This window comes from Mytilus edulis, chromosome 2 (assembly GCF_963676685.1).
Source record: "Mytilus edulis chromosome 2, xbMytEdul2.2, whole genome shotgun sequence".
Classification (NCBI taxonomy): domain Eukaryota; kingdom Metazoa; phylum Mollusca; class Bivalvia; order Mytilida; family Mytilidae; genus Mytilus; species Mytilus edulis.
Genome location: NC_092345.1, coordinates 14,110,456 through 14,174,980, shown reverse-complemented (window position 1 = coordinate 14,174,980; position 64,525 = coordinate 14,110,456). Strand labels below are relative to the sequence as shown.

Below are 64,525 nucleotides of genomic sequence, written 5' to 3'. Positions count from 1 at the left end.
TATGGGACAAGTATACTCTTTAGCAGAAAAAAAGCCACAAACAAGTCGAAACTGAAATAATGAAAATTTGGCCATTCGATGCACATACACGTATCATTGTATTAAGATGAAACATGGTATATAGATTTCGCAATCAACAATAAATCAACCTTTACAGAATTACGAGATTAGAACACCAGTAAAAAGACAAATGTATTACCATAAATACACAATAATAAATGTACCTGTTTACATCTCGCAAACTAATGCATTGCGTTATGAACATATTGAGGTTGAAATTACATTTTTATCATCGTTTAAAAGTACAATCATATTGCAAACTAGACATAATGCTTACTGAAAGTAATTTAAACAGTGATCTCATCACAAAATAATGAATGTGATGCATTAAACATACACAATGCTGAAAGATCAAATGATCAGTGAAAGAGTCTATTGTAAAATTATTCTGTATTAAAAATATAGCTGACCTTTCACATTTAGTAACTGCCATTTGATTTGTTGATTGGTGTTAAATGACGCTTTCAACACTGTCAGTGGCTGTCCGGTTATTGTTGGAGGAACTCCGGTAAGAACCACCGACCATTGCCTGGAAAACTGTCAATTTTGGATTGGATTTGAATGCACCTGCCACGTGTTGGATTTGAACTCACAATCCCAGTGTTGTGTTGACACGCTATTGATACAGTAGATTAACTACTTATAAAAAAGAAGATGTAGTATGACTGCGAATGAGAAAACTCTTCACATAAGACCAAATGACACAGAAATTAACAACTAGAGGTCACCGTAAGGACTTCAAAAATGAGCAGAGCAAATATCGCATAGTCAGCAGTAAAAGGCCCCGAAATGACAAATGTAAAACTATTCAAACGAAAAAATTAAAACAAATGTATGAACAAACAAATTAACAAAAAACAAATATGTAACGCAGTAACAAACGACAGCAACTGAAAACAGGATCATGCAATGGACAGGCACATGCATGTAGAAACTAGCAAGGATAAACATCTTAGCGGGATTACAAACCTCTCCGTAATCTGGGACAGTGGTGTAACAGTCAATCATAAGAAGGAACTCTAAAAATTTGGTGATGTACCTATAACCCCGTTCCCTTTCCACGAATGTGACCTACCGAATTGAAATATTTACCTTGTTTGTAATACCCTGAGCAACACAACGGATGCCATATGTTGAGCAGGATCTGCTCAACCTTCCGGATCACCTGAGATCATCTCAAGTTGTTGATGGGATTCGTGTTGCTTATTTTATTTGCTTGTGTACTATTGTTAGTCTTTTTTAATACCCATGGCGTTAACAGTTTTTTTTCGAACTATGAGTTTGAATGTCCGGATGGTATCTTTCGACCCTCTTATGAAAAAAGGCTTCACTCATAGATTCAAATAGAAATACACCTACTAAAAGCACGGGGTACTTGTACATTCAAACAACAAAAAGTCAAAAGTACAGATCTGAGAGTACTGGCAGTTACTGACAGCTAATTTAAAGCCAATACAACTAAAACATATCATATATCTAAGACTAAATTTTCAATCATAACGCATGCACATCCTAAGGAGTTATTATAAAGACGTAAAAAAACTACAGAAAAAAAACACGACCTTGTGCAATGCCAATATTCAGGTATCGACGGATTGTAGATCCGTGAATGTTCATATGTATTTTACATTAAAATTGAGTTTGATTTTCATTTAAGTGTTGAATTGGTAATCTTTTAGAATACCTTTATTCCTTAAGTTATAATTAACACTGCCATTAAAGCGGGAGGTTTGGCATGCCACAATACCAGGTTCAATCCACCATTTTTTTTTCATAAAATGCCCTGTACCAAGTCAGGAAAATGGCCATTGTTACATTATAGTTCGTTTATATGTGTGTTACATATCGGTGTTGTGTCTCTGTAGTGTCGTAGTTATCTTATATTTGATACGTTTCCCTCAGTTTTAGTTTGTAACCCGGATTTTTTTTCTCTATCGATTTATGAATTTTGAACAGCGGTATACTACTGTTGCCTTTTTTTATTATCATGATTGATAAGTTTATCCGAATCGTTTCTAAAGTTCCGGGCACGGTACAAAACATCTTCTTAAAAAAATAGAATGTGCCATTTCGTTTGAAATACGTTTTCTACGGGTACAATTGAATGTCACAACAGACCCTCATTGTCAATTTCTAGATGTCAGTCAAGATATGAGGCACACTTAACTATCTTTTGTATCCTTTATCTCAAGTTCGATGAATGGATGCGTTAAAACATAATTTTGAATTTTTAATGAGAGAACATCATCTATATAGCGGATAATAGCTGAAAGTAGAGTTAAAGGATACAGTTAACTTATTTTCTTTCTTCATAAGAGGTTTTGAGGAGCAATTTACAAGACTCAGTTATATATCGTGGTTTGTAAGGACACTTATTATTTAATTAGTTTAATTACCCAATGATTGAAGATCCAGTTCGTCGTCTTTGTTTGGAATTCTAAAGAAACATAGAACAGAGCTATGACTATTTAGGATTTCCTTTAGAACAGAGCTATGACTATTTAGGATTTCCTTTTGGAAAAGTGTCGTGGGTTTTTTTTTTGAGATTTCAAGTGAATTTTTAATACCTAATTTATTTATCAAACAATTTATGTAATGTGATTTACACACAAAAACTATGTTGTTTGGGGTAATATATGCGAGAACAATAAAACATATGTCATTGAGGTAGGAGAAGTGTTTTGCAAAATTAGGGTCTTTAAAGATTGATGAATAAAATTGAGAATGGAAATTGGGAATGTGCCAAAGAGACAACAACCCGACCATAGAAAAAAAAAAAAAAAAAAGCAAAAAAAAAAGCATGGTATTCATAGAACCAATCAGTTCCTTAATTCCGATTTGTATCAACGACCTGAAAGTCTAAATATATATACGTCTTCATTCTCTTCCGATACCTGTGTAACGAGGGCGAAACTGCTTAATATTTGGTACACTGTAAGTTGATGATTGGTCTTTCTGATGTATAAGAAAACGCACAGTATTGAATAATCACATATAACTTGATTCCAAATATTAGGAATATAATGAAGAACTTGTGGCACCAAGATAACAGAAGTTCAGTCATTTGAAGAAGTTATTGAAGATTCACCTGAATCATTAGGGTATTGAGTTGGGATGATCACCTAAAGCCATTTCAAAGACCAATACATGTTCTAATATAAATTGAATGAAACTTATTAATTTTGAAACTCCAGATACAACTATCGGATGTCGACATTGTCATATGAAGCAGGTGTCAAATCTGACAATTTCAACAACAGCCATACTTAAGACGACAAGAAATAACACAACATACCATTTTTATTCAATTCAATTACGTTTTTTTTTTAAATTGCAAAACTAGTTGTTGCTGTTTGAAGATCCGGATCTTTTGGATAATTTCATGTTCGAGTTTTGCTGGATCTTCAAAAACTATTGGCATTGAACCAACTTATATATAACTTACTTGTGAAAGAAAATAAGGAAAAAGAAAAACATATAATGAATATTTTGCTCTGCTTCTGTCTTATTATCTGACATGAAGACTCTTCTTTTGTCCTGGTTTTTATGTTGCCAGGATGGATTTAAAAAGTTATAGGTGTGAAAAAAAATCTTTAACCACAACCAGAATGTTTCTAACATAGATGAAACGTTAAAAAAAATTTGTCTCTTTTCCACAACTTTTTTTGGAAGGTTTTCTTATTTGCTGATAATCAGAAATCGTTTTTGTGAATATCTAAATTATGACTTCATATCCAGATGTTTGCCACATATAACAAGTGGACTTATACTGCACCTAATATGTGTACTTTCTGTATCAGAGCAGAATCAATAGAATGTTCAAACATTAATTATTTTCAAATAATCATTTTGATAAGTGGTCATTCATTTTTCTTTCAACAAAATAGGTTTAGATAAAGGACAAAATTATAAAAACATGCTAAATGATCCAAAGATATTTCTATATTTTAATGATTTGTTTCATAAGTTTTCCAATATTTACAAAATTTGTGAAGTTTTTTTCTCAATTTTTAACTACTTAGTCTTTTCTAACTGTCGCATTGTCAAAAATCGTCATGAAACTTAATAGGGAATTATTTGTATGGTATGCAAACTTGATGTATAAATTTGAAATTTGATTCACAATTGTAATAATACCCAATATTCTGTAGGAAGAGATACAATTTTGGTTTACTGTTTTATACTAATGTGCTTCTTGCAAAACATGAAGATTGCAAGACAGTGTGTTTTCCTATAGATCATAATTGTATCAAGATACTTTTATAACAAAGCAATGCTACCACATTGATTTTGTGTTCAGGCTCACATTTTAACTGTATTAAATCATAGAAAAATGTAAAAATAATGATGTAACCCTTTCCTAAGAAATCTCTCAGATCAACACATTAAACCAATACCAACAACCAAATTGATCAATTATAAAATTCCTTAGAACTTTGACATGATTAAACATAAAACCAACGCACCTAATGATAGGGTTCTATCTATATTTACTGTTACACTTGGGAAAACAAGTAAAGTATATTCAATGTATTCTTGTTTTGATGATTTATAAATACAAATGAAGATTCTTATTAATTCTTATTTATTTATATATAATTTAAGCATAAATTAGAAATATAAAATCATTAAATACAATATCTACAGGTTTTGAATTCACATCCATTATTCAGTTTAGAAACAAAATCTCCAAAGATAATCTCAAATAAATTTAAAAAGTCTCTTTCAAAGAGATAACTGATAAAAACTAACATAGTATTAAAACTATTATGAACATTATAATTCAACATTATTTTTATAATGAACAAAATAAAAAATATCTGATGCAAAGGCAACTTCTTATAAACACATTCATCATATACATGATATATAGCCTATAGGTATAGTGTTGAAATTCACAAAATGTATTTGTATAAAAAAAAAAATGTAAAAAAAACAACCAATCTTTAATTTCATTTGGTGAATTCAAAACACTTTTTGATTTACCTCCATTAGAAACTCTCAAGCCAAAATTTAAAAAGTTATAATATATAAATATTTTATCTCATGAGCTTTATAAACAGGACAAAAAATTCCTCATGTCTAGCACAAAAATAATAAGATTTTAGATGTCAAATAAAGAAGATGTGGTATGATTGCCAATGACACAACTCTCCACAAGAGACCAAAATGACACAGAAATTAACAACTTTAGGTCACCGTTCTGCCTTCAGCAATGAGCAAAGCCCATACCACATAGTCAGCTATTAAAAGGCCCCAAAATGACAATGCAAAATAATATGAGTTTTCAGCACGAGATGAGAAAACATAAGATTTGCTTAAAGTGGTTCTTATGAGATAAAATTGAGAATGGAAATGGGGAATGTGTCAAAGAGACAACAACCCGACCAAATAAAAAACAACAGCAGAGGGTCACCAACAGGTCTTCAATGTAGCGAGAAATTCCCGCACCCGGAGGCGTCCTTCAGCTGGCCCCTGCATGTTACAGTGATCCTACTCTAAAAAAATATATACTTTACTGCAAATAAAGCAATATGGAAACCCATTTATACAGCATGATGAGTCAACTGTAAATTAAACTTTTGATTTGAATGCCTTCAATTTTACCTTTTATAAATAACTTGAGCATGAAATACATGATATTTTAAAACTTACAATTGTGAAGCTGACAGCCCAAAATTAATGACATAATCAGTATAGGTAAACATTTAACTGTATAAGTGTTTCTCTTCCTGAAAATAACTTTTCTCTTGAAAATGTCAAGCTGATTAGATATTCTAATTGAACTGCACTTGTGACTAAAAAAAAAACAACAGTACTATTGATAAAAAAATAAATCTTAATTAAGAATTGAATGCTACTTTTTGTAACTTTATTGGGGTGTAAAAGCATTGACCGAAGTACATTTTGTATTCCGCGCTTCATTCTAAAAATGTGCACACGGTGAACGCTTTTACAAACCTATAAAGTTACAAAAAGAAGCATTCAATACTAATAATTACATTTCTTAGCTATGATCATGAAAACACGAATTTCATATATTTTTTTATTTAATTCACCTGTGCACTTTATTGTTGGACCACGTGTTATCATGAATGAAAAGTTGTATTGAGCAATGCAACTGCTTACGGAATAACATGTGATGTGCAGTTAGACAATCAGAATAAAGTATTATAAAGAAACATACATCTAATGTAATTATTGTATCTTAATATTTAAAATCTTAAACATCAAATTCAATATTTTGAAACATGACAATAACAATTAACTAAAACAGTACAAAAATATATAAATTATTTAATACAAGATTTTTTAGGTTAAATATCTTGGAGGATTTGAAGATGTAAATGAAATAAAATTTCAGTTTGTTTCCACTTCTTTTGGTTTCACTTTGATTGTCTTATCTTTGGTAGGATCCATAAAGTCTTTTCCTGATATGTCGCTGAAGTTGTTACATTCTTTAATGGCATTGTTAGGTACCTACAAAAATAAGAAATAATATAAGGAATTCATAATAGTAGCAATCAAATATTGTTATTTCTTTTACAATTTTGGTTTGTTACATATTTCCCTGCATGAAGAAAGACAGGTCGGGTTGTTGTCTCTTTGACACATTCCCCATTTCCATTCTCAATTTTATGTAGCATTAATAAGTAAAATGATTAATAAACTAATTTAGTTGGCCTATCCTACAATGTGATATGAAATAGCCAAATATTGTGCAATTGAAAATACTTGCAAAACTCCCAAAATTAGTCCCAGCCTTCCTTTTATGGTGATAAACCTTGTGTTTAAATTTCATAGATTTCTATTTACTTATACTAAAGTTATGGTGTGAAAACCAAAAAATGCTTATTTGGGCCCCTTTTTGGCCCCTAATTCCTAAATTGTTAGGATCTCAACTCCCAAAATCAAACCCAACCTTCCTTTTGTGTTCATAAACCTTGTCTTTAAATTTCATAGATTTCTATTTACTTATACTAAAGTTAATGTTCGAAAACCAAGAATAATGCTTATTTGGGCCCTTTTTTGGCCCCTAATTCCTAAACTGTTGGGACCAAAACACCCAAAATCAATCCCAACCTTCCTTTTGTAGTCATAAACCTTGTGTCAAAATTTCATAGATTTCTATTTACTTAAACTAAAGTTATAGTGCGAAAACCAAGAAAATGCTTATTTGGGCCCTTTTTGGTCCCTAATTGCTAAACTGTTGAGACCAAAACTTCCAAAATCATTCCCAACCTTCCTTTTGTGGTCATAAACCTTGTGTTTAAATTTCATAGATTGCTATTTACTTAAACTAAAGTTATAGTGCGAAAACCAAAAGTATTTGGACGATGAAGATGACGCTGAGGCTAACGGGATACCAATATACGACCAATTTTTGCAGTCGTATAAAAACTGAATGCCATGATAAAGCATATTCTGAAAGTGGTTTTAAATATCAACAATACATTAATCAGGCAGAGAGACTGACACTTGTACATACCTTTTCTAATGGTGTGTAGCATGGATGATGGTGTTTAATTGTAGGATCGTTACTCTTCTTGTTATAAGCACATAAAAATGCCCATCGTCTGTACTTGCTGTCATTTGCATTACTCGTATGCAACAAATTTGAATGGAAGAAAAGTGCATCACCTATTAACATCAATTATATACATTACTATACATTTCATATATATCATGTTTAATAATAATTGTATAGTTCTAAATGCCAATTGATATCTAATATACTTCAACTTAAAATGACACAGATTTTGATTGGTTAATGCAAGGGAGATAATTTACTCTATCCCATGGCATAATAGGAGATAACTTTTTGAATGAAACCCTCTCGAGCAGACCAAATAAAAATCAATAAATAAAAGGGCTAGGAATTGAATTTAAGTCAATAACTTTAAAGATTTTGAATATCCTACTTTTTGACCTTAGACCTTTTTCATAGACTATCAAAATAAAAACCCCATCTTACTTCACTTTTGATGTTTTCTAATAACTGTAAAGTTTTATGTACATGACGTCATAGCTATGTACTTTCCGTTTTTAAATTTTAAAAGACATTATGATAGAACATTCAGTAAAATAAATTAAATAACACATAGAATAAAAGGGTGATACAGCCAATTTTTACCCATCAAAAAATATTGTCATCCTTGGCTCCTACACAGTTGACAATGTTTTCTCATGGTGATAATCTGCTTTATCACCCTCTCATGTTAGTGTTACATATATAATGTTAAAAAGAAATAAATGAATAAAACACTAGGAAGCTTTATAATAGCCTTGCTTAGACAAACAATTTAAAGGAGAAAAAATGGACTACTAACTAACACTACTCACTTAAATTGAAAGCACTGTAGAAGATTACCTTTCAAATTTTTAGTAGAAAACCTTAGTTCATTTCAAGATTTGTTTCTGTTCATTTTTTAAGTTTTCTGTATTTTTTCACTGGTGTGTTTCAGCAGTTTGTCTTTTAAACATTTTTCTTTATAGCTATGGTGTTATCTGTGATTTCTTTTTTTAATACCAATGTTTTTTATCTTCTCATTTTTTAACACAGATTAACAATAACAACTTCAGCAATAACAGACAATTGGACAATAGATGCAACCATATAATTTGCCAGCATATATTTCAAATAAAAATCAATTTGATTGTAAAATATCAAATTTCAAGACAAGTCAGTCAGAAAACTTTTGAAATGAGAGTACTAAAGCAGAAAGGTTTTTCTTATAAATCTTAAGCATATTCATTTCTTTTACAATGTTTGAGTATATATTTTACATATCCTTAAAATGTCAAAGTCCTTGTCTTTGATGTATATTCTAATAACAGTGAATGTCATATTATATGCACTTTTTTTTTTATAAATGAATGACATAAGGGAGCTACCATTTGATTTTTATGGGGGGGCTAGGATGAAATTTGAAAAAAATAGGCAGGACAGGAGTTTTGAGTAAAAAAAAAAGGCAGGATGAGACACTTGCAAAAAAAAAAAGTCAGGACGACAATTTAGGTAAAAAAAAAGTCAGGACGACAATTTAGGTAAAAAAAAGTCAGGATAAACTAAAAAAAAAAAGGCAGGACCGAACAGAGTGAAAAATAAAAAGGCAGGACAGAGATTATAGCTAAAAAAAATGCAGGACAAAATTTTTCATCCTAGCCCCCCCATAAAAATCAAATGGTAGCTCCCTAACAGTAATACCTGGTTCCATTTCTACATATTCTAACTTCAGGACCTTTTTTAGTTGATCAACCCTCTCCATATCAGCCCCAGTCTGACCTCCAACCATAATATGTTCTATTCTGCCACAAACCTGGGATCCACGTAAAATCTAAAATTAAAAATAAAAGATATAAAAAATAGACACTCCAAGAAAAGCATTTGATTGACACTTTGATTCCTACTGTAACTTATGTGAATCTACTTTAGTTATTGACAATTCATCAATAAAGACGCACAACAAATTTCACTTTTAACAGAAGTGAATTCTGGTTTCAGCATAATACAATTTTTTGAAGAGTTTTTCATATAATTTAAAATTTAAGATCGATCTCATGCAAGGGAATTGGTGAATTAGTGCATGTAAGGTTAAAACTGAAATAAAGTTGTTACCTGTAAGCATCCATTCTCTTTTGTTATTTTGTCTATTGCAATAAATACTGTCATCATATCTGGGTACAAACAACCATTCTTATACCAATATCTACAATATATAAAATATATATAAAGAATAAAATAATAATATTAGTAATATATAACAAAAATTATTTCAAGAAAATATAAATTCTGATTATTTTTCTGAAATTTAACCAGAGAATCCAGAGGTAAAAGGATTAAAAATATATCAAAGAACCCATTTCAAGAAACTTGACTTGCAATGAACAGTGGTAGGCATTTGAACAAAACATTTGGACTGATATCTATCTATCCTTTGGTATTTAAGGTCAACAAACCACATCTCCTTAACTTTATTTAGTGTAAGTTCAGACGATTCTGCAAACATTTATTTTCCAAATTGTTGAATAATGTTAAAAAATGTGGGATTAATCAAAACAACATTGAAGTTACAGCTCATACAGCATACAAATGATATTTTTTTAATTTTCAAATGTGAGTTTTGTTGTTTCAAAAGAAACTTCAAATTCAATTACTACAATATTATAAATAATTAGCATATCAAAAGTTTCACCAGACGACAGTTTCTAATCAGTACAAGATGAAAGATGTGAATTTCTAAATGGAAAATACATCTGCATCAACCTAAGACACCAATATAACCCCAAGAGCTCTGTTTTAGGGATTATATTGGTTAAGGGTTGAAACAAAGTGTGATATTGAATTAACAGCTGTGCCATGAGCACATGATATACCTGTCACGTTTTGAAAGAATAAAGTTCAATGTCATATCAGAAATTTATAAAAACCAAAAGGGAGCTCACATCAATAGATATAAATAATTCCCTAAAAATTTTAAGTTAATGTCCGACATGATGACGACTGACAGACAGAGGTATACCTTAATACGTCCCATAAACAGGTATATATACAAAAAACCTTACAAATATAGATTTATTTCATCTTCCAGCCATTGTTCATCTACTAAATTGTCTGTTTTACTTACTAGTACACTTGGTACAATTAAAAACCTGATAATAAATTGTTCAAATAAGGCCTTTGAAAATAGTGGAATTAATTACTTTTGGAGTGTCAAAAACTCGTTGGAAGTACTTGATAAATTGCATGCATATATTGGTGATTTTGAATCTGTTCAAAGTTTTGATTTTTCTACCCTATATACCACTTTGCCTCATATTCTTATTAAGAAAAAATTCACATCCCTAATTAACTGGGCATTTAAAAAGTCGGAATGCGAGTACATATGTTCAAACTCTTTTAGATCATTTTTTAGTAGCAATAAACAAAAGAACTATGTCAATTGGACATGCTTTGATACTATTTATGCACTTGAATTTTTACTTGATAACATTTTTGTTCGTTTTGGAGATTCCGTATATCGTCAAGTTATTGGAATTCCAATGGGGACTAACTGTGCACCACTTATTGCGGACCTGTTTTTGTATTGTTATGAGTTACAATTTATGACTAAAATTAGCAAAGACCCATCAAAACAACATTTGATACAAAAATTTAACAATACTTTTAGATATTTGGATGATATATTGGCTCTAAATAATGACGACTTCAGTATGTATACTAAAGAAATTTATCCTGTAGAACTTACTTTAAATAAAGCTAATGATAACAATGACCACTGCCCTTTCCTCGATCTTGATATCTATATCATAAACGGGAAGCTTAATACAAAAATTTATGATAAAAGAGATGATTTTTCATTTCCTATTGTTAATTATCCATTTTTAGATGGTGACGTTCCCTTGTCACCATCTTATGGTGTTTATATATCTCAACTTGTACGATTCGCTCGTGTATGTAACAATGTATTAGATTTTAGCGAGAGAAATTTATGTATTACTGAAAAATTATTACACCAGGGTTTTCGATATCACAAACTGGTCAAAACATTTACTAAATTTTATCACCGGTATAAGGAAATAATTCGTAAATATAACTCAACATGCAGACATCTTATACGTTCAGGTATTTCACATCCAAAATTTTATGGAAATATTCTTTATAAAGCACAAAAATGTCAGTTTTCTCCTCAGAAACTAACAAAACCTTTAAATAAACTTATTAAAAGGGGATATAGTTACGATACTGTTGTCAGGTCATTAAAGATTGCATATTTTGGCTTTAACATTGATTCACTGATAGGGTCTTTGCATCGGAACTAAACACATTTATTTCTAAAAAAACAGTTGTTGGCATGACACGGGTTATGTTCTTCTCATATATTTTATGATAGTATGATACTAAACCCCTAACGGGAGGGATTGTACCTGATATTCATATGATGAAGACATAATCTTTCAATCAGTTTAATTGAGGTCTGGAGCTGGCATGTCAGTTAACTGCTAGTAGTCTGTTGTTATTTATGTATTATTGTCATTTTATTTATTTTCTTTTGTTACATCTTTTGACATCAGACTCGGACTTCTCTTGAACTGAATTTTAATGTGAGTATTGTTATTCTTTTACTTTTCTACATTGGCTAGAGGTATAGGGGGAGGGTTGAGATCTCATAAACATGTTTAACCCCGCCGCAATTTTGCGCCTGTCCCAAGTCAGGAGCCTCTGGCCTTTGTTAGTCTTGTATGATTTTAAATTTTATTTTCTTGTGTATAATTCGGAGTTTAGTATGACGTCCATTATCACTGTACTATTATGCATATTTTGGGGGCCAGCTGAAGGACACCTACGGGTGCGGGAATTCTCGCTGCATTGAAGACCCATTGGTTGCCTTCGGCTGTTGTTTGCTCTATGGTCGGGTGGTTGTCGCTTTGACATATTCACCATTTCCTTTCTCAATTTTATATGATATATTTATCATATGTTTATAATCTTTAAATACTTACACATGTCACTATAATAAATAATTAACTTACTTTAGTTACTTACTTACTTACTTCATTGTACTATACTCATATACCTCAAGTATATGTTTTTTTTAAATCTTTGACATGACTTTATACAGATTAGGGGTTTGATAATGCCTTTAATTTCAACCCTGACCGATATCTATTATGTAACATCATACAGCGTTTACAAGTGTGACTGATATCAATATCATCATAAACGGGTGATACAGCATGATGTGACTGATATCAATATCATCATAAACGGGTGATACAGCATGATGTGACTGATATCAATATCATCATAAACGGGTGATACAGCATGATGTGACTGATATCAATATCATCATAAACGGGTGATACAGCATGATGTGACTGATATCAATATCATTATATCATTATAAACGGGTGATACAGCATGATGTGACTGATATCGACATCATCATAAACGGGTGATACAGCATGATGTGACTGATATCAATATCATCATAAACGGGTGATACAGCATGATGTGACTGATATCAATATCATCATAAACGGGTGATACAGCATGATGTGACTGATATCAATATCATCATAAACGGGTGATACAGCATGATGTGACTGATATCAATATCATCATAAACGGGTGATACAGCATGATGTGACTGATATCAATATCATCATAAACGGGTGATACAGCATGATGTGACTGATATCAATATCATCATAAATGGGTGATACAGCATGATGTGACTGATATCAATATCATCATAAACGGGTGATACAGCATGATGTGACTGATATCAATATCATCATAAACCGGTGATACAGCATGATGTGACTGATATCAATATCATTATATCATTATAAACGGGTGATACAGCATGATGTGACTGATATCAATATCATTATAAACAGGTGATACAGCATGATGTGACTGATATCAATATCATCATAAACGGGTGATACAGCATGATGTGACTGATATCAATATCATCATAAACGGGTGATACAGCATGATGTGACTGATATCAATATCATTATATCATTATAAACGGGTGATACAGCATGATGTGACTGATATCAATATCATTATAAACGGGTGATACAGCATGATGTGACTGATATCAATATCATCATAAACGGGTGATACAGCATGATGTGACTGATATCAATAACATCATAAACGGGTGATACAGCATGATGTGACTGATATCAATATCATTATATCATTATACACGGGTGATACAGCATGATGTGACTGATATCGACATCATCATAAACGGGTGATACAGCATGATGTGACTGATATCAATATCATCATAAACGGGTGATACAGCATGATGTGACTGATATCAATATCATTATATCATTATAAACGGGTGATACAGCATGATGTGACTGATATCAATATCATCATAAACGGGTGATACAGCATGATGTGACTGATATCAATATCATCATAAACGGGTGATACAGCATGATGTGACTGATATCAATATCATCATAAACGGGTGATACAGCATGATGTGACTGATATCGATATCATCATAAACGGGTGATACAGCATGATGTGACTGATATCGATATCATCATAAACGGGTGATACAGCATGATGTGACTGATATCGATATCATCATAAACGGGTGATACAGCATGGTGTGACTGATATCAATATCATCATAAACGGGTGATACAGCATGATGTGACTGATATCAATATCATCATAAACGGGTGATACAGCATGATGTGACTGATATCAATATCATCATAAACGGGTGATACAGCATGATGTGACTGATATCAATATCATTATATCATTATAAACGGGTGATACAGCATGATGTGACTGATATCAATATCATTATAAACGGGTGATACAGCATGATGTGACTGATATCAATATCATCATAAACGGGTGATACAGCATGATGTGACTGATATCAATATCATCATAAACGGGTGATACAGCATGATGTGACTGATATCAATATCATTATATCATTATACACGGGTGATACAGCATGATGTGACTGATATCGACATCATCATAAACGGGTGATACAGCATGATGTGACTGATATCAATATCATCATAAACGGGTGATACAGCATGATGTGACTGATATCAATATCATTATATCATTATAAACGGGTGATACAGCATGATGTGACTGATATCAATATCATCATAAACGGGTGATACAGCATGATGTGACTGATATCAATATCATCATAAACGGGTGATACAGCATGATGTGACTGATATCAATATCATCATAAACGGGTGATACAGCATGATGTGACTGATATCGATATCATCATAAACGGGTGATACAGCATGATGTGACTGATATCGATATCATCATAAACGGGTGATACAGCATGATGTGACTGATATCGATATCATCATAAACGGGTGATACAGCATGATGTGACTGATATCAATATCATCATAAACGGGTGATACAGCATGATGTGACTGATATCAATATCATCATAAACGGGTGATACAGCATGATGTGACTGATATCAATATCATCATAAACGGGTGATACAGCATGATGTGACTGATATCAATATCATTATATCATTATAAACGGGTGATACAGCATGATGTGACTGATATCAATATCATTATAAACGGGTGATACAGCATGATGTGACTGATATCAATATCATCATAAACGGGTGATACAGCATGATGTGACTGATATCAATATCATCATAAACGGGTGATACAGCATGATGTGACTGATATCAATATCATCATAAACGGGTGATACAGCATGATGTGACTGATATCAATATCATCATAAACGGGTGATACAGCATGATGTGACTGATATCGATTTCATCATAAACGGGTGATACAGCATGATGTGACTGATATCGATATCATCATAAACGGGTGATACAGCATGATGTGACTGATATCGATATCATCATAAACGGGTGATACAGCATGATGTGACTGATATCGATATCATCATAAACGGGTGATACAGCATGATGTGACTGATATCGATATCATCATAAACGGGTGATACAGCATGATGTGACTGGTATCGATATCATCATAAACGGGTGATACAGCATGATGTGACTGATATCGATATCATCATAAACGGGTGATACAGCATGATGTGACTGATATCGATATCATCATAAACGGGTGATACAGCATGATGTGACTGATATCGATATCATCATAAACGGGTGATACAGCATGATGTGACTGATATCGATATCATCATAAACGGGTGATACAGCATGATGTGACTGATATCGATATCATCATAAACGGGTGATACAGCATGATGTGACTGATATCGATATCATCATAAACGGGTGATACAGCATGATGTGACTGATATCGATATCATCATAAACGGGTGATACAGCATGATGTGACTGATATCAACATCATCATAAACGGGTGATACAGCATGATGTGACTGATATCGATATCATTATAAACGGGTGATACAGCATGATGTGACTGATATCGATATCATCATAAACGGGTGATACAGCATGATGTGACTGATATCGATATCATCATAAACGGGTGATACAGCATGATGTGACTGATATCGATATCATCATAAACGGGTGATACAGCATGATCATAAACGGGTGATACAGCATGATGTGACTGATATCGATATCATCATAAACAGGTGATACAGCATGATGTGACTGATATCGACATCATCATAAACGGGTGATACAGCATGATGTGACTGATATCAATATCATTATATCATTATAAACGGGTGATACAGCATGATGTGACTGATATCAATATCATCATAAACGGGTGATACAGCATGATGTGACTGATATCAATATCATCATAAACGGGTGATACAGCATGATGTGACTGATATCAATATCATCATAAACGGGTGATACAGCATGATGTGACTGATATCAATATCATCATAAACGGGTGATAGGTTTGTTTTTTCTAAAAAACTAGTAATTACGATGCGAAATATGTTTTAGTTACCCCCCTTTGGCTGATCATTTGATATTCTCGCATAACTGATTTCGAATTGTGTTCACTCCACCTTTAGTTTTATAGTGAATTCTTTTTCCTAGTCATTACATTAGAATACGTTAGAGTAATCAGATATATATTTGAACAAGCATTGGACAGCCAATAAAAGAAATTTTTGAATGCTTTTCAGATTTAGAATTATTACAGTTAAAAGAGGATGTTAAAGTTTCTACTAGAGCAGCATATGCGCTAGGATCGAAGAAAAACTTATTAGTCCAATGGAGAGCCTTTTTACTATTTTGCACGTACTTTAATATGAGTTTTATTCCTGCAAATTTGGATACTATTTGTTGTTATGCACAATTTCTCAGTCGGTCTTTTAAATCTGTAGAATCTATTAAGAATTATATTAATGGTGTAAAAGTTATGCATTTAATGTTGGATTGCTCTTTTCCACACTTAGACAGTTTTGTTTATAAATTACTGCTTAAAGGATTGTCACGAACCAAGTCACATATGCCACGTAGAGCTTTACCCATGTCACCAGATATTTTATTAGAGATGGTGGTACATTTTAATTTAGAAAATGGTTCTGATTGTGTATATTGGTGTCTTTTTTTGTTTGCCTTTTTCTTGATGTCCAGGAAATCTAACTTAGTTCCAGATTCTTGTTCTCAATTTGACAAGAATAAGCAATTGACCAGAGGTAAAGTCTTTGTTGTTAACGATATTGCTATAGTTGTTTTTGAATGGACTAAGACTATTCAACATGGGGAAAGAAGATTAAAGATTCCGTTGGTTAAAATCCCTGGCTCTGTCCTTTGTCCGGTTTCTGCGTATAATCATATGTGTAGTAAAGTTCCGGCATCTCATGATTCCCCTGCCTTTGTTATAAGTAAGAATTCGAAGTTGACACCAGTCACTTATGGTCAGTTCCAGAGAAAGCTGAAATCTGTTATTCTGAAGACAGGGAGAGATCCTAATCTATATTCATCACATAGTTTTAGGAGAGGTGGTGCCACTTTTGCATTTAGTTCACATGTTCCTAGTGATCTTATTCAATTACACGGGGACTGGGCAAGCGATGCCTATAAAATATATTTAGAATTTTCTATGAAGGATAAAATTTCTGTAGTTAGAAATATGGCAAAATTTGTTTGATTGTCTTTCAGAAGTTGTGACCAGTAAGAAGGTTTTGGTTTTTACAGATTCTATAGGGAAATATTTGGATGACATAATTTGCATGGATTTGGTCGCGGTCAGAGGAGCCAGGATACATTCTTTAAGAAACATGATTAAGGGTAGAGATATATGTTTAGCTAACTATTCTCATATTATTATTCACTTAGGTACGAATGATATAGTTAATAACTCTGTTGACAAAATTATTGCTGATTTTAGGGAACTTATTGTTACTATCAAATCTTATTCATCCAGTATTAAAATTTTTATATCTTCTATTCTGCCAAGGCCTGTTGATTTTTCTTATACAGGTAATAAGTGTAAAAGTGTTAATTTAGAATTGAGCAGGATGTGTTCTAAGAGTAATTTAAGCTATATTAGGTCTTTTAAAAGATTTTTTCATAAAGGCATTCCAGTAAGGTCATTATTTGCTTTTAAAGATGGTGGGCTTCACCTTAATGAAGCTGGGCAATATGAATTGCGCCAGTGTTTCCAGCATGCTATTAATCATATGTAAATAATTTAGTATTTTGTATTTTGTCTTCATGTATGTCATTATTATTATTTAGTTTTTATAGGCTAGCCTAAAGGGAGTGTTTCATTCCTTAGGTGTTTGAATTTTCAAGGGAGTGTTTCATCCTTTGGATTCATTAGTGTATATATGTCTCTTTAAGGTACTCTACTTTTAGGAGAGATTTCCGTGAGTATCTCCTAAGTAGATCTAGCAGCTGAAGAAGTGTTTTATTCTTCCTGCTTGGAGTTGAACTTTCAAGAGAGTGTTACATCTCTTGGGTTTAACCACATCTGTAACTTGTTTGGTTTTGTTTGGCGGGCTAGTTTGGCGGATATTTAATTTTTGTGGCCCGCCTTAATTTATATTATTCTAGTTTAACTGAATAAGTATTAATATTTGTATATGTATTGGTAATTGTTCTTTATATTATTGTAATTCATGTATGTAAAGATTTATGTTTTCAGCCAAATAAATTTATATTATTATTACAGTCTTTTATGAAGCCAAGAAGTAATTGGTTTGTTTTTTCTAAAAAACTAGTAATTACGATGCGAAATATGTTCTAGTTACCCCCCTTTGGCCGATCATTTGATATTCTCGCATAACTGATTTCGAATTGTGTTCACTCCACCTTTAGTTTTAAAGTGAATTCTTTTTCCTAGTCATTACATTAGAATACGTTAGAGTAATCAGATCGAAATTTACCCACCCGCCCTCTCCTTTTTTTTTTTATTTTTGTCAAATTTCTAGTTTATTTATTTTATTTAATTTTTGCATTTTATGCATCAGTAACTTATGTGGCGGATATTTAATTTTTGTGGCCCGCCTTAATTTATATTATTCTAGTTTAACTGAATAAGTATTAATATTTGTATATGTATTGGTAATTGTTCTTTATATTATTGTAATTCATGTATGTAAAGATTTATGTTTTCGGCCAAATAAATTTATATTATTATTACAGTCTTTTATGAAGCCAAGAAGTAATTCAGCATGATGTGACTGATATCAATATCATTATAAACGGGTGATACAGCATGATGTGACTGATATCAATATCATCATAAACGGGTGATACAGCATGATGTGACTGATATCAATATCATCATAAACGGGTGATACAGCATGATGTGACTGATATCAATATCATCATAAACGGGTGATACAGCATGATGTGACTGATATCAATATCATCATAAACGGGTGATACAGCATGATGTGACTGATATCAATATCATCATAAACGGGTGATACAGCATGATGTGACTGATATCGACATCATCATAAACGGGTGATACAGCATGATGTGACTGATATCAATATCATTATATCATTATAAACGGGTGATACAGCATGATGTGACTGATATCAATATCATCATAAACGGGTGATACAGCATGATGTGACTGATATCAATATCATTATATCATCATAAATGGGTGATACAGCATGATGTGACTGATATCAATATCATCATAAACGGGTGATACAGCATGATGTGACTGATATCAATATCATCATAAACGGGTGATACAGCATGATGTGACTGATATCAATATCATCATAAACGGGTGATACAGCATGATGTGACTGATATCAATATCATTATATCATTATAAACGGGTGATACAGCATGATGTGACTGATATCGACATCATCATAAACGGGTGATACAGCATGATGTGACTGATATCAATATCATCATAAACGGGTGATACAGCATGATGTGACTGATATCAATATCATTATAAACGGGTGATACAGCATGATGTGACTGATATCAATATCATCATAAACGGGTGATACAGCATGATGTGACTGATATCAATATCATCATAAACGGGTGATACAGCATGATGTGACTGATATCAATATCATCATAAACGGGTGATACAGCATGATGTGACTGATATCAATATCATCATAAACGGGTGATACAGCATGAATGCCGTTGACAATATAAGATCTTATTAAACATACAATTTATCTGTATTTACTTCATGTACTATCTGATGTTTGGTATTTGTCATATGTTGATGTGGTTCATAAGTGTTTCTCCTTTTTTATATAGATTAGACTGTTGGTTTTCCCGTTTGAATGGTTTTACACATGTCATTTTTAAGGCCCTTTATAGCCTGCTGATCAGATGGAGCCAAGGCTCCGTGTTGAAGACTGTACTTTGACATGTTTGATCTATAATGGTTTTCTTTTACAAATTGTGACTTGGATGAAAGAGTTGTTTCATTGGCACTCATACCACATCTTTGTATATCCATAAAATATATCATAAATGATAACAACTAGACAGTTTTTTAAAGATTTTTACCCATAATCCTGGTGCCACAGATGGCTGCCTCCTGTAAACGGCTCTTTCATCATTAGTTTTGTATGATAATGGTAGACTTCTCCACCAAGAAGCTGCAATGAACAATGAAATAGGCAGACAGATTCTATTACAAAATGTACTTCACTTCTGGATTACTTATAACTTAAAAATGTAATTTATTCAATGACTTCACTATGAAGTTATTTCTAGTCAATGAATTATGCATGATAAATAAAAAATTCATTATCTAGTAAATAAAAGTACCAAAGAAGCCTCTATTTCCCCCCTTACAGTTAAGGAACAGAGATTTGATAATTTTACAGCAAATTTTAAGAAGGTTTTTTGTTGATTTCATGCGCTTTCTATACAAATGTTCACCTTTTTTGAAAGTTTACTACTGTGAAAGTACTTTAATTCCTGGGGTACCAATTTTTGTGGTTTTTGCCGGATGACTTTATCCACGAATTTAAGTGTCCAACGAAATAAAACAATCATCGTCCAAATCAAGACATGGTAGGTTTGAATACTGATATGCTCTGGAGAATATTTTGAATAACGCCAAATCTTAGAATACTTTAATAGCAGTCACAGAACTACAACTGCATGCAGGATAATACCCATTTAATCTTAAATAACCTAAACTGTACAACTTTTGATCTTTTAATTCTCTTAAAACATATTTTTGATTGATGAAAGTCAGATTTCCGGTATTGATATGCTAGTCTAATGAAGTGTTCATATTCATATCCTCATAGTTCTCGTACGTATGGGAAATAATAATTTCATGTTGACATTTCAAGATACGTTTATAGCATTTTTTATTTTACTGTTTTCTTTAGGTGACATGTTTATGGCCCAATTAACACATTTGATGGTCTTTAATCTGTTGATCACTTTATCATGTGTTAATTAGTGTTATCACTACGATTTACGGGTCAATGTTTACTTTGCAATTTCCTCAATCCAGACTATTTGTAACCTTCGTTTCTAAAGGCTTCAATTTTTAAATTTTATTTTTAAAGAAAACTAAAATCCACAAATTTAAAAACCGACGAACATTTAAGTATTGCTCAAATCCAGAAAATTGGTACCCACGAATTAAAGTACTTTCACAGTATCAGTAATATTTCAGCTGATAAACAAGATAAATGAATACTTTTTTTTCGATTTTCAGTTATAGTTCAACAAGGACAAAGTTGTATGCAAATTTTTACCAAATCAGTGACATAGCCCTTTTACTGTAGCTTGATCTTAGAGTCTTCTTTTTGGAAAGTTTAATGACATTTTGGTGTGCAAAAAAATCTTAAAAAATGTAGCTGAGTGAACTCAATTTGCAACAGTAAAACCAATGTCTGACTTAGGCCAAACTTTAAAATACAATGTTATTTTTTTTTCAATGGTCGGGTTGTTATCTCTTTGGCACATTCCCCATTTCCATTCTCAATTTTATTATTATCTCTTAAATGATAATGACCTTTTCACATGTATTTACAACTTTCTCACACCTTCCCACCATACCAGTGACATCAGAACCTGGATGATTCCAAAGTGCCATCATGCTTTCTCTCCCTTTGCCATCGGCAACCTGAAACAAAATATATTTGCATTTTAATTGTTTACTATTTACACGTAAAACATCTTCTAGTTCTTTTTCATTCACATCAACAATTTTAAATTCCATGGTCAATTTGAAGACTTTTTAGCAAAAGTTATCATATAAATCTGCTGTAGTTAAATAAGGAAAGATCCAAGTTTAACATATTTGCTACAATATCATTGCTATATTTTTTTTACTACCGAAAGATGCAAAAATAGATTACTCACTAAATTTTGTTAGTTTACAGAATTGTTTTAAAGAAAGTAAAATGTAATTACATTATGGAAAAAGTTTATGTATGTAATGTTCTTTGTGCAATATTAAGGCTATACTTATGAATGACAGAAGCAACACTTGTTCACAAGTATTCTCATACATAAAACTGACTGAAGATATATTGGGTTTTACACAAATCATTTCAGACTGCTATAAAAGGAGAACAACTTAATAATATGAATCTGTAGTAAATAAAAGTATGAACAGTAGTTAAGACTAATGAAAAACAATGTATGTTATCTTCCAATGAATAGTTATACAGAATAAAATAGTTATTAAAATACCCCAAAAGCATGTTTTCTGATTGCATCGTTGTCTTCTAGTGCCACCTTTACTTTCTCTAGCTCATCTTTGTCTAGAAGTCCTCTGAAAAAACACGATTTATATCTAAGGCTTTCTCGAATTAATATGTTAGATACAAAACTTTGAAAGAGTCAGAAAAAAGTGTCACAAAATATGCACACAATGAAAACTGTACCTATAACAGCTTATGTGTCTTAATTAAAAACTGTACGGGTATATATACAATGAACCCTAATAAAATTGCAACTCATTTCAAGAAAATTTTTACAATAAAAATTAGCTATAAATGGTGAACTAACATCTCAAGTAGAAATAGTGTGAGAGGGTTGTCTGTCATGCAGCTCCAATGTTGTCAAATTAGATCTATGACCTTGGGGTGTTTGTGGGTGATCTTTGACCTTTAAAGTTAAAAAATGTTCACATCCAACTATCTTAAACTTGCATAGAAAGACTTGGTGACAAGAAATACTTTCAACCGATCTGTTGGCCTAAAGGGGCTACCCTGGTACAAATGTATATATCTACTCTACCAGAAACCCTGGTTTTTTTCTCGTAAAATATTTTTATGGAAAAAACACACTGAACCTGCTTGTTAATTATAAAGACTAAATATGTTACTCTTTAATAATTTCACTGTAATAATTTTTTTTTAACAAAACACTGTTTATGCAGTAAAAATTGTTTAAATTATCAACACTAGAATTGAAACAGCATAATTATTTTCAACTTTCATTTTTCAGAAATAAAACAGGATCATGAAACAAGAGATTTCAAGCCAGATTGGCAACAGAATTTACTTTAATTCTTCTAATGAAGCTTAAATCATTCATCATGGATCCAATGATACATGTGATATAGACCTTTTCAAATTTATTTGTTTTCTGTTTTGTTGCCTTATTGACTTTACAAGTATTTTTTTTATACATGAATGATAATAATTGTGAACTTTAGAAATATTACGTGTTTTTTTTTGCTGCTGTTGTCATAATTTTTAGACCTGTCTATTTTCCTATACTTACCTTACCATAATATACCCATGTTCTTCAAAGTCTTCCTTCATTTTATCTGACGGTTGAAAGTCAGGTGAAAACTGGAAGTCTATAATAAATTATTCTCAATAAAAAAGGAAATCAAAATATATTTCTTATTATACAATTTTATTTGTAAACTCAATTGTCTGTATAAAAAGAGAATATCATATGGCTTTTTCAATATGGCATCCGTATCAACCCGAGACACCAATATAATCCCAAGAGCTCTGCTCGAGGCATTATATTGGTTGAGGGTTGATATGGTGTGTGATATTGAAAAAGCCATATCAAATACACTTTATTATATACATATACCTCAAGTAGATGTTTTTTATGTAACATGACGTCATACAGATTATAGGTTTGACATGACGTCATACAAATTAGGGATTTGAAAGCCTTTGCAACAGTGACTACAATCGATGATGTGAGGTCATACAGATTAAAGGTGTGATAAAGCTTTTGCAACCGTGCTGATATCGATAGCATCAGGGGTGGCTGATACAGCACACTTGCCAATGATTGCATTACACATACAATTTATCTGTATTTACTACTAAGTATGTAATAAATATATATATATATATATATATACATGTAAGGTTAGATTCAATAATTTTTGTTTGGTACCAACTTCGGTTGGTTTATATTATTCACAAATTGTCATGTTGTACGAAGTACAAATTTTATACAGACTTAACATGCTTAACTTGTATCATGTGTATATGCAAACAATATGAAAAACCACTATATGATATATCCACAAAATATAAATTTTCCTCAATCATTTTTGTCAATCCACAAAATTGGTATCCACATCTGTCAATTGAGAATATAGTGTATGAAGTGTGTGTGTCAGACAAAAAAATGAAAACAACACTTGTCTAACAAATTGTATGTGTCTGAAGTGTTTTTTCTGAATTTACTGTCATCAGGAAAGCTCAAACCCAAACATTTAATTAAGAATTGAATGCTCTTTTTTGTAAATTTATTGGGGTGTAAAAGCGTTGACCAAAGTACATTTTGTATGAAGCGTGGATACTAAAAATGTGCGCACGGTCAACGCTTTTACACCCCTATAAAGTTACAAAAAAAAGCATTCAATACTTATAATTACATTTTTACCTATAGGATCGTGAAAACACGCCTTTTTTCAAGTTTTTATTTCATTTACCTGTGCACTTTATTGTGGGACCTTGTGTCATCATGAATGAAAAGTTGCATTGTGTAATGCAATTGATTAAGGAATATCACGAGATTGCTAGTTAGCCAATCAGAATAACGTATTATAATGAAACATACATCTAACTGTAATTATTAGCCAAGAGGATATATATGAAATAATGTGTGATCAATTATAATACAATTCCTGAACATGTTGAATATGACAAAGTACAATATTTTTGCACCAAAAAGAAATGATTTTTTTTTTTAAAGTTATTACCATGGTGATCATATATATTTCACAGTGATCGCAATTGTCATTATTGATCAGTATTACAAGATATCAGTTAAAATAAGTTGTGACAGTCTGAGACATATGAACTTAATGCAAACGGATAACTGAATTTTGATATGGTCATTTCTTTAGTTGTCTCATTGGCACTCATACCACATCTTCTTATATCTATATGATGGTCCTAGTCATAAAAAACTGTCAATTTCAATGAAATCAAATGTACAATCTGCATAAAAATAGCATACATACCCGCAGATGTCATTTTTCAATCTAAAATGGAGAAAAAGTATTTGTTTCAAGTAAGAAATATCTGTGTATAATTTTTTTTGTGTTAAATGATATAAAATTTGGAAAATTACAATTACCAGATTCCAATTTCAAACAAGTTGTTTAAAAATGTATGCACACATTTTATGAAAAGAATGACTAGAAATTTCAGCATGTGATGCATACTAATATACATTTGTGTACTTGTCATATATACTAACTGCTTAAATACATACATGTTGTACTCATTATTAAGGACATGCAAAACATAATCTAGTAATACTGACAGCCACTAAAAAGTTAAAGGCATAATGAACAGGTTTTCCTCTTTAAAAATAGTTTGTTCTTTTGTTGTACTGTTATACCACTGCATGTCCCAGGAGGGGGAGGATTGTGTTTTGTGTCCTTATATCGCTGACTATGCCGTATTGGATTTTCTGATTGTTGAAGGCCATATGGTGACCTATAGCTGTTCATTTCTGTATTATTTTGCCTCTTATGGAGATTTGTCTCATTTGAAATCATACCACATCTGCTTTATTATATTCACAAAATGATTAAACTCTCTCTGTAAAATAATTAAATGTAGAATTTATCTAATTGTTTTTACATGTTTTTCAGACAATTCTATTTTTATCATGTTTATTGAAACAAAAATATTAACGGTGTCCTTCTAATTTTTTAAAGGAAAGGAAATTGCAATAGCAACGAAAACGAACATAAAATGCGATTCATATAGAGACAAACTGTTAGAAGGCATAAACGAAAAAGCTGACTGTGTAGTTACTAAATTGGCCAAACCATTAGAACCCGCTTTTCAAATTCCCGTACGTATCAATGGTAGTCATCATAATCCCAAACCAGCAAATGAGAACTTTACCGGTGTAAGCCGTAAACGCACGTCCAGATTTTACATTACAAACATAAATCCTTTCTCGAGTAAGGAAGGCCTATTGAGCTATGCGAAACAACGGGGTGTTAATATTACGCATGTCATACTATTCAAACCACGCAAAGGAAGAATTTCCGGTAGAATAAATGTTACGATGGAACCCAAAGAATTACTCCAAAACAGTGAGTTTTGGCCTAACAACATTATCTGTCGACCTTGGTATAATAATCGTGCATGGAACGATCGCATTAACAACGAGAATTCAACGGAGCCACACCATTATCAAGATGGCTCTTAGTTACATTCATGTACATTCTGGATATTTAATAACTATAATCATGCTTTCTCTAGTGACTTGGAATGTACGTGGTATCATGTCATCATCAGTCTGCTTATCTGAACTCTTTAAGTATATGAATTGTGACATTGCCGTATTATCGGAGCATAAGTTATTTAACCACTCTCTGCAATTTCTTAACACATTAGATAATAATTACCATAGTTTAGGTATAGCGGATACAAGTGTTAATATTGAAACCAGTAAATGTGGAAAAGGTGGCGTTGCAATTATGTACAAGAAAACATTTAAGTTCAACATAAAACCAATTAACTGTCCCGTCTCCGAAAGAATACTAGGAATTGAAATACAGTGTAACGAAAACTACTCTATATTTGTTTTTTCGGTCTACTTACCCGCAGACAGTAATATTCAGAATTACAAATATGAAATGAACATTGTTGAAGATTATGTCAGCAACTTTTCAAAATTTGGTCCCGTAATTGTAGCCGGTGATTTCAACACTAGTTGCAGAGTAACCACCCTTGGTCGAACCAATGTGAATAAATCATCGTATTTTCAGATTTCATGTTAAGGAATAACATTATCCCGGTTAATGCAAGCACGCTTAGAGATGCTTCATCATTTACGTACATTCCAACTCGAACTTTACTGGATTACTTTTTGGTTAGCGAGGAATTAGCTGGTGACGTAATTTCCTGTGAAAATATTCCCGAAGGAACATTAAGTCTTACTTCGGATCACCTACCTGTTTTCTTGAAACTGAGCATACCGTATGTTTGCAATTCAACAAACAGTTGCAATAATGTTTGGCCGTCATGGCGCAAAGCATCGGAAAGCAGTCTTGACGCATACAACAAACTTACCAATAAAATAGCAGATGAGCTCTTGGACTTGCCGTTATGTAATTTGTCCGACTTAGATACACTAGCTTGCAAACTTACCGATAAATTGAAAGACTGTGCAAACGAAACAATACCGTCGGGAAGCTTTAATCCCAAAACTAAGCCATATTGGTCAGATGAAGTTAAACAAGCACATACAGCTGAACGTTTGGCTCGTAGGAAATGGATTAACCAAGGCAGACCCGAGGGGCGAACTTTCCTTCTTACGTCGAATACAAATCTGCGAAAAACGAATTCCGGAATCGTCAACGTTTTGCCTATAATGCCTACATGGACAATACTTACCGTGAAATCGACGAAGCAGCTGAGTGTGATGTCAGACTCTTTTGGCGCTTAACATGCCTAATATCACGTCAGAAAAACCGTAAAACCAACCAAATTTCAGAAATACTACATCACAACCGAAAATGTAAATCTCCAGAAGATATTTCAAATGCTTTTGCTGACTTTTATGCAGACGTTTATACACCAACTGAAAACTCAAAATTTGACAGTGATTTCAAGGTTCATGTGACTGAATTCGTAGATCGCACACTCGAGTCATGTGCAACAAATAATTTCCTCCTCCCAGGAGGTGAAATAACCTTGTACGAAATCGAAACAGTGGTTAGAAACCTCAAGCTACGAAAGGCACCAGGATATGACAAGCTGCAAAACGAACATGTGAGATACAGCGGTAAAAAACTACATACAGTCATTCTCCGTATTTTTAATGCAGTGATTAGATTCGGTCGTATTCCGTTGTGTTGGAAGCATGGCTTATTGATTCCATTGTTTAAAGGTAATGGAAAGTCCAAACAAGCGCCCGAAAACTACCGTCCTATATCGCTATTGCCAATAATGTATAAGCTGTTCGAAACTATATTAAAGAAGCGACTATTAACCTCTTTGCAAAATGATTTGTTTCCAAATTTACAACAACAAGGTTTTCTTAATGGACTTAGCTGTATCACTGCCTCCTTCAACTTCCAAGAAACTATATATTACCTGTTAGAATTAGGATGCAAATTGTATGTTGCGTTTTTGGACAGTTCCCGTGCGTTTGATACGGTGTGGCATAGCGGCCTAATTTATAAATTGTACCAACTTGGGATAAATAGTAAAGCTTTACAAGTGCATGAAGTGATTTCTGATTGCTATAGTGATATAACAAGTGCCGTTTACGTCAATGAACACGTATCAGTACCCTTCAAAGTCCGACAGGGCGTCAGACAAGGCGGTGTACTATCGACCATCCTGTACTTGGTGTACATTAATGACCTTTTAAATGAATTAGAATTAGTTGGAACCGCAAATATTTCAAATATTCGTACAAGTAATCCATCATTTGCTGACAATGTAGTTTGCATTGGTACTTCGCCACAAAGACTCCAAAATATGTTGAATTGTGCGTACAATTATTCACTTAAATGGAGATTTGAGTTTAATCCTCTGAAATCTGTTATCTTAGGCTACAGAACTGAACTAGATCTTGTATTCAATCTAGGTGATAAAAGTGTTACCATTTCAACTGAGCAGACCAAGCATCTTGGAATATTAAGGACGGTTGACTTATCACCGAGCACAGATATTCAGCAGTCATGTAGGAAGGGTCGCAATGCTTATTTTGCTATAGCCGGTACTGGATCTTGTTTGTTAAATCTGTTAACTGTATGTGGCCTCAACAACAAAATTGTTATACCTGCGGTACTTTACGGATGTGAGCTATGGAACGGGATAAAACCAAAAGACTTAAGGTGTCTTGAAACTTTCCAACATTTCATTGTTAAACATATTCAAGGATTTCCGAAACGAACACGGTCTGATATGTGTGAATCTATGACCAACCTCGAGAGACTACCTATACTAGTAGAAAAACGGAAATTGATGTTCCTGTATAAACTTTGTGAAATGAAGGCCCAATCACTTACCAAACAAATTTTCATTTATAGACTTTTTCAGTATTTCGGAGATACCAGTAGGAAACAACATGGATTCATCCCAGATGTAACTAACATTTTATCAAAATATTCACTTTTGAATTTTTTGAATAGCTATATGTTTACCGGCTGTTTCCCAACCAAATTACAGTGGAAATTTAAAACATTGTCAATGGTGCGATTAACCAGCATAAGAAACATTGAAAGGAAGAGCGAATGCGTAGTGACAACGATTTTACACGATTTCTAAGATTGTCTGAGAGCAATGGCTATGATTTTATATGGTAATAATATGCAAAATATACTGGCAGACTTCGAACCGCTAAAATGTAGCTAAACTCTGGTCTACTCCCCCGACTAGCGGAAACTGCAACTTGTGTGGACACTTTGTTCAAGATACACTTCACCATCAAATTACAATGTGCACAGAACTTCAAACACAAAGACACTTGCTATATAAAAGATTATCAGAAATGACTAGTGACAATTTCTTATACACACTGCTTTTAAAATCAGACAAGTACGTGTCCTGTTTTCTGCTTGGCAATCACGAAGCTCTATTGGACTTTTTAACACCAGAGCATTGTTTAGACATCCTTAACGAAGGATTTTCCTATCTTAAATACTGTAGACTGTAAATACTTTTGAATTCAAAATATTTAGTGACATTAATTCTATTACCTAATTTCAAAACTTTGTAATTGTCCATAATTTATATGCATTTTGTCAATCTCCTTTAGGAGGAAATAAAGTATGATGATGATGATGATGATGATCTGCATTTGGAAGAAAGCAGGCTTACATCTTTACTATTAAATGCTTATTGTCATGATTGTAGTTTTTTCTCACAAAAGTATTTGAATTAATGACAAATGAATGTAGAATATCAACTGTAAAGATTCTATAATGATTGTGTTTTTATTTTATATTACTATGGATTTTCTTTTGATCTTGCGTTTATCTTGTAATTTATGTAGTTTTATGAAATGTAAATTTGTTCATGCAATTAATCTATTTAGTTATCAAAGTTATGCATATTTGAATAGATTTGGTAACATGTGTATGTATATATTATACATGTTATAACAGACTGGTTGTTGTTTGCTTCCTGTACAGTAGCAAATATTTTACACACATTTAAAAGAATAAAATAACAATATATCAATTATACATGCAGCAAAGTCAGTAGACCATGATGAAAGGCAAAAGTAAAATAAGTTTAATACCAATGAACAAATGATGAAAAGTAATGTGGATGAGTTGGAAAGAGGCTAAAATTTGCCTTGCAAAGGATAATATACATGTATCTTTCCCCTTAGAATTCTCAGCTACATACTCTTAGGGATTTTAACTTGCAGGCAAGCATGACACTCTTCCCATATGAGGCAACAACCTGACATATTTTAATGGCATGCCTATTTTAATTCCCCATTGCAGTATTAATTTATACATATTACACCAAGTAAGTAAGTAAGTAAGTAAGTACAACAATAAAGACACCCTAGGAGCCTGGGGTAAATTTGCAATTAAACATTCTCATTGTATGAGAAAACACACAAAGCTTACGATATAAACTATAAATTAACAAATTACCACACACCACACTAATCAGCTGATAAGGAGAGGGTGTCAATAAAATTGGGGCCGTGCGCGGGTTTTCAGCGCATTATTTCCGGAAAATACACACTTTTACCTTTAAACTAGGTTGTCTTCGGGACATTATTAAAGGAAATACCTATCTCTCTCTCAATAGTTATTAACAAATTGCACAGAAAAAAACTCGTGCAAACTTCTTTTTCTTTGTTTATGTTAAATATCTCAATAGTACACGCAATGCCTAAGATAAGACCGTTCACGTCGTTCCTCTCCCCATCCCTAATCGGTATCAGAATTTTGGAAGATGGAGAAGCTGACGTGTCGCTGTATATCCTTACTTTTCTTGCTTAGCACAACCTTGCTAGCTGTCAATAGTGACTCAGAAGAAAGCAATGATTATTTACAACCTACTGTGACGATTGCGATTTTGATAAGGAATAAAGCCCACGTTCTCCCATGGTTCTTTGGTCATCTTGAGAATTTGAATTATCCCAAAAATAGAATCTCTTTGTGGTAAGATATTGCATGTGTGCTACACTGTTGAGTACTCAGTAAAGAAGAAAGATGAATGTATTTTAAAAGATTTTTGTAATATTTTAGAATGATTTCTCAGCATGAAGTAATTATTTACATGATGTATGTGAAGATAAAAGTAAAAATTACATTGTAAATAAAGGGTTAATGACATGAATAGGCTCACCCATGTGTATGAGCTAGATATTAATGTGCAAACAGCTTGCAGATTATAGTAAAGTGTTATCTGTTGAGAGTTTCCTAAATTATGCATGTGATATTCAGTCGATCTATTGTGCCTACAGTATATGTATTTACTATTAGTCAGGGGTGATTCTTAATACAAAGATTTAAGTAATCTCCCCCAAATTTACTTATACAAGTAATAAATATTTTTACAACACAGCTTGAATTGTCATGTGTCAGTCACGAGCACTACCATGACTATTTGTATGTAAGTGATTTTTTTTCTTCTTGAAAGAGTAAATAATAATACACTTATATATTAGCTAATTATAATTTTTGAATAATCTCCCCTTTATTTAAAAAAACAACTTGTGTAAATAATTTTTTTTTACAATCCCTCAGCTAAAAGTCTCTTATTTCATGAAATTTGAGATGTAAAAACATGCCTTTAATGATTTTTCTCTGGACAGGTTAGTTCATATTTTTTTTATTAGAGTTCAATGTTTTATCTCATTGATTAAAAAGCAAACTAATCAGTCAGGGGACTTACTTTAACAAGTGATTTTTTAAATCACTGATTCAAGTAACATTATTTCCATAAAGGTTGGAAATTAGAGTTGTCTTTCTTTAATGATCACCTATTTAAGTAGTACAAATTAATCACAAGAAGAAGTGATTTAATTTTATTGTAGCTTTAAATATAGAATACTAATGATCCAGGGACTAATTATGTTTGTAAACTTATCAGAACCAACATCTGTGTTGTCTAGGATGACCAAGTCATTTCAGGTGATGACCTTGTACTGAATCTAGGATAATGACATAAAAATCACTTGTTTAAGTATCAGACCTCAATTTCCTTCCCAAAAAATCACTTCTTTAAGTATCATTCTGTTAATAACCCCCACTAATTTCAACACCCCTGAACAGTGAAATTTTTATCGCGAACAGTAGAATTTTATTACATAATCTGAAAGATGAAACCTTGAACTTCACAGGAAAAATACTCACACTGCTGTGAAAAATCTTTTAAGAAAGTATCAGTTCATTATGTAAAGCCATTATTATAGCATTTTTTCAACTAAAATAGAATTTTCAGCTAAATGATAGCATCAAAGGCATAAACCTTGCTACATTTGTACTTAAAAGAACAAAAAGTTCATATTTTTTAATTTTACTAATTAAAAGATATTATTTAAACCTATGTGTTTAAAATTTTGAAAAAAAAACTACAAAATCCTAATTTGTGACAAAACCTTGAATTTGCTACTCAAATAAGTGATTTAAAAATCACTTATTTCAGTAAGTCCCCTGACTGCTAATTGCACAAAGATTATGAGTAATTGTGCAAGGCCTTAAAAGATTGCCTCTTGTGGGATTTGTAAATTAGCAGTGTTCTGAAGATAACAGACAAATGAGATTTTCATTGTCTATGAAATTACATTTGGTGGCCTTGTGTTGTTTTCTACTTTTTAGTTGAGTTGTTGTTTTTTTACTCATTCCCTGGTTTTATTCCCAATTTCATTATTGCACATGCCAGTTTGTTAAGTGGTTCAAATTCAAGAACAATTTTGCTGTTTTATGTTTTAAATGAGCTACATCATGGCTCACTGATAAACATGATAAAACATTTCTCCAGTTCTAGTCATAACAGATTTTCCACTTATATTTGCAGGATAAGAAGTGACCACAATGTGGATGACTCCAATAGAATATTAAGAGATTGGTTAGCTGCTGTAGAAGACCAGTACCATTCTGTTAATCTTAGAATTGATACAAATACTCAAGGTAATTTTTCTGATGTGTTTTTTTAAACTTTTGAGAGGGAAATTAATAATTTAACCATTATCATGATTATGATCATATATTTTTCAATTTTCCAAATCATCTGAATGTAAATTCAGAAATTATTGCAAGATTTTTATTAATATGAATAATGCCACTGGGTGAGGAAAGCAACAATAAGAACTCACATTTTGACAGCTAAGACATGTAAGATATAGATCTGTATGTACTTTTTTTTTAAATTGTAATAATAATTAATACTCACATTAATTTTTGTCCATTCTTGAAAAATCTCAATACTAATGACTAATGAAATTGAGAATGGAATAATTTCTGAATTTACAGTATTTTCTTGTGTCCTCGAATACAAAACTTAATGTAGATCATTAAGAACAATAGTTTTCTCATATAAACCACTGATGAAAAAACCCTGTATTGATGTCCAATAGTGTTTGAGTTAAAATGCATGCATGTAAAGACAGGATTACTAGACAGAGACCAAATTTCAAAATTATCAATTTACATAATTTATAGAATTGCCGATACAATATAACCATGATAACCATAATAACATCACATAAACTTCATGCATGTAGGATTGTGCAGTTGAATATAAATTCGTACAAAACTTAGCAGATCTATTTATACCATAGTTACTATCTAATCATGCTAACAGTAACTGCTAGTAGTCCTTTGTTAATTTATGTATTATTGTCATTTTGTTTAGTTTCCCTTGTAACCTATATATATATTCTGACATTGGACTCAGACTTCTCTTACATTTTTATCTTAAATTGAGTTTCACTATGCATATTGTTGTGCGTTTGTTTTTTCTACATTAGCTAGAGATATAAGGGGAGGGTTGAGATATCAAAATACATGTTTAACCCCCCCCCCCCCCCCCCCCCCCCCCCACTTTTTTTGCCTGTCTCAAGTCAGAAGCCTCTGGCCTTTGTAAGTCTTGTATGATTTTTAATTTTAGTTTCTTGTGGATAATTCGGAGTTTAGTACAATGTAGTATGACGTCCATTATCACTGCACTCGTAACATATTTGTTTAGGAGCCAGCTGAAGGACTGCTCTGGGTGCAGGAGTTTCTCGCTACATTAAGGACCCATTTGTGGCCTTCAGCTGTTGTCTGCTCTATGGTCGGGTTGTTGTCTCTTTGACACATTCCCCATTTCCTTTCTCAATTTTATATGAACAATAATCATGATAATGGTATAATCACCAGGATTGAAAATCATCTATCTGTTCAACTGGCACAACACCTGATGCATATCTCTACATTATAATCATGATAATGCACATATTGTTCAATTTTGGCTTATAGGTGTATGATAAATTTGTGATACAGATTTTTTCATGTGCTTGTAAATTGTTATTTTTAAAGTTTTAATTTCCGGGTACAGTACATAATCCCATTGTTTACATAAAAATTCTGGGAACTCCTACATAAAAATTTTGCTATTTTACCCTTAAAATTCAAAATGTAGGAATAGCCAGAATAAACCTGTTAATTATATAAATAGAAAGAAGAGAGAAAAATGGTCTAAAAAATTAAAGAATAAAGAAATGATCTAGGACCCTACATGCAGAACTTCCTATAGAAAATAACACTTGCAGTTTTACAATGAATTACAAATGTTACAGCTGAACTAATTGATTGTGTTCTTTTCAATTCTATCTGACATATCTGTAATATCTGCAAAACAAGTAAATAAAACATCAGGATGATGGGTGCCATTAGTGGAGCATTATCTGCTTACCCTTCCATTGGAGTTGATGTTGCTCTCTCCCTGGTTTCCTATATGTATTATTTTGTTTTGTCTTTCTGTAAATTGTTTTTTAGCTTAGCTGGCCCATAGAACCATGGAAGTTATTGTCATAGCTTAAATGTGTTTTGTGTACTATTGTTTGTATGTATGTTTGTTTTTTTATTGTTTAACCATGGTGTTGTCAGTTTATTTTCTACTTATTCATGTTATGAATTGGAATGTACCTCTGTAATATTTTGCATCCTTTGTCCATGCCCCTCATTGTTGTCCTTCATCAAAGTGACATGACAGAAATTTACAATTTTGCAAAGCTTGAGACCTAGAACGTTAACCAGACCCAATTTGGGGCCAAATACATGTATATATATATAAAAAAATATTCCTATTTTAATATTTGATCTAAATGATGTTCTGGGTTTCAGGTACCAAACATTATTTTGGTACCTTATTTCTCCTTACATAACTGTGAAACAGTAGGTGAAAACTCACACATTTTAATCAGAATTAAGTATCAGGAATTACAATCAGATGTTCAGTTTAACATCAATGTAAATTCAATAAATATTGACCCTGCATTATAAACATATAAAATACATGTATATGATAAACAACGGAAAAGTATATATATACATGTACATGATACAATACAATATATATATACTTTTCTGTTTTGGCACCACCAGATCATAAAGTGTTGGTTTTTTTTTCATTTTCTATATTCTACTTTTTGTATGCTTGTATTGTAGTTTGAAGAAAACTTATACTTTTGATCAAGTGATTTTGTGTTGTAGGGTTTGAGGAAGAAACTGGACCATGTGACTGGACAGATGAAAGGTTTGCGCATGTGATTGATCTGAGACACCAAGCATTAGAAGCTGCCAGAGAGAACTGGTCAGATTACTTATTTGTAAGCAAATTAAACTTTAAGTTTTATTTAAGAATTGAATGCTTCTTTTTGTAACTTTATTGGGGTGTAAAAGCGTTGACCGAAGTACATTTTGTATGAAGCGCGGAAGCGGAAGCGCTTCATTCTAAAAATGTGTGCACGGGCAACGCTTTTACAACCCTATGAAGTTACAAAAAGAAGCATTCAATACTTATAATTACATTTTTTCACTATGATCATGAAAACACGAATTTTATAATTTTTTTATTTAATTCACTTGTGCACTTTATTGTGGGACCACGTGTTATCATGAATGATAAGTTTTATTGACTGATGCAATTGCTTGAGAAATAACATGTGATGTGCAGTTAGCCAATCAGAATTAAGTATTATAATGAAACATTCATCTAATGTCATTATTAAATGATGGTAATCCTCTTTTTTTTTAAATTTGATATTTATCTTTGAATAATATGCATTATGGATTCAATAAGGTAAATAACCCTGCTCTGAAAGAGTGGCATGTAATAAAATAATTCAATAGTAACTTGTGAAGATTCTAGAATTAATTTGTAGTGTCATGAATACTGTTCAGCAACTTATATTTTCAAGAATTTTCTTGAATAGAAAACAATATAAATACTTTGAAAATAAAATTGACAAAAATTAGTCATTGTGAAATTAACTCGAAAATAGCCATACACAATAAGGATTGGCTTACAATGTGTGTTTGTTATTTTTAATTAAATGTTATTCTGTTTGTAGATGTTGGATGCAGATGTCATTTTAGAAAACAAAGAAACCTTGTCCTTGTTAGTTCAAGCAGATAAGTAAGATAAACTTCAAATAAGAAATATTTCACTTATCATTCATCAAAAAGTTAATATTTGATTTATTACAGAAATTTATGTGGACTAAGTTCGTTAATTTAATTTTTAGTTTGAAACAAAGGTTCCAACTCTTGATGGAAACAGTTCTTGTAAGGATCTTATTTTCCCTGTTTATATTGGTAAGGAAACGGCTCACCTCATGCATGTTATATTTTCAGTATTAACATTCTCTGATTTTTTTGCTCTGAATCCACAATGTGTCCCTTATATTTGATACTTATTTACAAAGCAGTTATTTGGGCAAGTAATTTTATTTCCTTTTATAAAGTTAGGGTGGAAGCAACAATAGATAATTTTTCGATTGGCTCAACTTGAGGCAGAGTAACTTTTCCTTTTCTCACCATGTTGGAGGTCTATATTTTCAAATTCCTTCATAATGCAACCAAATTCAAATTGCTATACTGATTGCTAAGACTTTAGAAAAAGTTGTTTTCTGAACAATTTTAATTTTATTTAGCCTTTGCTCATGTTGCTTGATTCATCAGACTTGTATGTATTAAACTTTTCAATACATTTAAACAAATTAGAAGTTCTATGATCAACCCCTCAAAAACGGCAGCCAAAGGATATAACTCCAAATCAAAACCTATCCATATTTGAATTGATTAAGGGCTGTTCCAATATTAGTTTTATTGTGGGAGGGAGGAGGTGTCGGAATGCACTTTTATCAAAATTTGATGGGTGGTGCTTATTCTAAGAAAAATGGCTTGAACATTTAAAGGAAATATCAAATTAAACATTATGCATGGTGGGGTCAAATAATAAGTGCCTTCCGACCCCCCATACATTTGTTTTTGGAACAGCTCTAATGATGATTTTATTTATTACAGGATCATAGTTGGACCAATGTTAAATGCCAGTTATGGACAAGTATATTCTAACTTTTGGGGAGCAATGACAGATGAGGTAAATTTAGATATAAGATGTATATGAAGATTTTTTTTATGATATATGTTCATTTAAAAAATCTAATGAACAGATTTAAATTCTTTTTACTCTTGAACATTTTGTCATACTGTTCTTTTATAAAAATTTTTGTTTACTTACCTGATAAAACAAAAATCAGCATCATGAACCCACAGAAAAAAACAGTTTTTATCATGTTGATGACTTTGAGGGTTCCTCAAGATATACCATTTCATCTAAACCTGTGGTATCGGTCAGGTTGCTTGTGGCAGGTAATAAGTCTTGATTGACAGTAACTGATAAAAATAGCAATGAGAACCAGATTGAGGCTACATCTAAGTGACTTTCTGTCATTAGAGCAGTCTCAATTGTTAAACAGTTAACTATGGTCATGATGGTAGAAGTTGAAAAATAGGTTCCAAATTTTCTTACAAAATGCAGTGTTGTAATTTATGTTATCATTTTGATATTAAAAAAAAAGTATTGAAGTAAATATTGAACGCAAGAAATCGAATCAGATCTTGATTATAGAGTCCATTACCATATCAGACAGGCCAGTGCTTTCAGTTCTACGAAGCTACTTGAAATTTAGTTCATAATGTGAGCAAGCCTGTATATTTGCCTAGATGATTATGATATATGTTTTCACACTAAAATGCTGAGTAAGATACTGTGGATTCTTATATTTTCGTGGATACCAATTTTCGTGGTTTGAGGAAAACTTGCATATTTGTGGATGGATATTTAATTTCGTGGTTTTGGCAAATCTGCATTCATTCCGTTAGAAAATTTGTGATTTGTTGAACATCTAAATTCTTGGTTCCTTTGCAGTCAGGATTTTACTTCGTCAAAATTATCTCCCCATTACACCAGTTAATTTTCATAATCTAAGAAATGGAAGCCATTGTAGGGATGACGCGCTGCCAATTTTGCTCTTGAAAACCGATAAATTTATCCGCATAGCACCATTACAATCCTTATATGTCAGTTGTATTTTAAAAGACAAATGTATCTACTAGCTAATGAGCATCAGTTAATGATCTTGTCTGCATTGATTCAACTTAGAATTATTGTCTAATTGGTTGTCAGATGAAAATTCATAAATATTTAGAAAAATTCTAATTAAATATTTCGTGGAAGGACAGACTAGATTTTTTTAGTGGTTGAAGACTATAAACCTTAGTTATCACACACAAAAAATTATTAATTTTCGAAGATATACATTTTCATCATCCAACTTGAAAGACTGTCGTCAAGTACTTTTAGTAAAAAAATAGCTATTCGAACACACCTACTCTGTTTTTATGATTTATTAGATAGGTATTTCACTTGACCCATATATTTCATCTTTTAGTACTGTGATTTTTTAGGTTATAAAGTCAACCTGTAGCTTTGCTATATAAAAATGATAGAATCTGAAGCGAGATGATGTATCAAATATTCTTGCTTTGTACGTTTTCAAGACAAAATATTCAACTCAAACACGCCCTAACATAAAAAAAAGGTGCACTCGATTTTCTCTTTCCGATACAATTGTTACCCATTTTTTAGAATTTTTTCTTGAGTCACATAATGGAAGGGCAGACACGAAAATTACTGAACTTATAGATTGATATGTTCTCTGTCCGTGGTATTTTTTTCAAAAAAATCCGATGTTATGCATTTCTACATCCAATTTCATAGATACCCATGTCGTCGACTTGATATCTAATTGTTCTGCTTAACTATGTAATAGATAAATTGAAACCTTATGCAAATGGCTTTTTAGAATAGAAAACTTCGTAATCGAGAAGAAAATTGTCATTTTTAACCGGATTTTTGTGACAAAAATGTCGGTTATTGATTTGGGGATGTACGGTGGGCGGGCGGTCGGGCTGTCGGGCGGGCGGGCGGCAATCAAATGTTGTCCGTGCATTAACTCATGAACCGTTCAACCAAAGCTTTTAAAATTTTAATATGTTATTCCTGACAACTATACGAAGGTCAAGTTCAATAATGGCGATTTTGACTTTTACCCTTCAGGAGTTATGGTTCTTGAAAGATTGAAAAATGGAGTTGTCCGTGCATTTATGCATGAACTGTTCTACCAAAGCTTCCCAAATTTTAATATGTTGTTACTAATGAAAGAATGGAGGTCAAGTTCAATAATGACGAATTTGACTTTTACCGTTCAGGAGTTATGGTTTTTGAAAGATTGAAAAATGGAGTTTCCAGTCGTGTCCGTGCATTTATGCATGAACTGTTCTACCAAAGCTTCCGAAATTTTAATATGCTGTTACTGATGACAAAATGGAGGTCAAGTTCAATAATGACGATTTTGACTTTTACCGTTCAGGAGTTATGGTTCTTGAAAGATTGAAAAATGGTTTTTCCCGTCGTGTCCGTGCATTTTCTCATGAACCATTCAACCAAAGCTTTTGAAATTTAATATGTTGTTACTGATGACAAAATAGAGGTCAAGTTCAATAATGACGATTTTGACTTTTACCGTTCAGGAGTTATGGTTCTTGAAAGATCGTAAAATGGCGTTTCCATTCAGGTTGTTGCATTTACTCATGAACCATTCAATCTAAGCTTTTCAAATTTTAATATGTTGATACTGATGACAAAATGGAGGTCAAATTTGATATTGACGATTTTCACTTTCACCATTCATCAGTAATGGTTCTTGTGATATTGCCAGGACACAAATAAATGTTAATAAATCCGGTTTGCTGTCGTTGTGACAGCCTCTTGTATTTGTTTCTATTAACTTTTAATTTTTTTGTTACTATAGTAAACATTACAGTAAGCATTTATCGCCTTCTCTAACAAAGAGCTTCGATTCTTTTGTTCTATTTCAACCGTGGTTCTGCCTGTTTGTAACCACAAAATCCACGAAAATTGGTTTCAAATGAATATAGATGAATCCACAGTAGGCAAGAGAAAAATAATCATCAGACTAATCAATATTTTTTTCTAAAAATACAAGAAGAAAGGATTAATATGTATATGAAGACACCAAATTAATTTTATCAATTGATATTTAAACAGCTGATAATTGTGCTTTGCTTTCAGGGGTATTACAGGAGAGTACCAGAGTATTTTGAGATTGTAGATAGAAAGACTTTAGGTTGTTTTCCTGTTCCCATGGTACATACAGCTTTATTGATTGACATGCACAGATCTGTGTCACCACAGTTTACGTACAAAGCTCATGAAGGATATAAGGGCCCCAAAGATGATATTATTATATTTGCACACTCAGTGAAAAATGCTGGTAAGTTTCCCTGCAAGATAATATTTATTTGTAAGGTCACATGACTACAGGTGTTAAATGATTTACTTGAAATTCAGAAATTAATGTGATGTTTTTATTATGTAATAAAAAAAAAAGTATAAAAAAAATCTGGAAAATTTTCCTGAACTTTTCATTGTTCTAATGAACTCAAAATCGTTCAATTTTTTTGATGTCATGTTTTGAATTCCTGCATCTGCGCAGAAATCTACAATGTACTTTCTTTTTCCGGTCTCGTTTGTATGAAATTTTGAGTAAAATATATATTTATCAGTCTAGTATAAAATAGGAAGGAACGCAATACCAATTTCATTTTTAATAATTCCTTGATTTGAAAAAGCGTTACCTGATGATAGCGTTTCTTTGTTTACCTTGCATATGACGTCATAACTTAAATAACGTCACAACTAAAATCCATAACAACAGAACCAAAATCGGAAATGTTACGGTATTTCCGTTTTTTTTGTTTAACCAATACAAATAATTCATACAGACTTCGTTCCCATTTACAGGTACTGCCTACCTCATATTATTGAGAAAAATGTGACAAGTTATAATCGCAATAATTTTTGAATTATTGTGATTATAACCTTGTCACATTTTGTTACAATTTTTTTTTTCTCAATATCGCAAATATTAAAATTGTTTTTTACTCTAAAATGACAGTATCACAATAATAAATGCACTTAATAATTTCTGAATTTACAGTACTTTCTTTTTATGTCCTATTGAGTTGATAGTCATTTTTTCTCAGCTGTTTAGTTGATTATTTTTTAATAAGTACAATTTGGCAAAGATAACTGTTCTTCTTAGTAAGAGTTTTCTACAAAAAAGAAAAAAAATGTCATGATTTCTAAAACTTTCGGAACCCTTTTTATCTAGTGTATATTTTTAGCTCACCTGGCCTGAAGGGCCAAGTGAGCTTTTCTCACCACTTGGCGTCCGTCGTCCGTCGTCGTCGTCCGGCGTCGTCCGTCGTCGTCGTCGTTAACAATTTACATTTTGAACTTCTTCTAGAGAACCACTGAATGGAATGGAACCAAACATGGCATGAATGTTCCTTATGAGGTGCTGACCAAGTGTTGTTACTTTGTAGCCGATCCATCATCCAAGATGGCCGCCAGCGGGGGACTTAGTTTAACATAGGACGCTATGGGAAATGCATACAAATGACTTCTTTTAGAGAACCACTGAATGGAATGAAACCAAACATGGCATGAATGTTACTTATGAGGTGCTGACCAAGTGTTGTTACTTTGTTGCCGATCCATCATCCAAGATGGCCGCCAGCCGGGGACTTGGTTTAACATAGGACCCTATGGGAAATGCATACAAATGACTTCTTTTAGAGAACCACTGAATGGAATAAAACCAAACATAGCATGAATTATCCTTATGGGGTGCTGACCAAGTGTTGTTACTTTGTAGCCGATCCATCATCCAAGATGGCCGCCAGCGTGGGACTTAGTTTAACATAGGACCCTATGGGAAATGCATACAAATGACTTCTTCTAGAGAACCACTAAATGGAATGAAACCAAACAATGCATGAATGTTCATTATGGAGTGCTGACCAATTGTTGTTACTTTGTAGCCGATCCATTATCCAAGATGGCCGCCAGCGGGGACTTAGTTTAACATAGGACCCTATTGGAAATGCATACAAATGACTTCTTCTAGTGAACCACTGAATGGAATGAAACCAAACATGGCATGAATGTTCCTTATGTGGTGCTGACCAAGTGTTGTTACTTTGTAGCCGATCCATCATCAAAGATGGCCCCCAGCAGGGGACTTAGTTTAACATAGGACCCTATGGGAAATGCATACAAATGACTTCTTTTAGAGAACCACTGAATGGAATAAAACCAAACATAGCATGAATGTTCCTTATGGGGTGCTGACCAAGTGTTGTTACTGTGTAGCCGATCCATCATCCAAGATGGCCGTCAGCGGGGGACTTAGTTTAACCTAGGACCCTATGGGAAATGCATACAAATGACTTCTTTTAGAGAACCACTGAATGGAATGAAACCAAACATGGCATGAATGTTCCTTATGAGGTGCTGACCAAGTGTTGTTACTTTGTTGCTGATCCATCATCCAAGATGGCCACCAGCCGGGGACTTAGTTTAACATAGGACCCTATTGGAAATGCATACAAATGACTTCTTTTAGAGAACCACTGAATGGAATAAAACCAAACATAGCATGAATGTTCCTTATGGGGTGCTGACCAATTGTTGTTACTTTGTAGCCGATCCATCATCCAAGATGGCCGCCAGCGGGGGACTTAGTTTAACATAGGACCCTATGGGAAATGCATACAAATGACTTCTTCTAGAGAACCACTAAATAGAATTAAACCAAACATAGCATCAATGTTCCTTATGGAGTGCTGACCAAGTGTTGTTACTTTGTAGCTGACCCATTATCCAAGATGGCCGCCAGCAGGGGACTTAGTTTAACATAGGACCCTATTGGAAATGCATACAAATCACTTCTTCTAGTGAACCACTGAATGGAATGAAACCAAACATGGCATGAATGTTCCTTATGTGGTGCTGACCAAGTGTTGTTACTTTGTAGCCGATCCATCATCCAAGATGGCCGCCAGCGTGGGACTTAGTTTAACATAGGACCCTATGGGAAATGCATACAAATGACTTCTTTTAGAGAACCACTGAATGGAATGAAATCAAACATGGCATGAATGTTCCTAATGTGGTGCCGACCAAGTGTTGTTACTTTGTAGCCGATCCATTATCCAAGATTGCCGCCAGCGGGGGACTTAGTTTAACATAGGACCCTATGGGAAATGCATACAAATGACTTCTTTTAGAGAACCACTGAATGGAATAAAACCAAACATTGCATGAATGTTCCTTATGAGGTGCTGACCAAGTGTTGTTACTTTGTAGCTGATCCATCATCCAAGATGGCTGCCAGCAGGGGACTTAGTTTAACATAGGACCCTATGGGAAATGCATACAAATGACTTCTTTTAGAGAACCACTGAATGGAATAAAACCAAACATGGCATGAATGTTCCTTATGAGGTGCTGACCAAGTGTTGTTACTTTGTAGCCGATCCGTCATCCAAGATGGCCGCCAGTGGGGGACTTTTGAATGAAATTAAACATGTTCCTTTCCTTATAAATGAGGTTGTGTTGTCACTTTTAGCCAAATTTTATATTTTTTTATATGATTTCAAAAACCCAAGTAGAATCAGGTGAGCAATACAGGCTCTTGAGAGCCTCTAGTTATTTAGTAGTTGTCCACATAACATGCATAAGAGTAATAGAAAATCTCAATTTTATGAAATGTCTCCTGTTTGGCAATTAATGAATATTATATTATAATTCTTTTGCAATTAATAAACATGATAAAGATGACAATTAATTTAAGAAGAAAACATTGTTTTGGAATGTACAACCTTACCAGGACAGATAATTGGAGTGCATTGTACAATAGATTCTATAAGATACTATATTTGCTTATCTCCCTTAGCGTAAGTTTTAAAGTGCATTCTATACAAATCATATCTCATGTGGTAAAGTCATATATGAAGAAATATGTGGATTTTAAAATACTTTTTATCCAGTATGAAATTTGAAAAAAAAGACATTTTAATGCTTTAAATTTGTGATATACATGTGCTTTCAGATATATCCATGCACATATTGAATACAGAATATTTTGGAACGGTGATAATACCATTGGATGAACACAATACACTACAAGATGAAAGTGATCAGTTTACTTATATCAAATTAGAGGCTAGAGGTGAGATTAAATAGATACTAAATAGATATATTTTTTTATGTGAATATTGTTTTTATAGGCACATTGTCTTAAGAATTATGTGATGGGGTTTTAGACTGTTTTTTCATGATGTTATAGCAGCCTTACAAATTAATGGCAATGTGTAATTTGCAATTTGCAATTATGCATATAATTCGATTTTAACAAGTGAAGATCTGAAAACTATTAAACAACATTCTGTTTATCAAAAAAGTAAAAAGCATATATTGCCTTACAGTTAATGACATATATGGGTTACAACTTTGTCTATTATATGGGATTAGGTATTTTCTGTGCTTACAATAATTTGAAAACCGAAAATTTAATCATTGTAAATGGAGAACTGCAATGACTGTTGTTTTTTGTGTTATGAGGGGATAATTTCTTTAATGTTTATATGGATCAGTATCAAATACTTTCTTTAGATTGTATACTAGATAGATGTCCTCTGTCTGCGATTAGCTACATACATGACATACATATGTATTCTCTTTCATTAGATTACAACTGGCATGGTTGCACTAAGCTTTTTCCATTTCTACTCAAAAAGAAAAAGCAGTGATTTACAAAGATATTTCTCAGAACTGAATTTCAATAACTGAAATTCCATGAATTTGCATGAGAAAAAGAGTGAATCTTACTTAAACAGATTTCAAATAAGTTGAAAGACATGCATTTAAACAAATGTGAGATATTGATTTAATTATGATTTTTTATATGGCACTAAAGTTAACTATTAATACAGCAAAACTAGCTTTAATTATAGTGATGTCTGGTGCATTTCTCAGGCTGATCAGGAAAAAAGGGGTACCAATATTTTTAAGTTAGCTCCTACAGTTTTCAGCACAGATCTTTTAAACTTCACTGAACGTTTGCATTAGTTGCAATTTGTTTACTTTTTATCATGTTTATAATTCAATTTTCTGCACTTACACTTTGGACCTAGTTTTGTTTCTGCAAAATTTTCATTAGAGGGAAGCCCTCTTGTGTAAGTAAGTTGTCTGCCTTTTGTCCATTACTCTGTCTAACTCAAATTTTCATAAACAGATCTTTGTGAAATAAAATTTGTATACTGTATATTCAGAAATTATTGCGTGCATCTATTATTGAGATTTTTCATGTATAAACAAAATTATGGGTTTAATTAGGTTTAACCAACCCTTCAACAGCTTCATGCTGAATACAAAATAGGTTGATATTTTTTCTGACATTGACTTTATACATGTTATATATTGTTTGTATACTGCAGCTAAAATTTGCTACAATTATTGTTACTAAAATGTTAAAATATAAATTAAACTTATTTGCCATCCCTAACAAACCCTAGATTGTGAAAAAAAAATGAAGTACCACGGAATCGACATTGCACATTTTTTTCTTTGTTACTATATTTGGTAAATAAAGTTTTCTAGCTGCAGTATTAAAATTATTATTTACCATGAAACTGTTTCTTTATGTCACAATTTATACAAAATTAGATGCCAACCATGTTGACGAGGTTTTCACAGGAAGAAAGTTTCCAGGTTAGATACAATATGATATATATTAATCACTGTTAGTTTACTTTTATAGGATGAATTTTTTTTCTGTTTCAAAAAATTAATTCAAAAATCAAAAAATTCCAAAGAAGAGTGATTATATACATTGAAAGATTCTGAGTATTTTGAAAAAAATGGCATGAATGAATTCATAATATTAAATTGTTTACATTTTTGTAACAAGCATGGACATGTAGGCAAATGTAACATGTTGATCAAAGTCAACAAAGTGGAAATTTATGTTGACCAAAATTCAGCAATTCAAATCATTAGATTTGTACCAAAATTTATTATAATAGATTAAATTTTAGATGTACGTGTCTTTCTAATTTCACAAAATGGTAATATGAATTCAACAGATTTTTTTTTTATTCATATTCAGAGTTTCCCTGAAAATATGCATTATTATGTTCAATACTTTTAGATACAACAACATTACATATTAAACGCTTGACCCATATTTTACACAAATGATTATTCTTTTTATTTCGCATGTTTTAATGATTGACCTTTGCTCTTTTGTGTTGAAGTTTAAACGTAAGTTAATGGAGGGATACAATTTAGGTCATAATTATAGTTAATAGTTTTGATGATTTGGATTTTCATATAATTTTGCATGTAATTTATATTATGATGGAGACTGGATTTTGGGCTTTTTAGCTCACCTGGCCCAAAGGGCCAAGTGAGCTTTTCCCATCACTTTGTGTCCGTCGTCCATCGTCGTCGTTGTTAACTTTTACAAAAATCTTCTCCTCTGAAACTATTGGGCCAAATTTAACCAAACTTGGCAACAATCATCATTGGGGTATCTAGTTTAAAAAATGTGTGGCGTGACCCCGCCAACCAACCAAGATGGCTGCCATGGCTAAAAATAGAACATAGGGGTAAGATGCAGTTTTTGGCTTATAACTCAAAAACCAAAGCATTTAGAGCAAATCTGACATGTGTAAAATTGTTTATCAGGTCAAGATCTCTCTGCCTTGAAATTTTCAGATGAATCAGACAACCAGTTGTTGGGTTGCTGCCCCAAAATCAGTAATTTGAAGGTAATTTTGCAGATTTTGGTTATTATCTTGAATATTAATATAGAAAGAGATAAAATGTTATCAGCAATAATGTTCAGCAAAGTAAGATCTATAAATAAGTTAATATGACTTAAATGGTCAGTTGACCCCTTAAGGAGTTATTGCCCTTTATAGTCAATTTTTAACCATTTTTCATAAATTTTTGTAATCTTTTACAAAAATCTTCTCCTCTGAAACTACTGGGCCAAATTAATCCAAACTTGGCCACAATCATCTTTGGGGTATCTAGTTTAAAAAATGTGTCCAGTGACCTGGCCATCCAACCAAGTTGGCCGCCATGGCTAAAAATAGAACATAGGGGTAAAATGCAGTTTTTGGTTTATAACTCAAAAACCAAAGCATTAAGAGCAAATCTGACAAGGGTAAAACTGTTTATCAGGTCAAGATCTATCTGCCCTGAAATTTTAAGATGAATCGGACAACCCGTTGTTGGGTTGCTGCCCCTAAATTGGTAATTTTAAGGAAATTTTACTGTTTTGGGTTATAATCTTGAATATTATTATAGATAGAGATAAACTGTAAGTAGCAATAATGTACAGCAAAGTAAGATTTACAAATAAGTCAACATGACTGAAATGGTCAATTGACCCCCTAAAGGAGTTATTGTCCTTTATAGTCAATTTTTAACAATTTTCATAAAATTTGTAAATTTTTACTAACATTTTCCACTGAAACTACTGGGCCAAGTTCATTATAGATAGAGATAATTGTAAGCAGCAAGAATATTCAGTAAAGTAAGATGTACAAACACATCACCATCACCAAAACACAATTTTGTCATGAATCCATCTGCTTCCTTTTGTTTAATATTCACATAGACCAAGGTGAGCGACACAGGCTCTTTAGAGCCTCTAGTTTGTTTTGTTATTTGTTTGTTTATTTTTTTTTTTAGCTAAGTCCAATTTTTTGCATGCCTTTTCTAAAATGTTTTATTTATAAATTTATGGTTGGAAGAGTTTTTACAGTGATCTAGACTTTTATTTTTTTCAACTTTTTTTCATGATTTTTGGGTATGAAAAATGGGTGTGTACTATACTCTGCTAAATATTTCACATTGAATTTTATAGGGTATATTTTTGAGGATTAAGGTATTGAGACATAGTTCATTTAGAAAGCAGTTCACAGGTTTATCTTGTTAACTCATGAGCTGAGTTTTGAATGTTTCTTTGAACTGAAAAATAGTTGTCTATATGCAGATAACTATTTGGAAATCTTGATATCTGATTTTGCAATAATTTTTTTTCTCAAATTTATGATATTGTTAATGTATTTATTTAAAAATATGTTTAAGTATTACATACCCTCCAACTGTTTTGTATGTTATTTTTTTCTCATGAAAATTGAATGGTTTATAGTATTTTTACCATATTTTGACATTCCCTATCTTTGAGGATTGCTTGGAATCCTTTGACAGTTGATACATGGATATCATGAGAAACTGATAAAACATCTGGTCAGAGCTATTCCTTTTGAGTTTTTGTGTTCACTACCATGTTTTGTTTATTCCTGGACTAGCAACACTTTGAACACATACTTCTATTGTCATATTTTACATATTTAGTGTTTAGGATATAATGAATAATTACTAAATTCTCATCCCACCTTCTCATTTATTTATGACACATCCCCACATAATCACTTTCACCAATGCAAGCCAATAGATCAAAATATTTGGGTGATAATACATGTAAAAAAATTTTATATAATCATCTAACTGCATTGACACGTGAAAAATTTTCCACCTTAACTTCATTTTTGACCAGCTTCATTTTTTTTGTTATTTTTATGCCCCACCTACGATAGTAGAGGGGCATTATGTTTTCTGGTCTGTGCCTCCGTCCGTCCGTGCATCCATTCGCTTCAGGTTAAAGTTATTGGGCAAGGTAGTTTTTGAAGAAATTTAAGTCCAATCAACTTGAAACTTAATACACATGTTCCCCATGATATAATCTTTCTAATTTTAATGCCAAATTATAGTTTGACTCCAATTTCATGGTCCACTGAACTTAGAAAATGATAGTGCAAAGTTCAGGTTAAAGTTTTTGGTCAAGTTAGTTTTTGATGAAGTTAAAGCTACATCAATTTGAAACTTAGTACACATGTTCCCTATGATATGATCTTTCTAATTTTAATTCCAAATTAAAGTTTTGACCCAAATTTCACGGTCTACTGAACATAGAAAATGATAGTGCGAGTTGGACATCCATGTACTATGGACACATTCTTGTTCATTATTATTTGTTGGATATCAATTTTCGTGGGTTTGTAGGTACATGTGAACCACCAATTCAAATGATCAACGTATCATAAATTTTCTATTTTTATGTAGAATTTGGCAAAACCATGAAATCAAATATCCACAAAAATACTAGTTTTCCTCAACCAATGAAAATTGATACACACAAAATTAAATTAATCAACAGTACCCAACTAATAAAATATCTACCTCTAACTGCATCATACATACAATTTGATTAGTAGTTAATTTTCTAGACTTTACAAAGCTTGTACCATATACTAAATAAAAATATTAAGACCTTATGACATTAATAACCTACAAACTTAAAAGCTATTGTGTTAATTGTACTTATTTGTCAAGAATAGGGCCAACAACTGACCCTTTCCATTGCCCAAATGTGTACTAATTTATATATAGATATAGAAAATTCTTTTGTGTTAGAGAAAATATTTTTTTGAAATGGGGATTCATGTAGAGAATTCTATTGAAAATTAACAGCTTAGCAGGTTGTGTCTCTCATCTTGTACCTGTGTATATTATAGCTAATAGATTTTTGTTACATCAAAAAAGTCAGGTTGGTTATTGAGAAAGATTCGTTTACTTGAGATCATCTATGAACAATTTTACAATTATCACCACATTAGTTTCGGCTATTTATTTCAATTAGAAGAATATTTGATTATATATTTGTCCAATCAATCTTCTTATTCCTCAAACTTTCTAAAAAATTGCAGCCATGTTGAATAAGGGGAAGATTAACATATTAGAGGTAAAAATGGTAGAAAAAATACAGGAAAACATAATTATATAAGTAAAACAGAACATTTGCTATGAAAGATGCATAGAATGTCCCTTACTATTATACTAACTCCAGTTATATACCTCTATTAAAAAAATCTGCCCCCTATCCAGTATGTGAAGCATAACGAGTTAAATTGTTGTAATCATAATATTGATGTAAAGCTGTTATAAATTGTAAAGAAATTAGAAAAAAAATATTACTATTGTATGTCCGCCCTTTTTGTTGATATTTTAACAGTTCCATTTCAGTGCATTTTTTGGCTTTATTTGATAAGTGTTGTCCCAGTATTTAATTTTGTACTTCCACACCTGTGTTTTATACATCATCATGATCATTTCAAAATTACCACACCAATGTATTTAAAGGGAAATTCCGTGATTTTTCACTTATCATCTAATTATGTTCATCTTAACATATAAAACACATTTGGAAAGTTTTAAATTTATATTCCTTTTAATAACAGAGAAAATCAAGTATTTGTAATTTTTTTGGTTGACCTTCATTCTAATACGAAATATTTTAGAATTAGATATTGACTCATCAATTTATAAATAAAAACAAATCTTTATTTCCACAAATGTAAAAATAAAAACGCTTTATTACTGGAACAGTTGTGGTGTATTGCAAATTGATGCCAATATTTGAATAGATAAATAACATATGTTTCCTAATAGCTTCTTGACTCATTGTACTATATTCTAAGTATTCAGTAATATATACTTTGAGAAAATATCTCAGGACAAGGATAGAGATGTTTTATAAACCAAGTTTATTGTACCAAATTATAATAGTGCTTGTAACTATTTCTAGTGCATCAGGTATGCAAAGATATTTAAATATTTCTATAAATTGGGACTCTAACCCTCATGCATATTGTCTTGCAGCTTGGTAGAATTGTTTGATTAAGATATTTTTGTGATGTTTTCGTTTTTGCCAAATCTGTGACAGGATAGTTTTTTGCAAAACTTAAAGCTCACATTTAAATTTGAAAAGCATGTGCAGTATTTTGATAAATATTGTGGATTCATTATTATTCATTGGATACCAATTTTTGTTGATTGTGTGGGTTTAGCGTAACCAGGAATTTAAATGTTCAACAATTACAAATTTTCTAAAGGAATAAAAATTATGCAGACTTTGCCAAACCACAAAATTGAATATCCATGAAAATGCAAATTTTCCTCAATCTACGGAAATAGGTATCCATGAAAATAAATGAATCGACAGTATATAACCATGGTAACAGTAATGAATTATATCAGCAGGTAGATTTTCACCTTATATCTTGTAGATATATATAAAAGAATTGCTTTTTTAAGTTTAGTTATTATGTTTTAATAATTCCACAAGCCTTTTTATAACTGAAAGCCTCAGGTCTATAGGACTAAGACATTTTGAATTACACATTACTCATTGGTTTCATATAATACATGTACAAGTAAAAATTTATTTGCATATTAAAATTGTGTTTCATATAAAAACTTCAATAAGTAGTTCAAATTTTAGTTTTCTGCCTTCATCTTTTAATATTTAAAAGTTACAGGCTGATTTTAATGAAAATTATATTTTTTTAACAGTTGATAGACCAGGTTTGATAAAGACCCCACATGTATTTATTGAGTATCCTGAACCAGATAAACTAGGTTTTGATCAGGTATGGTATGATTTATAAGTTTGTTAGGAACTACTTATGACTGATTATTGATATTTTATATGAAGTTGCATTACTATCAGTACATATCAGGTTGACTACTATTTTAAGGCCCTGCCTCCTAGGTGATGGTCCAGTGACTTATAACCAGTTAACAAATATCATGTTAATATTTCTGATTAAGTAAATTTGATAGGAACTATTGGCAATAGACAATATTTTCTATAAAATCAAGTTACTTTGCTGTCTGTAAAACCATTTCGAGGCCCTTCCATCGACTTTGAATTTTTTAGCAATGTTGCTGTCCATCAGATTGTCTTCCTGAATGTTATGCCAGCAGGAGAGACATTTTTCTGTGTCAACAGTTTATGATATTAATGAATGCTAAATAAGTTGATTTTTTTTAGGTGTATATGATCAATCTATTAAGAAGACCAGAGAGACGACAGAGAATGTTAGATGCCTTTAAAGAATTAGGAATTCAAGCCAAAATTATTGATGCTGTAGATGGGAAGTAGGTATCTAACAGATATTTGTTCTCATCTGTCATGTTTTAGACTCCTTTGATTTTAAAGTTGGCTGTCATATAGCACAGTCATAGGTCAAAAGAATATATCACATACTTGAAATTCACTTATTATTTCATATAATAATTCATCTTTTAATAACAAAATTTTTTAAAGTTTTACTTGTTCTAATTGAAGGATTTTGTTTTCAAGTACAGAAATGTCTCAAGTTTCTTGAAAAAAAATATAAAGTATATTTAAGATATATGCTTTTAGATCTATAGAAATCACTGTTTATTAAAATACAAATATGAATTTCTGCAGGAATAAATCATATGGCTTTGCATGAAAATATACACATAATTTTAATATATGGATATAAGTAACAATTTCTTAGTAATGACATTACATAAGGATATTCCATAATTATCGTAAAAAACTACACATATTTGATTTAAGCATTACCAATTTCATAAAAAACGACCACAAATAAAGTTTTTGACAATGTTTTTATATGAAATAATAGGGGAATTTGGGATTTGTCAATCACTTTTGACCCTAAGACTGTATATATCATTGATTTCTTGGTTTTGCAGAGGTGATTTCACAGTTCATTTGTTAATTACAAAAAAAGAAAGAAAATCATGCACTCATTTTATATTCACATTACATAATATATATGCATATTATATGCAAACATTTAGTTGCTCACAACTATAAAATTTATAGACATTTTACTGATGGAACTTTTTTTTTATGTGCCTACACGTATATATATTGCACACTTCCTGTCTGTAAATGTATTCAGACTTTGTATATTTATATAGCATCCAAGCTTAAGGTACAACATTATGTTATTTATTACATTTTATATTTTTTTTATAATATGGTGACTGGTGAAATAAAAATTTAGTTAGCTTATATTATAATTTATTTTTTCTAATATATATTTTTTGATATTTTAAAACTTGAAAATGCTTTGTAGTCTCAGGAAATTTAGCAAGTATAAATTATTTTCTGTTCTCTAACTTTATTTTAATTTGTCTCAACCAATTGTTGTGAAACTTATACACAATGCTTGTTACCTCAAAACACAGATCAAGTTTGAATTTGGGTGGCGTCACTTTTACTGTTCTAGAGTTATGCCCCTTTAAAAATAGAAAAAATGCTTAATTTTTGGTTTACATTCCCTTACTTTAATTTGCCTTACCCAAATGGTATAAACTTAAATATACACATTGCTTGTGACCATCAAAGTCAGATCATATTTTAATTTATACAGTTCTAGAGTAATGCCCCCTTTAAATGCACTGAAGACATCATCTGTGTCCCTTAAAAACATCCTCAATATATTTTCAATACAATTTTTTTGCAGGAGCGGATCCAGTCATTTTAAAAGGGGTTCCTAACCAAGGACAAAAGGGGGGGGGGGGGGTTCCAACTACATGTCCCCATTCAAATGCATTGATTGTCCAAATCAGTGCTTGCTTTCCTTAGCCTTTTTCAACTGGTCTGCTGTAGATGCATGCACTTTATTCAGAATTGCTTCCAGATGACTACTGTTTATGATGTCAATATACCTACAAAGCACAATGTAGACAAATTATTCTTTGGATACTTTTTTTGTTTTTTTGGTAAATATGAACAACAAAATTAAATGCTCAATAAATAGTCAATTTTCTAAAGGCTTGGATGAAGACTTTGCAAAACCATGAAATTAAATTTCCACGAATATGTTTATAGTTTTTCTTCATCCACTATAACTGGTACCCACAAAAATAAACTAATCCACAGCATTACACTATGTAATAGTAAATGTCTGTTTAATGTAAACTATATGCAATCTTTTTTAAAGATGGCATAGATTTAAAACATTTCACTTCAATATTTTCGTAAAGATTATACAAGTACAGTATCAGGTCAGCTTACTTATGCAGATTATTCAATGAGTATGCATTTATCGTCTCTGACATTGAATATATCAGGTAATGGGATATTTTTGGCTGACATTTTGAGTATCAAATTTGTCAGAGTCGACTGAAGGACAACCTATGAAAAGTTCTTTTTGCACTAGCATTTTTATTAGTGCCATACAAAACTGGCATTGCCAAACCATTAACATAAAATTTTATGAAATGTTAAATCATTCACATCCTTATGTGTAGTTTTTTTAATTACAAAATGCTCCTGTCCAGATTAGAATATGTTTCTGGTAGCTATAGGATAGTGTCAATATTTTTGTTTGCATTTAACTAGATATGAAAAAACAACAGTTACCATCAAATTGTTCCGGATACATTTCATAACAAGATTTCTTGTAGGAAATTTGAAAAATGTTTTTGTAAAAAGAAGCTTTACGCAACAAGAGATTAAATTATGGAATTGTTTTTTCTGTCTCAAAGCGATAACAACATACACACACATATACATATTAAATTAAACTACCATTATGACATAGTCTTCAACACTGCATGCAACATCTTATTGACATTATAAAAACACCATAGCATTTACATATCTAAATACATTTGAGATAATTGACTAATCTTACTCATAACCTTACCCCATTAACTATAAACAATTATTTGGGTGCTGTAATACAATTTAAATATTTCCTGGAATCTTTTTGAATTGTAACTTTTATATTTGTAGACAATTAAATGACACATATTTGGACCAGCTTGGAATTGAAATGTTACCAGGATTCCTAGATCCTTATGGCAAAAGGTAAGTTGTATGACATATACCATTCATATGTGGATTCAAATTGTGTCTGGTACCTTAGAGTATCCTCAAAATCCTTTGACTAAAATTCACTTTTTGATAACTTTTGATAGAAAAATGGGTACCATAATCCTGTAAACTACAAGCAAAGTCATGTGAAATAAAATAAAAATACAAGAAAAGCAAATCCCATCTATATAATATATCATAAGAATATGTTTACGGGTACTCTCATCTTGTTATATGATATTTAAAAAGATACCGTGTCCATACAACTGAAATTATTTTTTGTTAATCACCATTGTGAAAACGGGAATATTTTCACACATCTGAGGGTCATATACCTGCCAATGACTCATTCTTTTGTCTTTAAAAATTTGAAATCCTTCCCTAAGAACCTGTTATCTGCTATGGAGGTCAACATTTCGTGTGCATGTCACATGTTTCAGAATAAGCTTCATCAAGTATGCTTGATATTAAACATGTTAAAGTTTAGTTAGCTGAAATGTATAAAAGGTGGTGGATAAATTTCAAATAAAAAAGTAATCTGAAAATGAACAGGTGATAACTTTTAGACTTGAAATATGTGTTTTGCTTATTTGCACAAAACCTGTCAAATAATAACTAATTTTCCTTCAGCATGAAAATAAATGAAATTAGCAAATGCGTTGCAGGAACATATTAACATTAAAAATTATAACCCTCGGAAAAAAGCTTTAGGTTTACATGCATTGATTTACCAAAGAGTACAACAAAATTTGAGGTTTGAAATATTTCACAGTAGATGTTTACAGTACCAGTTTATTTTTGAAGTTGTTTATTCCTTTTTATTACAGACCATTAACAATGGGTGAAATTGGATGTTTTCTGAGTCATTATTTTATATGGAAAGATGTAAGTATGACAAACTTATACAACTATTGGACAGTATGAACAGGATAAAATGTTATGTCAGTTTGTGGGTCAGTCCATTAGTCCCTCTTTCTTTTCCATATCAGATTAAAGTTTAAGTTTAAAGTAGTTTAATCAACTTGAGACTTATGTTATGAACTTTTTAAAATATACTACACAGCTACGTTTGCATAGGTACTATGTCAGTACCAAAAATCTGTAGTACTGGAAATCTACTTTTAATATTCAGTACTATTTTGTTACTCTAAAATTATTGTAATATTTAGGTATCTGTATTTTACAGTACTTGATTTGTACTTGAATATTAAGTACTACATATTTTTGGTTACAACTTTACATTTTCAGCATTTTTATAGTATGTCTATTTCAAATCTCTTAAAATTATGATTTTCAAGGATCGAATATTGTGATCGCTTTTGGTATTATTTCTGTACCAAAATTTTAAGTAAAAAACAAGTACTGTAAAATACAGGTACGTAAGTAGTACTATAATTTTAAAGTAAAGAAATAGTACTTAATATCAAAAGTAAATTTTCAGTACTACAGATTTTAAATACAAAAATAGTACCTATGCAAAATTGGCTGTGTACAAATTAAGGTTTTAACACATATTTCATGATATATAGATAACTGTTGATTTCATTTTTTTTTGTGGGTACAAAAAATTGTAGATTAATGAAAACTTGCATCTCATAGATATTTGATAGCATAGTTGGGCTAAAGTTGGCATAAATTCCTAAAAAAAAATTGTAATTCTTTGAAAATTGAAATTCATGATTCCTAGGTACATTCCATGATAATTAGTATTCAAGGAATAACAATGGATCCACAGTATGGGAAATGGCAGAATTGAGTCCTTTAGATACATATTCATGTTTTCACTTTTTTATATCCTGACTCTTCAAGTTTGGGTTTTATTGCAATCACATTGTCTCTAAGTTTATCTATCAGTTATTTTTGTCATTTTTTTCTCCAAAACTTTCATACAGAATAGTTTCATATTGATCTACAGATTGACCGAGTTGTAATGTGTGAGGATTCATTTTTAGATCTGTAAAATATTGATTCCTGTTTGCCAATTAAGACCTGTAATCATTAACAATTTCTACAATATATTTGTAATATTTTTACAGATAGAGGCTCAAGGTTATGAGAATGTGATTATATTTGAAGATGATGTTAGATTTGAACCATACTTTAAAACAAAGTTGAAAAGAATGATGGCTGATGCAGAGAGGACTGTTCCTAATTGGGATTTAATGTAAGTTTTTAAACTGAATACTTTTAATTCAGGATTGTCTGCTATAGTTTTATTGATACTGAATATATGAGAAAGAGGAGATCTCAATAACTTACTGTAACTCTCATTTTAAAAGCATTTGTTTTTGATTTCATTGTGTATGACCATTTTGTTTATTGTTAATAAAGATTACTTCTGTTTCATACACATTCCATTTAAAACCACCTGAATTAAAACAAATTGAAAATGTACAAATACACTACTTTTCTGCAATGGAGTGCTATATTCTTAAAACTGCATCAATAACAAATTAAAGTTAATAACTTGCATTGATTCTACTGTAAAATGATTTGTTAAAGTAGAATGGTATGTCTAGTGTAAATTGATATGTCTATTGTAAAATTATATGTGCAGTGTAAAATTATATTCTAGTATGAATTGAAATGTTTAGTGTAAAATGATATGTTTAAAATTTTAATAGATACGAGTGGTGTAAAATGATAGGTTTACAATTATAATAGATATGTGTGGTGTAAATTGATATATGTCTAGTGTAAAATGATATGTGTAGTGTGAAATGATATGTGTAGTGTGAAATGATATGTCTAGTATAAATTGATATGTTTAGTTTAAAATGATGTTTGATATTTTAATAGATATGTAGGACGTAAGAGACTTTACCATAAACAGGAGCAGTATGTAGAAGGGACAACTTCACTGGTATGGCCAAGTTACTCATACTGGACGCTAAGCTATATCATTTCTGATAGAGGAGTTAAAAAACTACTTAAACAAAATCCTTTGACGAAGATGGTACCAGTTGATGAGTTTTTACCGATTATGTTCGATAAACACCCAACGTATGTATTAGTAGAAGATTTATATAGATGTTAAATCGGTGATATATCAATATTACGAAAGTTCACCACAAAAACAAATGGTAATGAATGAGTCATTTATTATTGTTTGAGTAAGTGTTTGTTTTAATGAAATATAGTATGTGAATTTCAAAACAGTTATTTAAGGGGATTAATTTTATAAGACACCCAATGTGACATTTAATATTAAAAAAAAATGAAAAAAAGTATTTGTAGGTTAAGAGTTTATACATTAAAAAAAATATGAAAAAAATTGAAAATCATTTTTTAAAGAAATAAAAATAATATATATCAGTATGGTGTTTTAAGCATATATTTGTATTTTTAATAGTGTTCTACAAATGAAAACACATATAAACATTGATTTAGATTTATTCCTTTTACAGAACTGAATGGAAAGACAATTTTTCACCGAGAGATTTGGTTGGTCTGTCAGCTGACCCACTTTTAGCACACCCTACACATTATACAGGAGAACCAAACTATTTTTCCGACACTGAAGAGTCTGTTGTTATACAAGCTGATAATGCAGAAAATAACAAAATGGGTGATGTTCAGTTTAAAGTACCAGCAAATGAGGCTACTGAGCAAAGTTCAAAAGATGAATTGTGATTTATTTACTTTTGTAGTTCATGTTTACTTTACCTCTGCAATATTTAGATACATTGTGCCACATGGTGACCATTTTCTATTTAGACTTACGCAAAGTTGTAATTCAATTGTCATAGTGCCATAAGTAGTAAAAGTCCCATATTTTTCTAGCACCATTAGCAAGTGCCATTTGCATGACATGACAATGAAATATTACAAACATAATAAAACTCTTTGGTTAAGTGCAATACAGTGTAGATATACTATATATATTTGATATATACAATTGAATATTACAAACGCCTTTATAAAATTTTATTTTGAAGTCCAAAACAATTTTTGCTATCCAATATTTACTAATTTTAAACATTTACAAATATGTATATAGGGTATAACTTTTATGTCTCCATTGGAACAAGTTGTGATATCTTGCACAATAGACCAAGGAGAAAGGTTAGGTTTGACTTTTGAAGAATTAGCTTTAACCATTTGAACATAGATCTGACCCTTAGATATCATGAAAAAATGGAATAACTAATATGTATATAGGCTATAGCTTTTGCTTGGTCTCTATTGGAACAAGTTTTTTTTTTGTTTTTTTAAATAGACCAAGAAGTTAGATTAAGTATGACTTTTGAAAATTTAATTTTAACCATTTAAATATAGATCTGACCTTTTATTATCATGAAAAAATGGATGATAATGTACCAATTTACTTTTAATGTTTACAAATGTTAACACATTTTTACCAAAACTTATAGTTCATTGTTCAAGTGCCCCATTATTGTCTGAAAGGTTGAGAGTAAATTGTTTTAAGGACTATTTTATTTTTAAAGAAGTTTTGTATTTTAAAAGATTTGATATTTATAGTTCATGGATTCAAATTGTTATCTGAACAATTATAACTGTTTCTTTTTTATTCTAATACTTGCATATCACATCATCATTAGCACTTTTCAAGTAAGGTCCACCTTGAACTCTAAATTGTCTTAAAATTCAAACCATTAATATGTATAATTCAGGTGTGTGACCTTTAGGGGCAGATGCAGGGAGTGGGCATAAAGGTCATAGCCCCCTCCCTCCTTGATTGGAAAAAACTTAATTTTTTTTAGAATGCAATTGTCCAAAAAATTTCACTAGCTCTGCTTTGCAATTTATATTCAATTTTCTGGAAAAACACCCTTTTAAAAATCCCAGATCTGCCCCTTAACTTTACTAATTTTAAATCAAGTTTTTCTATGTTTATGATAGAACACAATGTATATATGTGTGGTTTGTATTTTTATTTTACAATTTCACATATTTAAGTGGTTTTTTTTAATATGATCTGTTTTCCAGTTTTTATCACATATACATACATGAAAATGTGTATTTTATATTAGTTATCAGACAAACACTGCTGATTTTGACATTTAATGTTTGTAAATCTTACAAGTTATTAAGAAATTATTCAGGTGATCAGGAATGGCATAAAACATGTGATCAGAAATGGCATATATCATTCAATCAGGAGGGAAACCTACATTTGCGAGAATTTTATAATGACACACATCACATTTGCACGGAGAAATGGTATTACCTTTGTGTGAATTTATCTGTAGTTTACCTGAAATTTTATTTACCTGTGATTAGTTTTTCGATTATTGTTTTCCAACAAAAATTTGCGATCATGCCACAACTTGTTATTTCATATATTGATAAACATATACAAGACAATCTTTATTTCTTTATATAAACATTATAAAGCCCTACATTTAGGAAAAATGAAAAGCCAATTTTGAAAAAAATAACAGCAGCTATCATGAAAAAAGAAAATTCAAAGTATATATTTCATGAACAAAACAGTAGGTCCGAGACCACCATTGTCGTCTCTTGATTTTCGTTGTTCACAAATATAGTCCCTAGTGTTGACAGTGGGCTACTTGCCATTAATTTTTATACCCCTTTCAAATTTCTTTCTCCATGTTTAATGCCTCAAATTGCAAGTAGGGGGGTGAAATTACACTGTAAAAAACATTGGGTCCAGAATTTTAAAGGAAAGTAGTGATTTGGTCCAGCTGAAAAAGCTTTAAAATTAGCACTTCGGATGCTGTCAAAAGATTTGAAGACGCCCTAAAAATAAAATTGTCCATATTTTGAGTTAGAGACGATGAAGTTTTCTATAATTTTGATATAATTTGTCCCAAAAGTAGTACAAGACACTGTAAAAGTTTCTTTGAGAAAGCGCAGGTGGGATTTTTTTTATTTTCATTTATGTTCTAAAAGAAATGCACTACGAAATAATTGTGGTCTCGGACCTAAGAGGTGAAATCTGTAAATATAGAATCTGTACTTTGGCAACTTCCCTAAATGATTTGATGGTGTCAATTTGTCAAATAGCATGAAACTAAAGGATTTAAACTTTTATTTTATAGAATTTCTGCAAAAATGACCAATTTTGGCATTTTATGGTCAAAATAGGCATTTTTTTTAACTTTTTCAATATTGATGCATAAATGGCATCCTGACTTTCTATCTGACAGGTTTTCATGTGTATATTTTTGTGTTTCTATGCCTTAATCTACTTCTTTTACTAATTTATGAACTCTGAATCTACAGAAAAGAAGATTATCTCAGAAAATATGTGCAAAATGTGTTGTATAAATGACCCTTGTCTAACGCCTTGTTTGGATGAAGTCAATAGTGGGGAGCTTGGTACATAAAATTTGATGTCCATAATAAAGACCTCACTAAATTTGTATCAAAAGCACTTTACAAGTCTATTGTACCTGTTCCATTTCATATAATATCTTTCTTTTCTTCTGTAGGATAGCAAGTGGTTTAAATATAAGCCTGTTGAGAATAAATCACATGCAAGTTTTTCCCTAAAAAAGCAAAAATCTTTGTATCAGACCATACTGTTTGTAAGAAAAGTTAATTGCAAGAGTCTTTTTGTGCTCAGATTTGTTGTATCATGTCACATGAGTATAGAAATGATAAAAAAGACATAAATTTTTATTTTTTATAGCCTCAATATGCATTTTTTAATGTAAATATGTGTCACGGCCTAAATTGACCCTAAATGTTTTCCAGTCTTACTTGGCCTCAGACCCTTTTAAACTAATATGATATGTTATTTGTAACTTTTCTTTCCATTTAAAGTACTTTCAATACATATGTAAGGATTATTTATAACCAAAAAGCTTCACAAATTTAAAATTGCTGAAAAATATTACATCTTCATGTAAGGCCCCTCTTCATTGAAAAACCTCAATTTTTAGGTGCAGGCTCATATAAATTTTACTTTTGAATAATTATGCCAAGTCTGATAAATCAAATGAGTACTCTATTGCTTTAAGTACAGGATAAGTTATATATTAAGGCATTTAAAAAGTATTTGAAAACTAAAGCCACTGTGACCTGGAGAAATTACCTGCATATCATGGTAGGGTAGCATGTCTCATGCATACTTTGTGAGCTAAGCATATTACAAATCAAACTTATTTTACTGTCTACTACAAGGCCGTCTCACCACATATCATTCAAATGTTATCTACATGATTTGATGTTGAATATCAGGCGAAAAGAGTGCTTTAGACATTTGTAAAGATATTTGAAATTTTAACAACTCTTTGGGTATTTTATACCACTATCGTTTTGTGATTTTGCTATATTTTATTGATATCACTCATATTTGAACTCATGTTCTCAATTTTGTGTGTAGCTATAAATTGAGAATGTTTTCTGATGAGATGTGTCACCCTTGAATAAAATGTGTATTTAAGAAGTTGTGTCTGTTTTCAAATACAGCTGTAAAATGATGTAAAAAGCTGGAGATGATGTACTTGTTTTTTTCATATACACATCCCTTCTTTTTTGTTTGTTTAATTTGTCTCTATATACAGGAATGCCATCTTAGATCTACTGTATTGGAGAAGTTTTATATGTCGCTGTTTATTTTATTAAATTTTATGCAGGTTACAAAGAAAAATCCATATTAGTTGTTTGTAAATAAATTGTATACATGGAAACCCTTTGGTAAAAGCTTTAGTTTGTTATCTGAATTATTTGAATGCATAAATGAGACTTGTTAAGAAATCCAGAATAAGATAAACCGTCCATGACAAAGAAGAGGTGTTTGATTGTTATCATAAATTTTTCCTTTATGTTTTTAAGGCCATTAGATATTGTTTTGTTTCTTATGTCTTACCCTCTAAAGGATACTTCTCCAATATTTTTATTTTTAAGATTTAATTGTTTTTTAGCTCACCTGGCCCGAAGGGCCAAGTGAGCTTTTCTCATCACTTGGCGTCCGTCGTCTGTCGTCGTCCGTCGTCGTCCGTCGTCGTTAACTTTTACAAAAATCTTCTCCTCTGAAACTACTGGGCCAAATCAAACCAAACTTGGCCACAATCATCATTGGGGTATCTAGTTTAAAAAATGTGTGGCGTGACCCGGTCAACCAACTAAGATGGCCGCCACGGCTAAAAATAGAACATAAGGGTAAAATGCAGTTTTTGGCTTATAACTCAAAAACCAAAGCATTTAGAGCAAATCTGACATGGGGTAAAAATGTTTATCAGGTCAAGATCTATCTGCCCTGAAATTTTCAGATGAATCGGTCAATCGGTTGTTGGGTTGCTGCCCCTGAATTGGTAATTTTGAAGAAATTTTGCTGTTTTTGGTTATTATCTTGAATATTATTATAGTTAGAGATAAACTGTAAACAGCAATAATGTTCAGCAAAGTAAGATCTACAAATAAGTCAACATGACCAAAATGGTCAGTTGACCCGTTTAGGAGTTATTGCCCTTTATAGTCAATTTTTAACCATTTTTCGTTAATTAAAGTAATCTTTTACAAAAATCTTCTTCTCTGAAACTACTTGGCCAAATTAATCCAAACTTGGCCACAATCATCTTTGGGGTATCTAGTTTAAAAAATGTGTGGCGTGACCTGGTCAACCAACCAAGATGGCCGCCACCGCTAAAAATAGAACATAGGGGTAAAATGCAGTTTTTGGCTTATAACTCAAAAACCAAAGCATTTTGAGGAAATCTGACAGGGGATAAAAATGTTTATCAGGTCAAGAACTATCTGCCCTGAAATTTTCAGATGAATCGGTCAATCGGTTGTTGGGTTGCTGCCCCTGAATTGGTAATTTTGAAGAAATTTTGCTGTTTTTGGTTATTATCTTGAATATTATTATAGTTAGAGATAAACTGTAAACAGCAATAATG

The 64,525-nt window shown here is 31.7% G+C and overlaps 2 protein-coding genes across 5 annotated transcripts; one reads left to right on the top strand and one right to left on the bottom strand.

Moving 5' to 3' along the window:
* Positions 1–5,708: 5,708 nt before the first annotated feature.
* On the bottom strand, positions 5,709–31,194 carry LOC139511533 (L-proline trans-4-hydroxylase-like). 3 transcript variants are annotated; one of them, XM_071298353.1, is made up of 10 exons: positions 31,121–31,194; positions 25,489–25,509; positions 23,769–23,847; positions 22,731–22,812; positions 22,048–22,158; positions 20,574–20,665; positions 9,680–9,770; positions 9,269–9,398; positions 7,550–7,701; positions 5,709–6,540 (listed from the first exon to the last, which is right to left on the bottom strand). In XM_071298353.1, exons 2-10 carry the CDS (start codon positions 25,499–25,501, stop codon positions 6,421–6,423), a joined length of 870 nt encoding a protein of 289 aa, XP_071154454.1. In that variant the 5' UTR covers positions 25,502–25,509; positions 31,121–31,194; the 3' UTR covers positions 5,709–6,420. The 3 variants fall into 3 exon arrangements, with proteins under 3 accessions (XP_071154454.1, XP_071154456.1, XP_071154455.1); XM_071298355.1 differs by having other exon boundaries at positions 31,114–31,149; XM_071298354.1 differs by having other exon boundaries at positions 31,087–31,138.
* A 176-nt stretch (positions 31,195–31,370) lies between these two features.
* On the top strand, positions 31,371–61,121 carry LOC139511532 (procollagen galactosyltransferase 1-like). 2 transcript variants are annotated; one of them, XM_071298350.1, is made up of 15 exons: positions 31,388–31,629; positions 33,491–33,603; positions 36,169–36,284; positions 37,029–37,093; positions 37,984–38,059; positions 41,117–41,318; positions 45,003–45,122; positions 46,619–46,663; positions 52,382–52,458; positions 52,863–52,969; positions 55,614–55,688; positions 56,522–56,579; positions 57,731–57,858; positions 58,494–58,697; positions 59,102–61,121. In XM_071298350.1, exons 1-15 carry the CDS (start codon positions 31,421–31,423, stop codon positions 59,325–59,327), a joined length of 1,821 nt encoding a protein of 606 aa, XP_071154451.1. In that variant the 5' UTR covers positions 31,388–31,420; the 3' UTR covers positions 59,328–61,121. The 2 variants fall into 2 exon arrangements, with proteins under 2 accessions (XP_071154452.1, XP_071154451.1); XM_071298351.1 differs by lacking the exon at positions 46,619–46,663 and having other exon boundaries at positions 31,371–31,629.
* Positions 61,122–64,525: the final 3,404 nt, after the last annotated feature.

Excerpts from the sequence above, each read along its gene's own strand:
- LOC139511533 (XM_071298353.1), bottom strand. Across the intron at positions 22,813-23,768 it reads CATGGGTATATTATGGTAAG|AGGACTTCTAGACAAAGATG; the intron begins GTAAGTATAGGA and ends GTGTTTTTTCAG. Across the intron at positions 7,702-9,268 it reads ATATGTAGAAATGGAACCAG|GTGATGCACTTTTCTTCCAT; the intron begins GTATTACTGTTA and ends TGATGTTAATAG.
- LOC139511532 (XM_071298350.1), top strand. The coding sequence starts at position 31,421 with ATGGAGAAGCTGACGTGTCGCTGTATATCCTTACTTTTCTTGCTTAGC. Across the intron at positions 37,094-37,983 it reads TTGTTAGTTCAAGCAGATAA|GATCATAGTTGGACCAATGT; the intron begins GTAAGATAAACT and ends TATTTATTACAG. Across the intron at positions 41,319-45,002 it reads ACACTCAGTGAAAAATGCTG|ATATATCCATGCACATATTG; the intron begins GTAAGTTTCCCT and ends ATGTGCTTTCAG.